The sequence below is a fragment of the Lolium perenne genome, chromosome 4, assembly GCF_019359855.2.
Source record: "Lolium perenne isolate Kyuss_39 chromosome 4, Kyuss_2.0, whole genome shotgun sequence".
Taxonomy (NCBI): Eukaryota; Viridiplantae; Streptophyta; class Magnoliopsida; order Poales; family Poaceae; genus Lolium; species Lolium perenne.
Genome location: NC_067247.2, coordinates 402981204 through 403053292, shown reverse-complemented (window position 1 = coordinate 403053292; position 72089 = coordinate 402981204). Strand labels below are relative to the sequence as shown.

At 43.9% G+C, this 72089-nt stretch overlaps 2 protein-coding genes and 2 long non-coding RNA genes across 6 annotated transcripts; 1 reads left to right on the top strand and 3 right to left on the bottom strand.

The window, feature by feature from the left end:
• Positions 1-3991: 3991 nt before the first annotated feature.
• Positions 3992-8195, bottom strand: LOC127297415 (uncharacterized). The gene is made up of 10 exons (XM_051327720.2): positions 8057-8195; positions 6898-7933; positions 6033-6117; positions 5822-5917; positions 5579-5731; positions 5386-5493; positions 4833-4952; positions 4583-4708; positions 4404-4487; positions 3992-4313 (listed from the first exon to the last, which is right to left on the bottom strand). The coding sequence occupies exons 2-10, from the start codon at positions 7911-7913 to the stop codon at positions 4188-4190; spliced, it is 1914 nt and encodes a 637-aa protein (XP_051183680.1). The 5' UTR covers positions 7914-7933; positions 8057-8195; the 3' UTR covers positions 3992-4187.
• A 34838-nt stretch (positions 8196-43033) lies between these two features.
• LOC127297414 (uncharacterized) lies at positions 43034-45762 on the bottom strand. The gene is made up of 5 exons (XM_051327719.2): positions 45383-45762; positions 45257-45312; positions 44226-44351; positions 43799-43942; positions 43034-43589 (listed from the first exon to the last, which is right to left on the bottom strand). Exons 1-5 carry the CDS (start codon positions 45651-45653, stop codon positions 43233-43235), a joined length of 954 nt encoding a protein of 317 aa, XP_051183679.1. The 5' UTR covers positions 45654-45762; the 3' UTR covers positions 43034-43232.
• A 410-nt stretch (positions 45763-46172) lies between these two features.
• Positions 46173-47864, top strand: LOC127297413 (uncharacterized). 2 transcript variants are annotated; one of them, XR_011744253.1, is made up of 3 exons: positions 46173-46499; positions 46988-47343; positions 47526-47864. It is a non-coding gene; the product is annotated as an uncharacterized lncRNA (long non-coding RNA). The 2 variants fall into 2 exon arrangements; XR_007849148.2 differs by having other exon boundaries at positions 46178-47032; positions 47177-47343.
• A 3822-nt stretch (positions 47865-51686) lies between these two features.
• Positions 51687-56139, bottom strand: LOC127297411 (uncharacterized). Of its 2 annotated transcripts, XR_007849146.1 has the most exons (3): positions 55592-56139; positions 52226-52754; positions 51687-51935 (listed from the first exon to the last, which is right to left on the bottom strand). It is a non-coding gene; the product is annotated as an uncharacterized lncRNA (long non-coding RNA). The 2 variants fall into 2 exon arrangements; XR_007849147.2 differs by lacking the exon at positions 51687-51935 and having other exon boundaries at positions 51982-52754.
• Between the last annotated feature and the right edge of the window lie 15950 nt (positions 56140-72089).

The window sequence follows — 72089 nt, the reverse complement described above, 5'->3', positions numbered from 1 at the left end:
TATCTCGCCCCCATATAAAAAACATTATATTATCTCAAAAAATTGGCTACACTGGTTAAGAAGTGAAGACTCTTGCATAAATATTGATGGTTTCATCTACATAATTTGTTTTACATTGGTGTTGCTTGATCAGATCTGTGAGGTATACCTCGTATGCTTATGCTATCATTCTTATTCTGAAGTCCTAACTTAGCAATATATGTTACTCATTTCATGCTTGCAGGTTGCAGCATCTTTGGCATCGTTGACCCAGGTATCACCAGTTTCCTTGTTGCTTCCTTCTGCCAGGTGAAAAATAAATTACGTAGATTTCTGCCCCTCATTTCATACTTACAGAATCTTAACATTCCTAAAGCAAGCATAAGCAATTTCTATACATAAGTATCTGCTGCCCATTTAATAGTTGCAGCATCTTAACATTGTTAACTCTTAACCCTAATAGCACCAAATTTATTGGTGCTTCCTACTGCCAGCTGTAAAGGACAATAAGGATTTATCCCTAGTTGTCTATGTATGTTGGAAACTTCCCTGCTGTTTAACCTATTTTTTCAGGTCAGAAGTTCTGGATATGCACTCTAGCAGATATGGACCGCATGCGTATCATTCATGACCAAATACGACGGCTTAGGTACTAACCTTCATCTACTACTCAGGTATAGGAGAAATAATAAGTCTCGTCTTCGAATCTCCTTTTGAGCAGGATAAGTGAGCCCCTACTGCTGTTTGCACGACACTACCGGCGATTGACAGACGTTGGTTGCTTATCATCATGGAATTTCTCGCTGCAACATGAGCCGAATCGTGTGTTTGTTCTGATGGCAATCACAACGTAAAGTGGCCGAGCTTTACCTCAATGGCAGCAGGCATCTCCTGTCATCAGCATTTGTACTGCTAATCGCGGTGCCAAATTCATCCACGTTGGGGAACTGTTGTGAGGGTACAGTCCAATATGCTTATGCTGCTGCTGCCCCCCTGATGCTATCTGCAGGATTGGATGAATTAACAGATAAGGCTATAGCTGTCTCTAAGGTGCAGACTTCTCCCCTTCAGGCTTTGTCTTATTGTCAGATTCGTGCAAATTGCGTAGCACAACTTGCCGTTTAAGAAGTACAGTCGACGTGTTAACAGAATTAGTAGATGAAATGTGGAGTTGTTTGTTCAACATGACACGCCCAAGATGATGAAGGAAATATTACATATGGTCCAGAGTAAGGCTTGTGGGATTGAACACTTCATGAGAGATCAAATATCTTACTCGAATGGTTCAGGGTACTACTCACAAGTGAGGTCTCCACTCTCCACAGGTGATGAATCTGCAGTAGTTCTGTTCCAAAAGGTACCAATAGCTGCTGAGCACTGACTGTGAATTCATATGAACTTTTCATGATGAAAAACTATTCCTCAGGCATCATCCATCAGAATTGTAACCAGCAACATTACAAAGCAACCAAACCAGTAACCACGTGGTTAGGCCCCTAACCTATCCATCAGTTACAAATACTAACCTTTGCTTTATTCCCCATGCATCCATCTGCTACCATTATTAATAATCCACAGCCGCGCACTTTTGTTCGGTTCACGGGCGGTTAAAGCACTGTGAATAATTTATCACTACAATCGCAAAGGAGAGCCATTTTTATCTGTAACAGACCTGAAAGCTCAAGACCCAGGAGGGAACCAAATCCAGCCTCACCAACTGGTTCATAGCAAAGCTTGGGATCAAATGCAATGCAAGGAGTGAGCTTGTGGGTACCAACACAAGGAGTGCCGACCCTGGAAAGAGCTAAAGAGTAGCACCTTTTCAAGAGGCTACACTACACTAAAGGAAAAAATAAGAAATAAAAGGGAAGGGTGTGTCATGGTGAAGCCTCCTCAGAGAGTGGGATTCGCTTCCAGCCTTGAGACTTTTCTTCCTCCTTTCTCTAAAATAATTTCTTTTTCTCCATACAAAAGATATATAGAGTTGCTAATTACTAATCTGATGTTACTAGCACTATAGGTGTTTATACTTTAGTAGCATTATTGACACACTTCCATTATTACATGGCAAGGTTATGAAAGTAAGGTTTAATTTTTTGCAGGAGTTTCCCATGGAACAGTTGACTTTCAACAATAAAGGGGTCTCTGGTTAAACAGAAGAGGAAATGTGAGAGAAGGATTTCAGCGTAATATTTGAATTTATAGAACCTACGTTTCTCCAGTTTTAACATGGAGGTAGAGTAGACTGTGTTAGGCCTTCATACCTGAGCAGTCTAGCGCTCTCTGAATGACAGCAAAGTTAGCGCTCTGAGAGTTTAGTGTTTCAGCATTCCAATTTTAACAAATAAAATGATTAAGAAGCCTGGAGTCAACTGCAATTTTTTTTAAGCTAAGCTAAGTTGCACATGTACATGCAACGCAAGTTTATAAGAGCTCAGGTGCACAGGCAAAGTCACGCAAACTTGAGAGATGTCCATGGATTCCATCTTAACTTTGAAGCTGAAAATTCACTAACAGAGCAATCCTATATGTCTTTTAGACAGTCTTGCAGACAACAGAAAGTAGAAGTGCATGCTTGCTTGGTAGGAGACTTTTGGAAGACTCGCTTACTAGGAGGACAAGTCCAATTGGTCTGGATTGGCAAGTGGTATTCCAGATAGAATCTCAGCTCCTGCTGCTACTCAGCTGACAGAAATTTGATGCCTGCATACTTGAGAAGAAATAGAGTTTCAGAACGGTTGGTTTGGGTGAATATACCTTTAAAAAGACTAAACAAATCTAATTAAGCGAACGTACATAAACTAGGATAAGTAGAGAGAACCTCGTGCTGTAGCTACACTGGAGTTATTTTGCTGCATTGACATGTTTTCTTTTCGCGGAACTTTGAACTGGTTTCTGTAATATGGTTTCGTTCAAGCAATGGAACCGGGGGCTCTCTCCCTGCTGATCTAAAATGTGATTGAACCTTCCTTGAATGTTCATTAATTTCATGCCAAAGCACAAGAATATTATTTGGTGATCACTGACAGTTACACGATAAAACAAATCACCCTTTCTGTGCTTATGTTTGTGTAAAATACTATGCACTGGTTAAATAATCAAAACTCTTTTTGGGCACTACAACTCGGTGAAGCAAAGCGTGCAGGAATATTATCTCCGGAGACCGCTAATGCGTCTACACCGAACCACACATCTGCCGTAAGGCATCTAGCGAATGGAAAAGGATGATGAAAGGAGATGCTCGTCTACCTTCGAGGAGAAGGCTCTTCCATTCTTAAGAACAATGTGGTGTGTTTTATGGAGAATCTTAGGCTGAAAACTTTACATAATGGCTAAAGTAAGGACACGATAATAGGTAATGTATGTACCTGGAATGTTTATCCTGTTGATGGGCCAGATTTTCCGAGAGAGGAAGTATACAACTGGACAATGGAGGACGGTCGTCAACGGCTGGTCATGCATGCAGGATTTGTTTTAAGAACAGAAATCGGAATGTGGAATTTCTCAAAAAACAAAATTATGATGTGGAAAGATAACAGTTATCTGCCAGATGTAGTGACGCGACCACTGCAGGTGAAAAAGAACCAGTTGCATCCCTGATTGAGAAGGTGTGTTAATTACTCTCGAGGTTAAACAAGGAGACTCATCTGGTAAGATGATTTATTATTCAAAATTAGAGTGACAGGAGATTTTCTTGCAGGAAGGCCAGGGAAACTACACTACTAAGATCTGCTTCTGAACAATAGACATGCACGCCTCTGAACCAAAAATTGAAATGGAATTGAGGACAACGTGCACATTGCAGTGTTCTTAAAAAGCTGATGGGTTCACCCAGATGGCAGTGTACACAAAGAACCATTCCAAACCTTATTGCCATGTCACCAACAAATACACAGAAATCACGCAGCAGTCTCAAGGGATTACATTTCACAAATCATTTTCGCTTGTTAAAAGCACAGTAATTTCAGTATGTTTCCAGGTTAACAGTATATGTTTGAAGACAACCAAAGCATAAAGTCACATAATATTGTATTTCTGGGGAAACCAAGTACACCAATCGGCGCAAAAGTATCAACATAGAAGTTAACAAGACATGACAGTTGCAAGACAACAGTTTCAGACCCAACATGAAAATGACGATGTCATTGGGGATTTAAAGATAACAGAGACTTGGTAGGCGGTACATATTGGAGTACAACATGTAACATTCACTTCAGGAGGGTTTTCACGATGGATTTCACGTTGAGCTTCTTCAGGTCAGTGTAAGACTGACCACATCCAACGAACATGACCGGAGATCCAGATATGTAAACCATGGACAGCGCAGCTCCAACCTATATATTTCATTGTTATTATGAGATGAGAATACTGGATAAGGGAGGTTACAATAACTGGTCAAGCATATATTCTGCACAGGTTCCTACCTTGTCATCGATGGTGTCAAACTTGGTGAGCAGGATACCATCTATCAATCTAGCAGTAGGAACAGTGGAAAGATCTGCTAATTTCTGTTCAAGAAAAAATGAAATCAGTAACAAAAAATACAGATTCCATCTACCATTGCAAACATCCCAGCAAAAAGAAAACATTGCAAAATCAGTACCTGATTAAACTTGTTAAGTTGATCAACAGCATCATTTCCAACTAATGCTTCTCCCACGAATAAAACTAGGTCTGGCTTGTTGAGATTGATGAGCTTGGAGAGTGCTCTCATGAGTGGCTCATTATCCTGGCAAATATCATTTCACAAGAAAGTATGTATCAGAGCACCGAGAGAAAGGTGGTTGAGAACGACACGGTACAAAAACAGACAGAAAGATATGAGTACACTGCAGTTCAGCAACTAGACCAACCTGCATACGCCCAGCTGTATCAACAAGAACAACATCTGATTTGTTCCGAGTGGCTTCCTGGATGGCTTCTTTTGCTACAACTGCCGGATCCTTTTCATATCCCTTCTCAAATATAGGTATCTGTACAAAATGTTGTCATGTAAGTATCTGGTACAAGTTGGTGCTTTCGTTCAAAACAGTAGGGGGGAAACACATACAGGGTACTATAACTCGGCAAAACAATAGGACAGATATTTTGCCACCAGGAGAAGTAGAAGAAGTCTTATATACACATGAGCTAATGAGGACATATTTTACAACCACTCGTACTAATGATAAATTATGGAATAAGATTTCTTCCCAATTGGTTTTCCTCAAAATGTAAGTGCATTATTTCTTGTGCAGAATAGATTCACGACATGCACACAAACTCCATCGAGTGCAAACGATGATTATATAATCACCACATGGTTACAATACAATGACCTCGAAAAAGAAATACAATGTTGTTGTTGCAAGACTGGGTCATACAACTGTTGTGTACTTGTGTTACTTGAGAGGAGATGGTCAGTACCTGAAGCCTACGGGCATGAGTACGCAACTGCTCCACAGCACCAGATCTAAAGGTATCACATGCTGCCATCATTACACTGAGGTTATGCTGAAGAAGCCAATAAGCAACCTGCAAAGATAAAAGACAGAATGGCGTGAGAAAGTTCTTCAAAGTACATACAGTTCTCATTGACAGCATTTGGAAGACAATGAACCTTTGCAAGATTAGTAGATTTGCCAACTCCATTCACTCCAACAAAGACAACGACATATGGCTTGCCACGCTCCTTGGCAGCCTGGACATCTCTTAATATGTCAATGGATCGCCTTGGAGTTAAAATGCGAGTTAGAGCCTCCTCCATAGCTGTCTGAATTAGTGACCATCAAATGAAATGCATTAGGAAGCTACATAGAATGGTCAAAATGTGAAGTAATTCAGAGTGCAGTGTGCTGCAAACCTGAACAGTAGAAGATATTCTTGTGAAGGATCCTAGCTTCTTGCCCTCAAGGCTAGCTGCTACTGATTCACAAAGCTTCTCTGCAATTTCTTCAGCCTGCGCACAGAAAACCAATATTCTTAACCCAGACAAATGAAGAACCAAACTACTACATAAAGCTGGTCTAGTAAGATTATTATAGATGAAACAAGTAAAATGAAGAAATGCATACCACATTCTTTGTCATGAGCCTATCTTTAAGAGCTTTGAGTGCAGGTTGCAGATCAGCCTTCTCAAGTACATTGTTACCTGCAATGCTGAGCACAAGGAAAATACAAATATTGCAATCACGTGAGATGTGTGTAGATTGCAAAACTATAAGAGAAAGTTAAGAAGCTGGCAATCAGTACTTGAATGCAAGACCTTAAATAGAGCAAAAATAGTCACGTATGTGTGATGACACGGTAAAAAGTAAAAAAACGCAAGAGAAAATATATTACAGGCAGCAGAAGACTAAACTATCCCCTCAAATATCCTTCATGGTTAACATGCTTATACGCAAACTTAATGTGTCATTCTACATCACATTTTTTCAGGCAGCGAAAGACGAAATCATCCCCTCAAATATCTACCATGTCTCATGGTTAACATGTGTCATTCTACATCACATTCTTTTTCAGTGTATTATTTGGAATAAGGTTAACATCATAACAGGTATGTGTGTATCAAGTTAGCAAACTAAGGGGGCAGCTGCCTTGGCAATACTCTGCATTTGCAGTTAGCTAATGGTTTAATTGGCAGATTTAAGTGAATAGACATGGTTTCATACATGCAATCGAAAGGAGAACTTATTTAGTATCAGGAACAAAGAAAGGACATCAAAATCATAGAACATTTTTTAACAGAAATAAAATTTCTATTATGCAGTCTGCAGTTTGAACTATACGCCTAGCACATATAATGCTAAATCTCATTATCACCTCAATGTAACATAAATTAAATTGACAAGAGCACATAATTATGCCAAGAAACTGAACATAGATTATTATTTGGTTATAACAATACCAACAAATGCAGAGCAATAGATGTATTATTACCTCTTAAACATGGAGGTGAACCACCCCTTCTTCTTCTGCCCAGCCTGGGCATTCTCCTCTCCCTCCTCATCCTCATCCTCACTATCACTGCTCAACACTTCATCCTTATCCATCATGCTATCCCCCTGGTGTTCAATCGCCTTGTCCACCATCTCCTCCCCTCTCTCGTCGGCCGGGTCCGTGAAGTCGAGCTTGCCGACCTTGCGCGGCTGGTCGTCCCAGACCCTGTCCTTCTTGACGATCTTCTTGGGCTCCGCCTTCTTGGCGACGGCGGGGGCGTCCTTCTTCCCCCCCTTCTTGCCCCCTATCTTCTTCCGTAAGGTATTCACATCGAAGGCCCCGCCGTTGGGGTCCCCGTTCTCCTTCCCGGTGTCAGCAGCAGAACGGGCATCCTTGGTGGCGGCACCGCCGTTCTGGTGCCCCTTGACGCTGCCGTTAGTCAGTTTGTTGTTGTGGTCCTTGCCCGAGTCGCTGCTATCAGAATCATCCTTCCCGGACTCGGCGCCGCCCTTCTTCCCAGCACCGCCGCCGCCCTGAGGACCAGCACGGCCACCCAGAGCGCTGGGCTTCTTACCGGTGCCGCTAGCAGGTGCACGTGCCGAGGGCAGGGTGTTCTGCTGTCTAGTCTTCTTCATGGCCTCTGCCCGCGCCTCGGCCTCGAGATGCAGCTGCCTGAACACATCCGTAAACCCACTCTCATCATAGTCCACCCGCTTGGGATCGTAGATCTGCGAGAACTCCTTGCGCACGGCGGCCAGCAGGTCGTCGACGTAGAGCAGGTGCAGCATGCGCTGGTAGACTGCGACGAAGACGAGCCCCAGGTCGTTGCTGAAGGCCCACCTGAGCGCGTAGTTGTCCTGGGTGAATCCCGCGTCGGCGGCGCGCTCCTCCAGCAGGCAGGAGCGGATGAGCGCGTCGATCGGCGAGCCCTTGAGGGGTGACGCCAGGCCGAGGGCTCGGCAGGACGACCACAGGATGAGGCCGCCCCGCGTGAAGATCAGCAGCTCCTCCAGCATCGTCGCCGGCGGGATCAGGCCTGAGATCGTCGGATCGGGATCCGAAGCGGAGCGGAGCGAATCAGCGGTGATTTTGAAGAGGGGAACCCCGATCTGATGGTGAGATTAACCGGAAGGAATCGGAGGAGTGAGGGAGGGATTACCTTGGGATCGACGGATTTGGGCGGAAATTCCTGGCGGAGAAGAGAAAAGTGGAAATCGGTTTGGGGATGTGTCGGATAGGTGGTATATACGGACGGTGGCGGCGGGCGTCCAACTCCGACCCGTCTCTTCTCTTGGTGCCTGCCTGCCTGCCTGCCGTGTGGGCTCTCAACCGGTTGACTGCGTCCAACTCGGCGTCCACGATGTGACACTACTACGCCTACGCGTATATGAGTATGGCCTGTACCGTTGATTTACTCCTCCAGATTCTCGCTCGTCATGGTTAATGGAAACATAACCATCTCTTCCTTTCAGTCCAATCTTAAAGACAAAATGGACGGTGACCCATACGTGTAAGTACAAAAAAATAAATGGTTTGTACTCCCTTCGTTTTTATATATAAGGCCGGTATGTATTTTGACTACTCGTTTGATCAACAAAATACGAGCTACACGGCACGGAAATGTGCATTGACCTTATATATAAACAAAAGAAGTATCCATGGTTTTGCGCAAGTACTTTCGTCGAAATTCTAAGAGTTGTCTACACTTAGGTTATCATGCATTGGGTGGGGGGGGTGGGGGGTGGGGGGGGGGGGAGGGGGGGCTAGGCCCCCTACCCGCCCGGTACGTATTTCTCCGCGTGCCTCGCTTGAAGTTTGAATTCATTGTCATTTGACCACGCCATAGGAAAAAAACATAGCTATCTACCTACAGGTCCAACACCCAAGGATTTCAAGACACGCTTTACGACGACCAAGGAAGGGGGCGCAACTGCTTCACCAGCGCTACATAAGAGGATCAATTGACTTCATTTTTGGGACCGGACAATCACTGCACAAGGTACCGCATATTTCATCGTGTTCTTACCATTTGCTTGATGACACCCGCAAAATTGAACTTACTGTGACGGTTTGAATTGCAGGAGTGTATTTTGGGGACGTGGCAGAGAGCTACGGCGCCTTCACGGCACCGCAGCATGGCGGGACGGATGACTCTGTCTTTCTCCTCTCTGGCTGCAAGCTCAAAGGCTCGGGGTAGTTCTACCTAGGAGGACATTCGATGAGCCCTACGGCGATGATGTGGAATGCCAACGGGCCGGATATGGCATGTACTCAGTGGGCAAACTTACTTGGGGCCAGGGGCATGCCCCCCTCCCCCAACTCAAATCTATGTATTCTACCCATATAAAAGCTTTTAATTGCCCCCTTAGCTTAAATTTAAATATTTTAGCCACATGGAACCAAATGTTGGGCGAGTATCATGGAACCCATGGCTCGTCCAGCGTGACCGTCGAAACGAAGTTTTTGCGCAGTGAACATCACATTTCAGGTTTTGAAACTTTTCATCAATATTTCTTCTAGGGCCTCCATTTACCATTCATCCTAAATTTAACACGACCCTGATACTCATTAGTACATATTCATTTTCTGTGTGTGATTAGACCCTAGATGCTCAGTGGATTCTCTAGTCCACAACATCGACCAAGTGTCACCTTGATAATAATTAAACCAAGGCCATACTCCCAAACACATAGCTTATTTACGTAATGCTGACCTAGATGTACGCATGGAAATAACAGTAACCTAGTTTTCAAAGTTTAAAAGGTCTAACAACCCTTGAGGCTCGACACTGCAAAATTCTCCGCCATCACCGCTGCCTAGAGATACAAGCAGGCAGTGGCCTTGATGCTCGCCGCGGTTTTACCTACATGTACAATGTCCTATCCTAGGGTTTCAGGTCACCCTCTTTGACAATTCTACATTTGCGGGACAATCGACTTAATTTGCAGGAGTGAACACTCTTTCTACAAGATAATGTAGATTTATTATCTAAGGAAGATTGTTTTGATCATCCCAGTTAGCAGGCAATTATGTAAACGAAATCAACAAAGAGATATAATTATGTACCAACATGGCAATCAATAAAAAGGCATAATGTTGTTGTAATATACATAAATTTAGTCCAGAATGCTATTGTTGAAAATTTGGAGATTCTCAAGTGTGGATACATTTTTTCGATAAAATAAATATATTCATATCAAAAGATACCAAATACACACACTCTCTAGCGTCGATACATTTTAGAGACCAACTTAGCCTATCTACTCCCTTCAATCTCTTTTAATTAATTCAGATTTAGTACAAATTTATACTCAATTCAAGTTAATTAAAAAGACCGAAGAAAGTACAAACCAATGTGTATAGCAGAGAGGACCAAAACGACGACACATAATAATCATGCTACTGAGCCAACGGACCCAATTCGTAGCCTTTGTACACTTTTCAGCCCGAACAGTTAGGATTACTAGTTGGTAGCCCATTTGTATAGCTGCTCCTCCAGGCCCTTCTGAAGGCTCTAATAGGCCTAAATCTAAAATCTTGTCTGCTCGAAATAGGCTTTTGTTCCGCTATATTAGTATAGCAACCACCCAAAATCCTGTCTAGCGTATAATTTTTCAAAATCTTGTAAATATGATTTTTGAAAAACTTCATATAGAAGGATCAATGGAGCTCATGTGCCAAAAGAACTTTGAACCATTCAATATATAGAGAGCTATACACCTATGTATTACAGTCGCTGATTTGCAATGATTCGTGCAAAACCTAGGTTGTAGCATGGTACATGTGAGCAGGGATTTGGTACACATGGGCACCAGTGCTTCCTTCATTTCAGCTTTTTTGAAAATTTTAAAACCTCAGATGTTTATGTTTTCAAAAATTATGGCGTTAAATATGTACTCCCTCCGGTCCTATTTAATTGACTCAGATTTAGTACAAAGTTGTGCTAAATCCGAGTCAATTAAAAGAGACCAGAGGGAGTAGATAGATATGTACATGAGAAGTGTATGAAAAAGTCCTGGTAAAAATACTTCAAATTTTGGGAAATACAAAAAAATCAAATTTGTGATAAAAGCGTACACTGTTGTAATACTATTTTACTACCATTTGTTGTTAGAAATTTGTCTTTTTATATTATTAAAAATAGAAAGTATTTTTTAACAGGACTTTTTGCATACACCCCACCCGTATATATCTATCTATATATTTAACGCCATAATTTTAAAAATTTAGAAACGTGAGGTTTTTAAAAAATTAAAAATTTAAAAGTGAAGAGAGCATTGGTGTGCATGTGACAAAGATACTTTCCAGGTACATGTGTACTAATTCGTAGCCTAGCGACTAAAACTTGAACGCGATGTGCATCAGCGATTTTTCCCTTTTCGTAGGTTAAGATGAGTCTTGGCCCTGCCGCTCCTGAACGACGAGGAGATCGAGTCACAGGCTGCCTGGGGATGGCGACGAGTAGATGCCCGCCGAAGGAAAGCAATTGGAGAGGTGGTTGTTCAATCGGTAGCAGCGACCGCGAGGATGAAAGCAACATCGGGTCAACCATGAACCATCCCTCCTTTTTCCCTTTCGGAAAGAAAGAGCGATGTACAGTAAGGGTGAAAGAGATTGGATCACGTAAGGGCATGTACAATGGTAGGGACGACACGTCTTCTCTTAGTAGTCCACATCATCTAGAGAAGACGTAAAGGGAGCAGCGATTTGGCTCCCGGGAGCATATGCTCCCGGTTTTTTCAAAAAATCAAAATAAATCGAAAACTTATCAAAACAATCCGCAAAAAATCATGCACGTACCTGACCATGGCACGCACCACCGTGTAAAATTTCGTTGCAAAATGTCATCGTATGTGCCCTGGACAAAAATGACAAATTTCTGACATGAAATGAGATCCAAAAATTTGAATCTCAGATCTGGAAATTTGTCATTTTTGCCCAGAACGCAAACGATGACATTTCGCAGCGACATTTCACAAGGTAGTCCGTGCCATGGTCAGGTACGTGCATGATTTTTTTCGGAATTTTTTGAAAAGTTTTGAAAAAGAAAATTTGCTCCCCAAAAATCCGGGAGCAAATGCTCCCGGGAGCCAAGACGAATTTCCGGTAAAATATTAGAGATACAATATGTTATCTGTTACTTTCATCCCTTGCAATAAATGAGAATTAATTATTTTTAGTAGAAAATTGTGTGGCTAAGGGAAGATAAGTCATATAATTAGGAAAATAGTTTTCTTTTATTTCATAAGAGATCATCCCTAAGTAAGAGAAGATAACCTTATTTTTCTTCCTTCTCTCCTCTACAACTAAACAAAAATCTTACGTGGCAAATATAAAAGAATGTTGATATCACTCAATTGTACATGAGCGGCATGTCTTGAGACGCTCAAGGTTTCGCCACAGCCCACCAGCCGCGTTTGATCCTCCACTTGTGCATGTATTTGTCTTCCCGTTAATTCATTTGCTCTTTGCATAAAGCCATGCATTTTTTTGAACATGCCACACCAACTTTGTATGAACGAGATCAGACACATATCACTTTGTACTGAGTGTAATGGAGTTAGAATGCATATTATTGTTTATTTTTTTACCTCGATCGTTGGTGAGGTGCAAAACTTTTCGAGCGAAGTACATAAAAATATATTTTTTGTGCCTTTCAGGTATCTCATAAGTATTACTATATTTTAATGGATTCCTAGCTTGTCAAAAAACGCTCTCAATTTCTCAATAACACGAGCAAAACCACATATTGTTTGACGACAACTCACTTTATTTTTACTTTTTTTTGCGGAAAGTGACGACTCACTTAAACATAATGTCAATGCTTGAACACTTTGACCATTCGTGATGCCACCTACTAAACAATCGCTCAATCAAACCCAAAAAATAAGATATTTATTTGCTAGTTTTCTCCTGATAGCGAGAAACAATCAGTTTGTTTTCCAAACCAAACAACCGTTTATATCAAGAGAGAAACCATATTACATGATATTCTCGATCAACCATAAAGGTGGTGCCAAGTTATATCCATTAAACCTTCAACAATTGACAAGTACCGCCAACTATTTCATGTATGCCGTCCCCTGATGTGTGCAGGAGCGTGTGTGGCCATACCATGGTAGAGTACAATCTGGACTGGCAGATGTGCCCCACGGGCGGCAGACGTGAGGAGGATACTGGCCTCTCACCACTGCGGTGTGGGCCCCATCAGAACCGAAAGGCAACGAGGTTCACGCGTGTTCTCTTAGAGCAAGTACAATAAGTTCTAGTCAGCTGGCTATAAGGATTAAAATAGTATATTATTGCTTAGTTGGAGGAGAGAGAGGAGGAGAGAGAAGGAGAGTGGGCTCTTATGCAAGAGCCAGCTCTAGCACGTGCTCATAGGCACTTTGTGAGAGTGAAGGGTGGGCCACACATTGATTAAGTACTACATTTTTATAGCTCACTATTGTATATGTTGGCTCTAAGTTGGCTATAGATGACATGGCACTTGGCTTATAGCCAGCAGCTGGCTACACTATTGGAATTGCTCTTAGAGCAAGTACAATAAGTCCTAGTCAGCTGGCTATAAGGATTAAAATAATATATTGTTGCCTAGTTGGAGGAGAGAGAGGAGGAGAGAGAAGAGGAGTGGGCTCTTAGGCACTACATGAGAGTGAATGATGGGCCATACACTAATAAAGTAGTACAATTTTATAGCTCACTATTGTACATGTTGGCTCTAAGATGACTATAGATGACATGACACTTGGCTTATAGCCAACAGTTGGCTCTACTATTAATCTTGCTCTTACTACGTGTGATGCAGAGCCGATGGGAGCCAATGGGAACCAACCAGAAACTTTCTTTCCGTTACTATGGACTATATGTGGTCCTGGAAAGAGTTGGCTCTCTAGCTTATCGACTGGATCTTCCCGGAACAAGGAAAATCCACCCCGTGGTGTAAGTTTCGCAACTAAAATTGGTTTTGGGTGCGAACCACAAGGTAGAGTCTTGTTTTTTTACCATAACTACGGCGGGTAACTTAATTACAGCGGGCCAAACAAGTCATGTAAAATGGTAGGAAAGATATCTTCTTCCTTAGCCATCCGCATCATTTAGAGAAAGCAATAGATAAAAATTATACAATACCTTACGCCTCTTATTATCATCCCTAACAATTAATAAAATTAATTAACTTTTAATAATAAAACGAGTTGCTAAGAAAAGACAACGGTACAATAGATGAAGTAGCTAGTCTTTTCTTCTTTTCTAAAAGATCATCTCTAAGCTAAGGGAAGATAATCCTATTTTTTAATTTTGTTCTTCCAACTAATCAAAAAGATTACGTAACAACTCTAAGAGAATGCTAAGTGATAACCCCACTGGAGTCAAGGTGAAGTACAATGTTTCGTTACAAAGGAGGAGTGGGGGAAGGTTTCAAAGTCTAAAATCCCCTTTTCTGATTCTAGCCTTAAAATTTATTCTGAAATAATTTATATTATAGATTTTAGTCAACAACGCTCATAATAAAATGGTTTTGCTCTCTTTATTGAATTTTCTTATTTTCAATGTAGTTCGGACTGATTGTTCACAAACTCAACTATTTTCACAACCAGGTGAAACGGAATTAGACCCAATCAGCGTGTACCTAGGTCCCAGAGAAACCTCATGCGCGCCGTGTAAGCCATATTGGAGGGAGTATTTAAGTAGTACTAGTAAATGCAATACTAATTTATCTATTTTTTTAAATGTAGACTAAATGAGAACGGAGGGAGTATCTTCCACGCATCACCTAGCAAGCGGGATAGAGGACGCATTCATGGTGAGTTGCTTGTAAAAAGATGTAGGAGTAATAATATTTGAGTTGCACTTTCAAAAATCCTGCCGTGAGAACATACGTCTGATTTTTTTTTCACAAAACGTAGGTGCGATTCCAAGCCTCATTATTTTGACCGCACTTCCCAATTGCTAACGTGAACAACCTCATCAACCCCCTTTATCGAAAAAATAACCTCATCAACCAGGTACTGATCGTGACATGAACTTCTGTTGGCACAACATCGACAGCTTGATCTCACTGGCGGAGGCGTGGAGCTACAACAAAGCCCAAAATCGTCTAATTTTGGCCCACTCAGCCCATTTGCAACCCAGCCACCCCTCTCCTGGCCCAAACTTTTGTCCCAAGCTCCACCATTGCGTAGCTCCTTTTTTTCCTGCTTATGCCACAGCTTCAAAGCTTACCAGTTACCACGGTAATGGCGTCCACAATGACATCCTGCTTCTTCTTCTTGCTGATTGTGGCGGGGCTGGTCATTCGTAGCTGTGGGGACGAGATTGGCTGGATAACCTGGGATGTTTTTATCATCAAAGACGGATCAACACCGTCAATCATCGCAAAGGACGCCTCGAGCGATGCTGAGACACTCCAAGGGGCTATCGATCTTGTGCATGCGAACAACTTGCAAAGGATCAAGATCCTCGTGATGGTGTGGATTTATAAGTACGTGCAATGTTTTCTTATTTTTTCAACGAATGTTGTGTTGAATCGTCGTCCATAGACTCTACTTTGTAGTTAGATGGATTTTTTGAATCGTCGTCCATATACTTGGAACAATCACATAAGAAAAAAACATTATAGGGACTTAGATGGATTTTTTGAGTAATTTGGTCCGCAAGCATTCACATATTTGAGTTAGCGGGTGCCCTGAATGCGTAAACTGGGTGAGGACGAGATGAAGCCATTCCTAGGCTGCCATTTCATCCATGGCGATGAGTCATATAAACTCGATGAGTGATGTCATTAGTTGATTAAGAAGTTTTAATTATAAGCAAAGTCGAACTTGTAATATTGAGATCCTATTTCACGGCACAACAAACCCATTGCTCATCAACACATACATACAGTGTTTGAGCAAATGAACCTATGCTAAGTTTACATTTACAAAGATTCTTAAGGAATTGAAGTTCCGAGCCCTCTATAAACAATTTCAGTAGAGCAATGATAAACTACTACTCCTGATGCACGGATCTGAGATAGTTAAGCTTCTTTTTGCTCGAATTCTCCCTCTCGGTTGCACGAAATTTGTCGCAAAAGACCAGGGCGTGAACGACATTGCACGGCGCACCCGATAGTTGGCCCAGCCAGACTCAAGAACATAAAAGAAAAAAAGAAAAGGGAAAAGAGAGGAGATGGGATGCAGTATGCGGAAGAAATGAGCCATCCAAAATGGTTTGGGCGCGGGAAAGGAGAGAGAGGAAAGATGATGTTCAGCTAGCAATCTTGTAACTTCTTAACTTCCTGGGGACAATGAACTTTTTATGTTATCGATCCACATGGACGGGTCGGTTTTTTAGACGTAATTTTTACCTATTATTCCCCTCTTTTATTTTCTGATTTTCTCACAACCCGTGATTACAAAGCGCAGCCTTGATGTGACGTCCAAGGCAACCAACCCAAGCAAAGCTTATTCTACTCATACTTGGACTCTACAGATCTAGCACGTATCCGCCTAAGAGCAAGTACAATAAGACCTAGTCAGCTGGCTATAAGGATTAAAATAGTATATTATTGCTTAGTTGGAGGAGAGAGAGGAGGAGAGAGAAGGAGAGTGGGCTCTTAGACTAGTCACAATGGGAGTATCATAAGTAGTATCATGCATGCCATGTTGGCAAAAATCTGATGTGGCACACTAATTAATGAGGTGAAAGATGAGAGTGGTACCATAATATGATACCGTATCATAGCACATAAAACTAGAAAATTTAATGCAAACACATCATGTACACACATTTGCATTGAGATTCTACAAAATATTAAATATGATGATACTATGATACTATGTTATGATAATATGCATTGTGGGGTTAGTATCGTAAACTAGTATCATGTATATGATACTAGTGTATGATACTTCCCATTGTGACTAGTCTTATGCAAGAGCCAGCTCTAGCACGTGCTCCTAGGCACTTTGTGAGAGTGAATGATGGGTCATACATTGATAAAGTACTAGATTTTTATAGCTCACTATTGTATGTGTTGGCTCTAAGTTGGCTATAGATGATATGGCACTTGGCTTATAGCTAGCAGCTGGCTACACTATTGGAATTGCTCTAAGAGCAAGTACAATAAGTCCTAATCAGCTGGCTATAAGGATTAAAATAATATATTGTTGCTTAGTTGGAGGAGAGAGGAGAGGAGAGAGAAGATGAGTGGGCTCTTATGCAATAGCCAGCTCTAGCACGTGCTCCTAGGCACTATGTGAGAGTGAATGGTGGGCCATGCACTAATAAAGTAGTACAATTTTATAGCTCACTATTGTACTTGCTGGCTCTAAGACTGCTCATAGTGGGAGTAACATAGCTAGTAACATCTCACATCTTAAGGCATTTTGGTGACATGGCATGCTAATAAATGAAGAAAGATAGTGAGGTGGTAACTAGCTATGTTACCATAACATCACACATCTCAAGGCAAGATGAGTCTACAACATAATAAATGATACAATGCATGACACCACATATAAGTTACTACCCACTATGAAGGTAGTAACCTAGACTAGTAACATGGCATATGTTGCTAGTCTAAGTTACTCCCCACTATGACCAGTCTAAGATGACTATAGATGACATGACACTTGGCTTATAGCCAACAGTTGACTCTACTATTGAACTTGCTCTAATTAACCTAGTTGGACTAGTACTAGACAACCGACTAGATTAGCTAGGAGTCTAGGACTCAACTCACGTTGCAAGCCCAACCAACTAACTTGAAACCTTGCGGACTAAACAAATTCCTAACTAGACTCTGACACACTAAGGAAAGATTACTATTGCTAACAGGATCACCCTGCTACTCCCTCAAGTACGGTATTCTGGACTCCTTATGAAGACCTATTTGTTTCAAAACACCAAAGGAATAAGGCCCGCTTTTATTTAATTTTCTTATTAATTGCCTCCTAGATTTACTCTTAGCCACAACGCATGCTTCTCTCTTCTTTTTCTATGTTGTGTGAAAAGGTTTCTTTGCATGAGGTGGGCCAAAACAACGCTTCACTTGCCCACCTTAATAGCGATACTTAATGGAAAAATCAAAATGGCATGTTGATTGGTGGAGTCATACAGGAAAACGAGACTCAATTTAGCAAATAATTTTGCACCTTGATCGTGGTGCTATTCCTAATAAGCCCAGAATACCAGACCAGAGGGAGTACTGTATACAAGCACCACCATGAAACCTCCTCCACGTACCATTGGTGCTAAGATGGAGACCCAGACGTGGCAGCAAGCATGGTAGTTCCTTGTCAATTGTTTAAGCATGGGTGCCTCAATAAGGGCTTGTTCGGCACACATGTTTTTCAGGGATTATAGTGTTTTAGTTGCCTTGGGACAGCACGAAATCACTGCAAACGGCCGCAGAACCGTTCGGCAGGCTGGGTTTCTATCGGTTTTGAAGGCTCCGATTCCCAGCACAGACGAAGAAATGTCCAGTCTAACCGGCCCAGGGCCCGAGCGCGCATGTTTGACGGTGCCTACGCATGCAAATTAAGCTAGCTGAATCGGTGGCCCAGGTTACCAATTGCCCGATCCCTAAGGCCTTGTTTGGAAAGAGTGGATTTTAATGTTTCTTATACTGTGTTTGGATCTGAATTAGAGCTAGAATTCGGGAATTGGAATTTAGGCAGCAAATTCCGTCGTTGGGTGCGTACGAAATTAACTTCTGAAATCTTTTTTTTAGATCAAATGGATGCTACTTTATTAACGATCAACCGAGTCTGAGATCAACAAATCAACAATGTATCCTGGAGGAACCCCCAACTAGGATTTACAAACTTTATTCTCACAGCCATCCTTCGCTAGCCTATGCGCTACTTCATTAAAAGAACGTTTCACATGAACTACCTGATGATCATCGAAACCATCCAGTAGAGCCTTGGCTTCTTCTATCAGCGGCCCTTGGATCGAGCGGTCCAAGTTACTGTTCCGAAGCTTCATGCGCACGAAATTAACGTCTGGAATCTGGGAGCAAATTCCACCCCGCACCCGCGCGAGGCGTTTCCTTCGTTGGCTAATTCGGAGGGTCACACCGAGTAACACTACATCTACGGGCAATTTTCTACGTAAATCAGCTTACGGGCTAACGTGGAACCACTCCAGGCATTCCCATCCCTAAATTCACGAAAGGAAGTAAGAGCATCCCCACTCGTCTCCCCACAGAGCCCCCCACGGCCACATTTTTTCATCCGGACGGCGAAAAACGGCCCAGTCAGGCCCCCGGTTCCTCGTTTTGGTCCGGATTTGAGCCTATTTTCGTCCGGACTCCCCATGCCATCCTCGGTTTCCCGGGGGTCTCCCGGGGACTCCGAATGAAGCTAAACCAACAGCCCACGCCCACGTGTCTCCTCTTTCGTCCGGATTCCCCGAGCCATCCTCTTTTTCCCCGAGAAACGCCGCTTGGGGAGCACACGACTGGGAAACTACTCCTCTCCACGCCAAATCTTCCTCCAATCCGGACGAAAATTTCGCCGGATTTGGGCGTGGGGAGCGCCAACGAGTGGGGATGCTCTAACAAACAAACCAACCAACAATTAGCACGTCTGCCCGTAAGATTTCCCCGTAAGCAGATTCCCGTAAGTCTAGGTTTTTCGGGGTCACACCTCCGTATTTGCTTGGAATTGCCGAGCGGTCTCCCGAAACGGTATCTTCCCCGAGCAAAAGAACTCCGCGACCTCCAGGCGCCGAGCTCGAGTAAGACGCCGGCGGCCTCCACCCTCCACCCTCCTCCCCGCCCCCCTCACATTCCCCACCATATTTCCCGTCCTCGTCCGCCCTTCTGCCGGCCCACAGAAAATGGCGTCCGCCCCGACCCGTCCTAACCTTGCCCAAACCTTAGGTCGAGCTGGGGATTGGGGGCCGGCGGCGGATTGCAGTGGCGCTCATCCCACCCTCCTGCCCCTAGAACTCACCGTTGGCCATCCCTCCTGCCTTGCACTCACGAGCATTGGTGATTGGGGGCCGGCGGCGGATCGCAGGGGATTGGGGAGTTCTTCTTTTGGCTCGCTGCGTTGTAAGTTTTTCGTTCTGAGCTTCCTGCTGCTTTCCTTTGTTGGGAAGAATGCGCAGAGGACGGACGAGCCCTCCAAAGAAAAAGAAACCAGTCTCAAAAGAAAAAAGCTCAAGACGGGAAAGCTGAAGCAGGGTGTTTCTGCACCACGAGCGTGAAGAGAGATCCATCAGTTCTGCATGTTAATTACTTTATCCTGAGCTCCTTTTTAACTGATAAAAATATACTGGCTGGAGCTGTAGTGTCTAGTGTCTGTATATGTAGAAGCTTTGTGTTGAGCTGTAATTGTTTGTATCAACCTTGTGAAACCTATTGTAGCGTTCTGCAGTACATCGCGCGAAAAATCTCTTTAGCACTTGAGCTCCAGTGATCTCAGTATTTGAAAAACATATTTCTGTAATTTTAAAAAAATCTGAAATTAAGTGGGTACATATTTATAAACATTTTGAAGGTATTCTGTAAATTTCGGATGAAAATATGTTGTATTTTGAGCCATACGAAAAAGACAAATTTCTGACAAAAATCTAAAGTTTCTATCCCTACAAATTTGTTATTTTTCCTGAGCTCAAAATACAAGGCAATTTCTACCAAAAAATTACACGAGTATTCAGAACATGTGTATGTATTTATGGAATAAAATTTATGATTTTTTAAAACACATAAATATAATTTTTAAGATTACAAAAATCAGGAGCACTGGCACCTGGGTGCACCAAATCTGCACTCAACATCGCGTCGTTAATAATGTTTATCATGTGTGGAAATATATGTATTTTAATATACATGTGCTATTTTTTTACACATACGTAAGTTTATATTGTTCAAACTCAACAAAAATTAAATTTCATGGTTTATACATCTAAACAGGAATTGGAATTGGGTGCATCTTTTAATTCCAGCAGCAAATTCTAAGCGCATCCAAACAACATAATTCTGGTTGGAAGGCAATTCATTTTCATCTTAGATTTAGAATCCGAGTCTAATTCATTTCCACCTACTAATTCAGTGCATCCAAACATAGTGTATTTTCTACCGTGTTTTTAGTGAACACCCGATTCCCTACTAATTCTGGTACACGGCGACGAAGACGAGGCCGAGGTCGTTGCTGAAGGCCCACTTGAGCACGTAGTTGTCCTGGGTGAAGCCCGCGTCGGCGGCGCGCTCCTCGAGCAGGCAGGACCGGATGAGCGCGTTGATCGGCGAGCCCTTGAGCGGTGAGGCGAGGCCCAGCGCGCGGCAGGACGACCATAGGACCAGGCCGCCCCGGCCGCCCCGTGTGAGCGCATCTCCAGCGGCGCGACGCATTTTAGCGTCCGCGGGCGTCCTGCGTCGGCTGAAATGGTCGAAATCCACCTCGCGTCCGTTTTTTGGCCGAAACTTTTTTTTAATACATGAAACATAATTTACATAGTTAAAACATGAAAAAAAAAACCCTAACGCCTACTGCTGCTCCTCGTCGCTGTCGAGCACGATGAGCTCCGGTATCACCCACGGCCAGTAGCCATCCGGGGGAGCGTACGCCGGGCGCGCCACCGGTCCTGGAGGTGGAGGAGGCTGCGGCTGTGGCGGCGGTGGTGGCGCCCAGGGCTGCGGCTGTGGCTGCGGTGGAGGCGCCCAGGGATATGGTTGTGGCGGCGGTGGAGGGGGCGCCCAGGGCTGCGGCTGTGGCGGCGGTGGAGGAGGCGCCCAGGGCTGCGGTTGTGGCGCCGCCGAGCCCTGTAGTGCCAGTCGAAGGGCTTCATCCTCCGACAGGCCCGGCGGCATGACGCCGGTGGCGTACCGGGGCATCGGCGGCTGCACAGGCGCGTCGTTCTCAGAGACGAGGAGGCCGAGCTTCGCCATCTCGTCGTCCATCATGTTCTCCGGGAACTCGAAAACGCGGCCCTCCGCCACGGCCTGCTGCCATTCGTGGAAGACAGTCGCGACGTAGTCGTCGCTATCGTCCTTCACCTTCTCATTCTGGTACGCGAGCGCCTCGATGTAGTCGTCGTCGTAGGCGGCGATGTCATCGTCGTCGGCGTCGTTGGGCTGCGCGCGCGTCGCCGCTTGCTGACGACGCCTCGGCGCCTCCTGTCTTCGTGGACGAGTCGGCGGTGCATCCCCGAAGGGGAAATCCCTGTCGCCCATGAAGCCCGCCCTTCTTCTCTTATCCGTCTCGGTTGTCGGATACGTACGTCAGGTGTCGGAGTCGACGGCGTATGCCGGATCAGCGCGGAGGTCCAGCGGCAGGTACCGCCTCCTTCGCCGGATCTCCGCGGTTCGATCAGGCTCGCGCGCAGGGACGGGAGGAATGGGCACCCGGCGGCAGCTGAGCCGCCAGCCGCCAGGCAGTTGCACGCCGGACCAGGCCTCGCACGGCAACCATTTGCCGTGCATAAGCCTCCCCAGCGTGACGGGGAGCGGCACCCTCTTGCTGCCGCTGCCGGAGGCCTCGAAGTCGTTCTTTTTCCCCATGACGCTGCGGCGGTGGTGGTGCGAGTGGAGGTGTGGGGGAAGGAGGAACGCGGCCAGTGGTCTTTTAAGGGCGGCCGCGCGGGATACGATGTCATTGAAGGCAGCGTAGAAGCCCAGCCGCCGCTCGCCAGTGCGCGTGCAGAACAGGCAGCCGAGCCATTGATGGCGAAGGCTGCGGCGCAGATGCGGAAGCGCTGACCGCCTGAAGCGATGCCCTCGATGCAGACTCGATGCCAGGCGGGCCAGATGGGGAAGCGAGCAGACAGTTTCCGCGTCCGCCGAACGTCCGCAGAGACGCAAACCTGGCGCATATTTGTGGCAGGTTTGCGTCTTCGCGGACGATTCGATCACTTTGCGTCGCGCCGCTGAAGAGGGTTTCAGACGCATTTCTGGTCCCCGCGGACGCAAACGGTCGCTCAGCGTCCGTTTGCATCGCGCCGCTGGAGATGCCCTCAAGATCAGCAGCTCCTCCAACATCGTCGCCGGCGACCTAGATCCGAAAGGCGTGCGAATCAGCAGCGGCGTATATGGGTTGATTTCGAAAAAAGGGGAACCCCGATCTGATCGCGAGGAGGAGATCGGAGGAGAGAGGGAGATTACCTTGGGATCGACGGATTGAAATTCGTTGCTCTTCCTGGAGGAGAAGGAGAAGAGACCACAAAAAGTGGAAATCGGTTTTGGGATCTGTCAGAGAGGGAGTATATAGTGCGGACAGACGGTGGCGGCGGGCGGCCAACTCCGACCCGTCACGCGGTTGACCGCGTCCACTTTGGCGTCTGTGATTCCGCGTGATGCGACACGACGCGCCGAGGGCTAGGGCTAGGATGAGAAATGCAGAGTTTTCAAACGAATTTGGAATTCCAGTCAATGGACAAGAAACTGCTCCAGCAGGTTTTTGTACTCGAGAGTAGATTTCGTACGCACGTACGGGCATGTGTATGTTCTTTGCGGTTGATTTACTACTCGAAATCCTCGCTCGTCATGGCAAATGGAAAAATAGCTCTGGCTTTCTTGTATCTGAATCTTAAAGTAAAACGGACGGTGATAAAAATACCTACACTCATGCGTGTAAGTACAACAATATTTTCATTTCCACTCCCTCCGTTTTTATATATAAGGGCACTAAGTATTTTGACTACTGATTTTGATCAACAAAATGCAAATTATACGACACTAAAATGTGTAGATCTTATACATATAAAAGAATAAAAGGAGTATCTATCTATGGTTTTGTACACAAACTTTCGGTCCAAAATCTAAGTGCCGTCGACCTTTGGGTTATCATGCGCGCATGGGGGGTGGGGGGCCTGTGCCCCCTACCCTATGTATTTCTTCTCCATCCCTCCTAAAACTTATGTCCATTATCATTTGAACATGCCTAGCAAGCAGTACATACAACACATTAGTGGTGCTGAAGATCAGCGCGTGATTTGCTTGTAAAATGATGTAACAATATTTGAGTTGCAGCTTCAAAACTCCTGCCGTAAGAACGTACGTCTGATGATTTTTCAAGAAAACGTACGATGATATTCTAAACCTTATTTGTTGCATCGCGTTTCCCAGTTAATTGCTATTAACTTGAGCAACATCATCAACCCACGACCGGTCCAATTTTGTTATGCAGTGAGGCTGAAAGGTACTGACGAGTGATCATTCCGAGCGACTTGTACATCACTAGGCACAACGTCGACGGCCCGCAAAGGGGTTGTAGATGCTGCTGTACGAACAGCGGAGGTTGGATATCTTACAAGTGGACTTGTCGAAGTAGTTTAACATATTATTGTGCGTAGAAGAGGTTTTGGTACTGTCCGAGGTATTCTTGATCTCACTTGCATATATAGCTCCACTGGCGGAGCTACAACAACACACGAAATCATCTAATTTTGGCCACCTCAGCCCATTTCCCCCGCCACAAACATTTGGCCCAAGCTCCGCCACTGCATAGCTCCTCTTTTTTCTTCCTGCTTATGCCACAACTTCAAAGCTTACCATACCATGGTCATGGCGTCCACAGCTGCATCCCGCTTCTTGTTGTTGTTGATTGCGCTGGGGCTGACCATTCGTGACCGTGGGAACGAGGCTGCCTGGATAACGTGGGATGACTTCATCATCACCGATGGATCAGCACCGTCAACCGTAGTCGCAAAGGATGGCTCAAGCAATGCCGAGACACTCCAAGGGGTTATCTTCTCTTATTTTTCCGATGAATGTTGCGTTCAATCGTTGTCCGTAGACTCTACTTTGTACTTATTTTTCCTGTCATGAGGGAGGGGGGCACCGCCCCCCCAGACTTGGAACAATCATAGAAGAAAAATATATTATAGGGACCTAGATGGATTTTTTGAGTAATTTGCCCTACAAGCATTCACATATTTGAGTTAGCGGGTTCCCTGGATGCGTAAACTGAGTGAGGATGAGATGACCCCATTTCTAGGCTACCATTTCATCCATGGCGATGAGTCGTATAAGATCGATGAGTGATGTCCTTAGTAGATTAAGAAGTCTTAATTATAGCCAAAGTCGAACTTGTAATATTGAGATCATATTTCATGGCACAACAATTAAACCCATTGCTCACCAACACATACATACAGTATGAGAGCAAATGAACCTATGCTAAGTTTATATTTACAAAGATTCTCAAGGAATTGAAGTTCCGAGCCCTCTGTAAACTATTTCAGTAGAGCAACGATAAACTACTACTCCTGATGCACATGTCTAAGATAGTTAAGCTTCTTTTTGCTCGAACTCTCCCTCTCCGTTGCACGAAATTTGTTGCAAAAGACTAGGGCGTGAACGACATTGCACGGCGCACCCGATAGTTGGCCCAGCCAGACTCAAGAACATAAAAGAAAAAGGAAAGGGAAAAGAGAGGAGATGGGATAGGAAAGATGATGTTCACCCTTTTAACTTTTTAACTTCCTGGGCACATTGAACTTTTTATGTTATCGATCTACATGGACGAGTCAGTTTTTTAGATGTAATTTTTACCTACGACCACTACTGTTAGTAATTTAATAGTAATACTAATAATAATAATAAAATATTTTGAATCTTATTTCTATTTTAGCAAGTTTTTTTACTGAGACAATTTGTGTCTCATGCCCAACCATGTAAGGACACGATCTAAACACATGTCTTCATATAAATTTCTCTAGCATATAAATATACGTATTATAATTAGCTATAAAATATTTAAAAATAATAACTAAGCAAACGTTATATCTATTGATGAAACGACCTTCGTGCAATTTCATGTCCAACGTAAGGAGCACTTCGGTGGGTTGCCTTTAACACCTCAGTCTGTCTTCTACCTTTCCTTTTCACCCCACGCCTTCTCTTATGTTCATTCATGGCATAGAACTATCTTCTCACCTGAATAAGCCAGTCCACACTCAAACCCAACCTTTCACGTAAGACAACATGTGAATTACCAGTTTACAACAATATATTGTAGATATTCCGGTATCGGGACATTAGCTCCTTATGGAACATGTACGCATGTATTTCAAATGTATAAGCGCAACGATAAATTACGAATCTGGAGCATCCCAATGATGTGCAATACGAAACACATGCCCCTTGGTCGTTGTAGTTCCAAGCATGAGACGTTGGTTGTGAGATGTAGTTTGTCTATCTCTGTTGCAAAGCTGAGCTCTGCATTTGCAAATATTTAAGTGAGACTAGTCACAATGGAGAGTATCATATAGTAGTATCATGCATATGGTACTAGTGTGTGATACTACCTTCTTCTTAATGAATGGATGAGGCAAAGCTTTTGCCTCCGTTTAAAAAAAAAAACAATGCATAGTATCATGTAGTAGTATCATAGATTACTTATATTTAGTGATTTGTAGAATCTCAATGCAAAAGTGTGTACAAGATTGGTTTGACATTAATTTTTCTAGTTCTACATGCTATGATACAGTATCTACCTATGATACTACTACCATCTCTTTCTTCATTTATTGATGTGACACATCAGCTATTTGCATGCATGTGATGCATGATACTAGCTATGATACTCCCATTGTGGGTAGTCTGAATCCTGCAAAATCAATTCTGCAAGGCATCATTAATAAGTCCAATTTAATTAGTAAATAGGGTAAATTGAGCAAGCAGGATAGAAAACAAACGTGGGCACACATGTGCAGGGACATGACGTGGGCGCTCGGGAGCTGCAAACATGCATCGTCTTCCCGAGTGTCAGCTGTCTCTCTAAGCCCGCCTCGGATAGGTCCCGCATACCAATCCAGTAAATCACCCTGGTATACAAGCACCGCCATGAAACCTCTTCCACCATTGGTGCCAATATGGAGACCCAGACGTGGCAGCAGGCATGGTAGTTCGTTGTCAGTTGTTTAAGCACGGGTGCCTGGATGTTGATTCGGCTAAGGCATGTCCATCTGTCCTTGTGCTTAAAAGCGGAGTGGATTTTGATGTCGCACATGTCTGCGAAATCGGTGGTGTTCAAGCTAAGCAGGCGCAGGCGCGGGCAGCGGGCAGCAGGGATGAATGTGGCATCCCGATATGGAGAGTCTCTCCAGCAAGTGGAACGGGCTCCAACTGTCGCAAGTGGCCATTCTCTGGCCCAAGCGGAGGTCTCGCGCGTGCAGCTCTATGGAGGTGGCGCGGCGAAAGCATGCAGTTCCGCGCGCGTTCATGTAGGTGACTTTGAAGTCCCGCGGGAAGGTGAAGCGGAGCTCCGCCGGCAAGAGCCCCGCGGCGGCGTAGAGCAGCGACGAGACCCTGGAGCCGCGGACCTTGTCGTCTTGCACGGGCACGCGGATGTCGAGGAGGTAGTGGCACAACCCGGGACGAGCCGCGGCAGTACGGCGGAGCGCGGCCTCTAGCAAGCCGAACGGGACGCCGTGGATGGTGTCATGGTGATGGTGACCTTAGGGAGGCCGCGCCACCGACGGGAGAGGATATGCCCGTGCACGCGGCAGCGGCGACGTCGGAGCCGAGGCATTCGAGGACCTGGAGAAGCAGATCTTCTGGTAAGGTGCTGATGAGAGGTCGACTCCGCCACCGCCTTCTGGACCTGGCTTGGGACGTACGGGAGGCGTACGTACTGCATGCTCCCTCCTCGTCCTCGTACATGGATGGGAACCTCGATGCGAGGCAGCTCCGGAGCGAGCGATTGAATGCAGCGGCGGCGGTTACTAGGGACGAGAGCACGCGTGGGAGGAGGAGGAAGCAGATCGGCGGCGGAGATTGGGTTCTTCGTGCGCGGGCGTTTTGTGCTACCTATGCAAACCAACGTGTATCCCGTGGCGGAGCAAAACGAAGCGACGACACATTAATAATCGTGCTACCGAGCCAACCAACCCAATTCGTGGCCTTTGGGAACACATTTCAGCCTGAACAGTTTGGCATCATACGCTATGCTAGCTAGTTGGTAGCCCATTTGGATAGCTGCTTCTCGAGGGATAGGGATTTGGTGCACATGGGCACCAGTGCTCCCTCCACTTTCAGGTTTTTAAGAAATTTAAAACCTCACATTTCTATTTCTTCAAAAATTATGGCGTTAAATATGTAGGAGGAGTCTACGCAAAAAAAATCCCGGTAAAAAATACTTTAAATTTTTAGAAATACAAAATAAACAAATTTCTGACAAGAATATACTATTTTAATATTATTGTACTACCATTTACTGTCACAAATTTATCTTTTTTATATTTCCCAAAATACAACATATTTTTTAACGGAACATTTTTTCATACACTCATACATATCTATCTACATATTTAACACCATAATTTTTAGAAACATAGAAGTGTGAGGATTTAAAATTTTCAAAAATCTAAAATTGGAGGAAGCACTAGTGCTCATGTGTCAAAGACACTTTCTGCTTCTCGAGGCCCTTGTGAAACCTCCAATAGGCCTAAATCCTGTCTAGCGCACAAATTTTCAAAAACATGTAAATATGATTTTTGAAAAACTTTATATAGAAGGAAGGATCGGTGGGGCTTATGTGCCAAAAGAAATTTTAACTATTCAATCAATATAGAGCTATTCACTATGTACTACAGTCGCTGATTTGCAATGGTTCGTGCAAAAACTAGTTTTACATTTGTAGCGTGGTACATTGTACTAATTCGTAGCCTAACAAGTAAAACTTGAATGCCATGTGCTTCGGCGATCTTTTCCTCAATCGGTGAAATTGTCATTGGCCGTTTGATCGAGATGCGAGGGTTGCATGTTGGGTTGAATCAGTCGCAGCTGCTGACCGATGGGGCCTGCGATCAGGGTCTTGATCTTTTTCCCGGCCAACTCGGCATTATACGATGCTGGTCAACGATGGGTTTGGTCGGTGGAGCTGGATGGCCAAGCGCGTTCTCCAACAGAAATGACCTTTATCAACGATGAATTTGGTCACCTTTTTGGATGTGGCGCAAGACGAATGGGAGTGGAGTCCAATTTGTGAAACAATGGTCGGTGGAGGAGAAATTGAGACCTTTATTTGACAAGTAATCATACTTATGAGATACCTGAAAGGCACAAACAAAATATGTTCATATACTTTTCTCGAAAAGTTTTGCACCTCACCAACGAGGTAATTTTTTTAACAATATACATTCTAACTGCATTACACTCAGCGCGTCTGATCTCGTTAATACAAAGTTGGTGTGGCATGTTCAAAAAAATTGAATGGCATTATGCAAAGAGAAACTGAATTAACGGGAGACGCATGCACAAGTGGAGGAACAAAAGCGGCCGGTGAGCTAATTCGTAGTTATTTTTCCTATCATGAGCGGGGTGTGTGTGTGTGGGGGGGGGGGGGGCACCCCCTCCCCGACTTAGAACAATCCCAGAAGGAAAAACTATTTTAGGGACTTAGATGGATTTTGAGTAATTTGATCCCTAAGCATTAACAAATTTGAGTCAGAGGGTGCCCTGGATGCGTAAACTGCGCGAGGACGAGATGAAGCCATTCCTAGGCTACCATTGCATCCACTAGATTAAGATGTGCGCCTTGGCGCACGATCCCGTGAAATTAGTTTCGATGCATGCTTTGTATAACACTGCTAAAAATTAGGTGGAAATGATAATTCGTTTCTTAGATTTCAGGAAACGAAATCGATAGGATGATCTTAAGCACACAAAATTACAAACGGTGTAGAGAACATTTGTATACAACAAGAGAAACATAAAAATACATTATAGTATCAAACGCTCAGATGGTTATGCAAGAGCGGAAGGGGCAACAAAAGCAACATCTACATAAGCTGAACATCTACAAAAAGATGGTGTTTGATAAAATCAAGTTAATTAAATCAATAAGAGCAATGCCATGAGAATCCTTCTCCCATGTTCGATCTGGGATTTCCATCCACAATTCCACCAGATTACTTCTCCTATGAACATAGGCTTCGGATTGACCCTCTCTTTGGCACCGAGCCTAAGTCACAAAACTATAATTCTGAGGAAATAAAAAAGGAAACTGAAAAACGATGGTACATATGAGGGGCAAATAAATAATATTTTGTCTAAAATACCTTTAATATGAAGAAAGCTTGCTTTGATTTTTTTTCAGAAAACAAGGTATCAAAGAATATATATTTGTGTTGAAAAAAAATCCAAACCTCACTAAACAAAAGCAGAATACCAGAGCTTTGGGACATATCCTAGAAACAATAAATCATTTATCATCCCGCATTACAGTGTAGCTAAAAAAATTGTGAGACGGTTACACAGTTTGTCATCAATGAATGTTGCTAGTTCTAGTGACAAAAATAGGATGACTTGCAACATCACAGAACAAGTGATAACGGTAGCATTTATAATATTTTTCCCGTTGATTATTATTCCATAGAGCAAATCAACTCTCACTTAATAATGTTTTCCGCAGTAATCCTAGTTTTGTAATAAGGCCTTTTATGTCAAAGTTTTACCTTATCACTGGATGACATAGTTTCCCCCTTGTCAGTCTTGATACTGAAGATTTCTTGCAAAAATCCATTGTCCTGGAAATAAAGCCAGATCGCGCCACTCATCGCGAGCCATACTCCTATTTAGGGTATTGATCTTTTTCCTCGGCCGACTCGGCATTGTACGGTGATGGTAAACGATGGGTTTGGTCGGTGGAGCTGGACGGCCAAGCGCGTTCCCCAATAGAAATGACCTTTATCAACGATGAATTTGGTCACCTTTTTGGATGTGGCGCAAGACGAGAAGGAGTGGACTCCAATTTGCGAAACAACGGTCGGTGGAGGAGACCTTTATTGACAAGCTATGAACCCATTAAAATATAGTAATCATAATTATGAGATACCTGAAAGGCACAAACAAAATATGTTCATATACTTTTCTCCAAAAGTTTTGCACCTCACCAACGAGGTAATTTTTTTAACAATATGCATTCTAACTGCATTACACTCAGCGCAAAGTGATATGTGTCTGATCTCGTTAATACAAAGTTGGTAAACTTGGTATGGCATGTTCGAAAAAATTGCATGGCTTTATGCAAAGAGAAACTTAATTAACGGGAGACAAATACATGCACAAGTGGAGGAACAAAAGTGGCCGGTGGGCTAATTCGTAGTTATTTTTCCAATCATAGCGGGGTGTGTGGGGGGCAACCCCCCCCCCCCCCCCCCCTAGAACAATCCCAGAAGGGAAAAACTATTTTAGGGTCTTAGATGGATTTTGAGTAATTTGGCCCTCAAGCATTAACATATTTGAGTCAAAGGGTGCCCTGGATGCGTAAACCGCGCGAGGACGAGATGAAGCCGTTCCTAGGCTACCATTTCATCCATGGGGATGAGTGGTTAAAGCTCGATGAGTGATGTCGTTAGTAGATTAAGAAGTCTTAATTATAAGCAAAGTCAAACTTGTAATGTTGATACCCTATTTGACGACACAAAAAATCCATTAATTGCTCACCAGCACATACATACTGAAAAACGAGCAAATGAACCTATGCTAAGTTTACATTTACAAAGATTTTTAAGGAATTAAAGTTCTGAACTTCAGTAGAGGAACGATAAACTACTACTCATGATGATACCCAAGAAATTACCTATAGAGAAATAAGGGGCCTAGGCCCTTGGAGGGGCACCATCGTCATACACAATATTTAAAATGGTAAAAATCAACATTAGCTAAGTAGTCGAGCGAGATCTAAACTGATTCTTATATACAGAGAATTAGCAATCTCAGTAAACAACTAAACATACTACTACTATGAGATGATCAATACCGGTATATTTCTTTCATGTATGTTACTTGCAATTCTTGAAACTTATGAAATATTTAAATACAGTTTCATTTAAATCTCCCATTATCAACCAGGGCATTGTATTGACCTCCTTTAGCTGTCTAATACGATCCCACCATAGATGCTTGTTCTCCAATTTTGGCGCACCATAGAAACCTGTAAAATGCAAAATATTATCATGACTAGACCCGATGAACACATCTATAAATATAGCTGTCGGATTTGTATCTCAATGATAAATCAACTTCTTTCTTGCACAACAAAAGAAGACCCCATTTATGAACATCCGCGCAACCTCCTTATTATCCATATGCAGTCGCCTAGGCAAACATTCCGACGGCCACTCATCTAAATGAGTCTCCACCAGAAAGATCACATCCCGATCATGGTACCTCTGTATGTCTGAGAGCATCGTGACAACCGTAGCCTTTTGGAGACCACAACTGTTTAAAGTCAAGATTTTCGTTGGTACAGACCGCGACTTTCAAAGGAACTTGCCGAATTATCAGATGATGTGTCAATCCTTCTTCTCCACTAACGTTCAAACTTTTTTGTACTCAGTACTTGGGCACAACGTTGGAGGCTAGGTCTAAGCCTAGGAACATGTACGTAGACCAATACAAGCTACCAATCTGCTCCATAAACACCTCATATTTTTTTCTCAATACAAAACCAAACGAGCAGATAAATGACCAGAAAAAAATGCGACTTGGAGGGTTAGATGACCCTCGAAGCAGTCCAATAGAAGATTTTTTTTGGTGTGTGCAACGAGAGAGTGGGTGTTGACGCTCAAAATCAAGATCTCGTGGGTATGAAGGTATTAGCAATCCTATGGTTCCTATCGCGCAGAGAGGAAGATCTACTGGCTGCTTGCTCTCCTTGATCTGGCCAAAGTGTCTAGCACTCCATTGAGCGCCACATGCCTGAAGATTGCTGGATCGGATCGGATTCTGGGGAGCGCACCCATGTTTTTACTGACCGTTTGGTTTCAGAGGGAAGCGTGACAAAGCTATGCTATCTATTGACATCATAGGACACGTCTTACGATCCATGGTGAAGTCAGAGGCGGAGAATGACAGGAAAACCGAGTTTCTAAGGACTAGCATCAGAGGTTCGAGTCTTTGTGGCGATAAAGAACTTATGGTGGCGGCATCGGCAAGCGGGAGCGTCAGCATAGGAGAAGTTCAAAGTCCTTCCTTGCAGGGTGAATATTCAAGGTCTGGTCTTAGTTGGTTGTGCATGTCAATGACCTTGTTGAAGGCATTGCTTTGTGAGCGGGGATTGTCTCCAGGGTGAAAACCTAAGGTCTATGATCGGGCGACGATGATGCTTATGCACCGTTTTGTTCTTGAAGACATCGTTTTTGGAGAAGCTGAACTTCTGGTATTGTCTTTGGTGGTGTAAGTGCTGCTCCTACTAGGAATTGACCACAGTAGCGGGGCTTTTCTTTTTTGTATTTCTTCTTCTTTTTTTTAGCTGTGTGCATCCGTATTGCCACTAGGGTACTGCGTTGTTGCAGAGGCTGAGTGTAATTGATATTTTCTTGATATTAATATATGCTCCTTATCGAAAAAATGAAGGTATCAGCACCCCCAACTATCAGAGGTAAGCCTCGTTTCACAACCTCCAGCAGAACCATACAAGCAGATCAAACTGCATCGCACAACAAATCTTCACCTAGAATTGGAACCTCGAAGGCTCACCGTCTGATAGAATCTAGGGAAGGACAGAAACCCTAATGGGGACCGAAACTTGCGTCAGTTAGCCACCCGCTGGAGAATGCAGATACCAGCGCCGTCGGTAGTCACAACCTAGGTCGATCACCCAGGAATTGATCGAAAAAACAGTTCGGTTGATATCTTTCTTGTCAAGGAGTTAGCTGAATTTACATGAAAAGAGGTAAAAGTACCAAAAAAGACACCGGGAAGCTCTTTCTTTCTTAATGATCCAAACAAAGACTTTTTTTTTTGTCATGACCAGCTTTTTTTGCGATATATACGATTTGGCCACCACCCAAAACATACCTTAAAATGCCAACAACAGATCCCATCAATATTGTGCAAAAGTAGGAACGTATCTAACTACATATTTACTCGGGGTTGCATTCCATCTACGGAGTATTATTTTCCCTTTTTGCAGGAGATTATATACTTCCCATCCAAAGACCACCTTCCCTTACATATTAAGTCCGACAGGGTCGATCGATGCAGCCTCAAGCAACGGAGCAATTGTGCAGGCAACGCAAGGCACGATGCAGCCCGTCGCCGCGATACTCGCCGCTGGCCTCATCGCCACCCTTGCCATGGCGGCCGGCGCCTCGCCTTCTGCCATCAACGCGACATGCGCCCTCGTCACAGCCGGCGCCTACCCCGGTTACGACTACTGCGTGAACGTGCTGTCCGACCCGTCCGCCGCCGCCAGCGTCGGCCTCGCCGTGATCGCCGCCAACGCGACCGCGCGCAACGTGACGGGCACGGTCGGCCTCATCGACGACCTGCTCGACACCCTCCCCAGATGCTCGGATAATTACCGGATTGCGATGGCTGAAAAGGTTGCCAGCGCCCTCGGCGAGCTCGTCGCCGGGCGCGGCGCGTCGGTGAGCACGTACACCCTGTACAGCGACGCCCACGATCTGGGCCCTCTCAACTGCTTCATGGCTCTCACAGAGACCTGGCCGCTCCCGGGCTTCCCCAGGCCGAGGGATCCTCTGGTGCATGAGAACAATGAAAACATGGGCTTGGTCCTCTTCGCCATGAACGTCGCCATGCTCATCCCCGACCCCGAGTCCTCTGGATCGGCAGCAGCCGCTGGCGCCTCCCCCGCGGCCATCATCAACGCGACATGCTCCTCCTTGTCCTACTCCACTTACCCCGGCTACGACTACTGCGTCAGCGTGCTCTCCTCCGGGCCGTCCTCCGCCACCGCCAGAGACACGCGCGACCTTGCCATCATCGCCACCAACGCCATCACCCGCAACATCACGTCGATGGTCGAGCTCATCCAAGGCCTGCTCTCCGACGTCTCCGAGTGCAAGATTTCCTACGGCAGCCGCATGGCCAAGGCGGTGGACAGCGCCCTCGGTGACCTCATCGCGGGGCGCGACCGCGCCGGAGCGGCCAACAAGCTGGCCGACGCCTCGCGTGACGCCATGGACTGCGACGTGGTGATGTCCAAGAGGAGGGGCGCCGCGAAGAATGTCTTGTACCAGGAGAACGCGGACAACTTCGTGTCCGCGCACTTTGCCAGCAACGTAGCCATGTACTCTAACACTTGATCATGGAGCGTTACGTTATCTTTTGGAAATTAATAATTTAGCTTTTTCTTTTTTGGTAAATTTAGGAGTAAACTTTCCCTGCTCCATTGATAAAAAAAAAGATTGAAGTACTAAATCTCTGAGAGGCAAAATTTATGCCTGAATTCTTCCCGGCGGGCGCGTGCCAAACCGAAGTTCCTAGCGGGCGCATCGAACGAGCGCACGCGCTACACGACAGAAAAAATCCACTGGTCTTTATTCAGACTACCCCTCGTGATTCCAAGTACCTTTCATTAAAACAACATGAGAGGTACAAATATGTTACAAAAGACCCCAGGAAATAAGAAAATTACACATAGATCCTTAGTATTTGTAGATAAGACCTTGCTGAAAGATTTGAGAACGCAATCTAGTCCATCCTCTTCTCCAATGCGGAGGAGAAAACGCATCACGTTGCAGCCATGGATGACGGTGGGGACGAAACCACTTGCCTCCATCCTGGCAAAGCTCCCATCGCCCGCGCTGTCGAAGGGCCTCCAAATGGAGGTTGAAAACATGCCGAAGCACACCGGCGTTGATGAGACCATCTTGGTCAAAGATTTCAGCGCCCTTTTTGTGGACGCAGAGGAGGTGCTCCAATCTGGAACCTTTCCGCACTGATTTTTCCCTCCCCCTCGCCACCATGGCCAGACAGGAGAGCGTCGTCGTTGCAGAAGTATCTAGGAAAGGCGGATCCTGGAGCCACCAATTTATTGGAGAGGACGGCGTCGCCCTCACCCATATCTTCCTCCAACCACAGGAGAAGAAGCATGGCGAGGCACAACCCTAAATCCATCTGGATTCGGCGACAGAGATCCTTGGAACCGCCTCCACTATGGCGCAAGCGCCCAAACAACGGCATAGGGCCAAAACTAAGAAGAAAACCCTACAGATCTACTCCTAAAACTATGCCGGCGCAAAACCTGGATCAACTCCGGCCGGCTATTCCGGCGGAGCGGCCATCGGCGGCCCGGTCAGAGGAGGAAGGGGGAAATGGTTAGATTACGAACATGATTCAAGCGAGCAAAAGGAGGTAAGACAACGTTCAGATATGCTCCATTCTCCTAACGATTCATATGGAGACATGAACTTGTGTGAAATGGGATCCTGACAAATAATAAAATGAACTATAAGTGAAATTTCCACCATAAATGATAGATTACCAAAACCGAAGTCCCCTGCTAATTTGTTCGCAATAGCAGCGAAGGTCTGCTATCCTAAATGAATACAAGCACACCAGAATTCACAGATTGCTTCTACGATGATTTTCTATATCTCTTAAGACGGCGATCGAGTTGTAGTCCTGGTTGTAGTTGCAGGTTGCACCACGAGTGGCCTACATGTATATGTTTCTTTCCGGTCAGTTAAACAGAACTGACTGAAACGAGATGATGTGATAGATTAACGAAAAAGAACTCACTGAAACGAAACGATGCGATATATATTAACAAAACCGAATTCGCTTCATACTGGCGACAAGATTCTAGGAAACCATAAATAACAATTGCAACAGATTAACCCTGACGTAGCTTACGGCTCCCATTTAACTTTCCCTGGGTAACTCGTACTGTAAGTTGCAGTAACCCACCACCGTTCATCCAGTCCAGGTTCAGAGCCCTCGAGGGCCGACCGCCGGAGACAGGTTCAGAGCTGAACAGTTGTTCTTACCTCGTTGGAGCAGCCTGGGCTGATGTGCCGCTACACTAAAGAAGGTACGCGAGCTCGTCATTAGCCTCTGTTACAGTGTTTATGTGCAGAGGCTACAATTGTCGATGGATCGTGTCTGCTGCAGTTGGTGTGAGCCAGAACTGACTGGATGTCTTCACACTTGCCCGGTCTGATCTCGAAGGAAAGCCACATGAACATGGGCACAAGTATCAGGCAGAGGAATTGCACGCACGGTCGGTCGGTGCACTAGATGCAGATTTGGGGCGACAGACACCAAGGATGCAGAAAGGTAGGTATCCTGAGCTGACCCTACACATGGTTGTTTCAGTGTTTGCTCAGAGGCTTTCCTTGTCGATGGATCTTGTCTGCTGCTGTTGGTGTGGGCCAAAACTGGCTGGCTGTCTTTACACTTGCCCGATCTGAGCATATTGGTTGAAACAAGCTCAGGTGGAGCTACATAGCCTGCTACTACTGTAATTGGCAAACACTTCAGGCTCCAGCCACTACCACACAGCATATCAGATTCTGTTGGCAGAGGGATGACAAGAATGAGGGATCATTCACTTGCTGTGACTAACAGACAAAAAAAAAACCCACATGTCCCCAGAATCTGGCATAACACAAGCCATTCAAATGTACAGTTTTTGGTACATGTTCAAGTGGAAAGAAATACCTTCAAGTTTCCACCAATTGCCTTCCCAAATCTTATATGGTCCTTCTCCGTGGAAATACCTTCAATTTTCCACCAATTGCCTTCCAAAATCTTATATGGTCCTTCCCCGTGGAAATACCTTCAAGTTTCCACCAATTGCTTTCAAAAAATTTATATGGTTCTTCCCCGTGGAAATACCTTCAAGTTTACACCAATTCCCTTCCAAAATCTTACTAGCCGAAGGTACGTGCTTTGCACGTGGCATTATACGATAAGACTCAATATATTTACAAAACATTATACTTTCTCTGTCTAAAAGAATGCTGCAAATTTATGTAAGTATGATGTATCTGGAAATGCACTTTTGAACATGGGAGCATATGCTTCTGCTATCTACAATATATGCACGCACGCCGAGTTTCGTGGAAAATTGATATTTTTTGTGTCATGCATAGTAATGATAAAGAAATGTATCGTGAAAATCATTTTTTAAGCATCAAATTTTGTCTTTTTTGCCGATAGCGACGATCGCTGGGCTGATCAGTTCTCGTCGACATCGGTGTCTTCCACAAGATGACATACTTATATCTAGTTTTACTTGTAAAAAAGAAAAAAAATAGCATCCAACGATACATTCATAGTGGGAGATGTCTATAAATAATTGTTAACCACTAAAAATGTCATATACGATAGGAAGACAAAAGGAGTAGAAAAATATAGCAAGTAGTATTTCCTGCTAAATTTATTACCTCAGATAGAACCAAATTCCAATACTGGTTGGGGTGGCAAAGTAGATCGATTCGGGATAGAAGGATGGGAGACAGAGTCTGGTCGATCGCTGGTCGTTGCATGCGTGGGTGACTGCCTCCGTTTCGCTCGGCCAGGTTGCCCTTCTTTCCACTCCATTGGGCTGTTTGCCCTTTTTCAGATTTTTTCCAACGGAAAGGGTATAGAAATGATGAGGTGATGGGCCCCTGGGCGTTGCCCATAGTCGCCTAGGGCAGAGCCGGCCCTGCATTTCCTTAACCTTGCACATCATTTAGAGAAAGCAATAGATAAAAAATATACAATGCCTTGCCTCTTGTTATCATCCCTAAAAATTAATACAATTATTTAACTTTTAGTAAGAAAATGATTTGCTAAGAGAAGAAATGGTACACATAACGGAGAAAGATCATTTCTTGGCTAAGGAAAGACAATGGTAAACAGATGCCGTAGCTAATTTTTTTTCTTATTTTCTACAAGATCATCCCTGGGCTAAGGAAAAACAATTCTTTTTTTTAATTTCACTTTTTTCAACTAAGCAAAAATCCTACGTGACAACTCTAAGAGCATGCTAAAGAATGACCACACTGAAGTCAACGTGAAGTACAATGTTTCATTACAAAGGAGGAGTGGGGAAGGTCCAAAGTCCACATGCCGCCTAGCGAGCAGGATAGAGGACGCATTTCTGGTGTTGAAGATTAGCACGGTTGCTTGTAAAAAGATGTAACAATATTTGAGTTGCACTTTCAAAAATCTTGTTGTGAGAACGTATGTCAGATTCTTTGTGTGAGAAAAAGTACGTGTGGTTCCAAACCATATTTGTTGGACCGCTTTTTTCCGTTACTATTAACGTGAACAACCTCATCAACCCACGGCCGGTCAAATTTTTCTATGCTTTGAGCCTAAGAGGTACTGATCGTGGTATGCTTCAGTTGGCATAACATCGACGGCTTGATCTCACTTCCATAGCTTCATTGGTGGAGCTACAGGTGGTGGTGGGGGCTGGGCTCCCCCCCTCCCAAGCCTACGAAGATTCTCTATACGGATTTAGCCCATTTGCGGCTAGCCATTCACGACTGCTGGGATGAGGCTGGCTAGATAACCTGAGATGATTTTATCATCAAAGACAGATCAACACCATCAACGCTTGTCGGAAAGGATGTCTCGGGGAATGCCAAGACAGTCCAAGGAGCCATTGACCTTGTGCCTGCGAACAACATGCATCCTTGTGATGATGGGGATTTACAAGTACATGCAATCTTCTCTTATTTTTCCGACATACGGCGTCGGTAGACTCTAGTTTATAGGGTTTTTTCTTATCATGAAAACCCTTTGGATCCTTTTGCATTTGAGCCCATGGCTTCACTAAGTGTGTCCCTGCCGTGGAGCTCACCGCGCCTTGTTTTCAGTGGTGTAGGTATGTACAAGTGAAATCACGGAAGGAAAAAGTATTTTAGGAACTTAGATGGATTTTTTGAGTACTTTCCCCCCGCTAAGCACACATATTATCCAAGTGGTATTTTCCTACTAAATTTATTACCTCAGATAGAACCAAATTCCAATACTGGTTGGGGTGGCAAAGTAGATCGATTCGGGATAGAAGGGTGGGAGACAGAGTCTAGTCGATCGCTGGTCGTTGCATGCGTGGGTGAATGCCTCCATTTCGCTCGGCCAGGTTGCCCTTCTTTCCACTCCGTTGGGCTATTTGCCCTTTTTCAGATTTTTTTCCAACGGAAAAGGTATAGAAATGATGAGGTGATGGGCCCCTGGGCGTTGCCCATGGTCGCCTAGGGCCAGAGCCGGCCCTGCCTTTCCTTAACCTTGCACATCATTTAGAGAAAGCAATAGATAAAAATTATACAATGCCTTGCCTCTTGTTATCATCCCTAAAAATTAATATAATTATTGAACTTTTAGTAAGAAAATGATTTGCTAAGAGAAGAAATGGTACGCATAACGGAGAAAGATCATTTCTTGGCTAAGGAAAAACAATGGTAAACAGATGCAGTAGCTAGTTTTTTTTCTTATTTTCTACCAGATCATCTCTGGGCTAAGGAAAAACTATTCTTTTTTTAATTTCATTTTTCAACTAAGCAAAAATTCTACGTGACAACTCTAAGAGCATGGTAAAGAATGACCACACTGAAGTCAATGTGAAGTACAATGTTTCATTACAAAGGAGGAGTGGGGAAGGTCCAAAGTCCACATGTCGCCTAGCGAGCAGGATAGAGGATGCATTTGTGGTGTTGAAGATTAGCGTGGTTGCTTGTAAAAAGATGTAGCAATATTTGAGTTGCACTTTCAAAAATCCTGTTGTGAGAACGTACGTCAGATTCTTTGTGTGAGAAAAAGTACGTGTGATTCCAAACCATATTTGTTGGATCACGTTTTTCAGTTAATATTAACGTGAACAACCTCATCAACCTACGGCCGGTCAAATTTTTCTATGCTTTGAGCCTGAGAGGTACTGATCGTGGCATGCTTCAGTTGGCATAACATCGACGGCTTGATATCACTTACATAGCTTCATTGGCGGAGCTACAGGTGGTGGTGGGGTGGGGGGGGGGGGGGGTGCCCCCAGCCTACCAAGATTCTCTGTACGGATTTGGCCCATTTGCGGCTAGCCATTCACGACTGCTGGGGATGAGGCTAGCTAGAACCTGAGATGATTTTATCATCAAAGACAGATCGACACCATCAACGCTTGCCGCGAAGGACGTCTCGGGGAATGGCAAGACAGTCCAGGGAGCCTTTGATCTTGCGCCTGCGAACAACATGCAAAGGATCAAGATCCTTGTGATGATGGGGATTTACAAGTACATGCAATCTTCTCTTATTTTTCCCAAAAACGGCGTCCGTAGACTCTAATTTATATGATTTTTCTTATCATGAAAACCCTTTGGATCCTTGTGCATTTGATCCCATGGCTTCACTAAGTGTGTCCCTGCCGTGGTGCTGACCATCACCGCGCCTTGTTTTCAGTGGTGTAGCTATGTACAAGTGAAATCACTGAAGGAAAAAGTATCCCCCCCACCCCCCCACCCGTTCCCGTTCTTGTGGTTTTACTTCCTTGTTCCTCTTTGCATGTATTGAAATGGTGGAGGCTAACTGGTTATGCGTATAAGATCAAGGATTTAGTTTCTGGAAACTAGGAGTATGATTCTCCTTTCCCTTTGGAGAGCTTGGCACGTGAGATGTGATATGAAACATGGTATAAAGGTGAAAGCACAATTGGTGGCTCGGTGATTTTTCTCCAAAGCTGTCATCTTGTTTGCCAGCAGAGAATTCTGAACAAACAAGAGATACAAGAGGAAAAGGGAAGGTTGTGTGCTACAGTGTAGGCGTCCAGGCTGCTGATAAGCTCCCTAGCCTGCCATTTCTTGGTACCAGTTGACATGAAAACTAGATAAGCTAGAGCATTTGTTCCCAGCTGAAACAATTCCCAGTTGTAATAGACAATGTATACTCAGATTAAGATACTTTCTTCCTGACAGGAAAAATAGCTATCGTATTGTTCATCGGATTCAAGTTTAGCCATGACAGTCGGCTCACCCACCCAATTGACTAACAACCTCTCTTGAAAAACATATAGTTTACTTCACCGTGCTTTGTATAGTAAGATACTATCTCAAAAAAGAGTTAAGGAAGATTCGGAGGAAAGAAGAAATACTATTTGTTGATCTTCCAATGCCAGTACTGATTTGATCTGACTTCATCAAATAGGATTAGCATGATTACATGGATTTTAATGTTCTTTTTTCTTCATTTTGACATGAGTGTGAATCGGACTGGTGCCAAAAATTGTGTGAGAAGCAAGATCGAAAAAAATTTATAATCAATATCATATATATTTATAGAAGCAAACAGTACATGGTAAAGAGACGAGCTATCTCCGGCGATTACAAACAAATGTTTAAAAGAAAAGAGCAAATCATTGAGATCTTCAAACTCTTTCTATTCACACAAATTAACAATGACATAATTGGTTTGATATGGTATGATGGTATCGAAATTCAATTCGGCTCACAGGTGCTTTATGCTCCCTCTATCAAAACATTTTATTTCAAAAATGTCGAAAAATGTTGACAAAAAAATCTACATGTACATCTTCACAATATATCTGAGTCCGTCAAGTTTCGCGATGAACCAATATTTTGTGTGGTCTATGTAAAAAATAGAAAATTCATCTTGGTAAAAGCCTTATTTTTGGCATCGAATTTTGTCTTTTTTACACACGCCACACGATAAGTCAATTTTGCATGAAACCACTTTGTGGGCGTGTATTACGTGAAAATGTATGTGCGAATTTTTCGTATCAATTTTTTAAAATTATAAAATATGTGTTACATAAATTTCAAAATAGAGGTAGCATATGATTCCATGTGCCCGGTCTGATTTCGAAGGAAAGCCACATGAACATGGGCACAAGTATCAGGGCAGAGGAATTGCACGCACGGTCAATCGGTGCACTAGATGCAGATTTGGCGCGACAGACACCAAGGTATCCTGAGCTGACCCGACACATGGTTGTTTCAGTGTTTGCTCAGAGGCTTTGGTTGTGCATGGATCTTGTCTGCTGCTGTTGGTGTGGGCCACAACTGGCTGGCTGTCTTTACATTTGCCCGATCTGAACATATTGGTTGAAACGAGCTCAGGTCTACATAGCCTGCTACTGCTGTAATTGGCAAACACTTCAGGCTCCAGCCACTGCCACACACCAGATCAGATTCTGTCGGCAGAGGGATGACAGGAATGAGGGATCATTCACTTGCTGTGACTAACAGACAAAAAACCGCCCGCACACGTCCCCAGTATCTGGCATAACACAAGCGATTCAAATACAGTTTTTGGTACATGTTCAAGTGGAAATACCTTCAAGTTTCCACCAATTGCCTTCCAAAATCTCATATGGTCCTTCCCATGGAAATACCTTCAAGTTTCCACCAATTGCCTTCCACTCCAAAATCTTATATTGTTCTTCCCAGTGGAAATACTTCCAAGTTTCCACCCACTGCATTCCAACATCATGTAAGGGCATGATTCATCTCAAGAGTACACGTTTTTTTCCATCATAACTTGGATATACATACCAACAAATTGGGTGGATTGGAAGCATATTAGCTCTCAAGCCATAAGCCACTGCAAGCATAACTAACGACTAAAAAAACCAAGAGTACATTGTTCATCCCTACAGAACTAAAGTGCTCGGAATTACATGGTGATCAATCCTTGCAAAAGCTCAACTATCTAACGCGTGCACTTCTGTATCGCCTTGAGAGGCAAACGTGCCGCTGGTTGAGTTATCCACTACAACAGAGGGTTTGATATCAATCTCACTTGAAATATTCGGTTGCGCCGAAGTACAAGCTGCATATCCTGGGATAAGCATTTCAAGAGAGGGCTTCACATCAATCTCACTTGATCCGTTCTGTTTAACTGGAGTGCAAGGTGCAGATTCTGGGTTGGAACGCTTGCTGGGTACAGTGCTGCTGCTGCCATTCCCAACCCTACCTTGGGTGTTAGGAACACTTGCGACAGCAGCACTAGGTGCATTGTTTGGCCAGAACGCAACATTGTGAAAGCTTCCAAGAATTGCCTGAAAGAAGTAAATTAAGTTCATGAATTTTCCAGTTTGCTCTTTTGTTATCACTTGTATATTCCATGCATGCGTATACAACAAATGACTGAAATAGAAGTATGCAATTTATTATATTCAGAAATGACAATTGCTCATTAACATGTTTCCCTTGTGACAAATATGGAGTAAGTTTCAACACTAAAATAGTTGTTTCCAGCCTTAGGTACCTGAACAGGTGTTGCGGCTACGAGAGGTCCAGCTATGATGCCACTGATCACAAAACTATTGACAGAAGCAAGGGTCACACGTAGACAACGCTGGTCATTAGGTGTCAAAATGGATCCAGACAACCGGATGATTTCTAAAGGACCCTGCAGAAAGGGAATTAAGAGTTATTTGGCACCAATTTTCGTTCGAAAAACAAAACTGCGATTACTCAGAAACATGAACCACTGCAATCACATAAGTAAGACAACAACTAAAACATGCACCACACGGCTACTTCGAGTAATTCAACAGCTTAATGCCCATTTGTTCAAAAACAAACTTACACCCACATTTGTATCTTTAGGATTTCATGCTAGCTATGCTATTTGTGATGTTGAATAACCGTAACTCAAAATTATTAAATCTTGAGAGGAACTAAGGTCAAACCTTGTGATTTAAAACGACACCGGATGGCTGAAGTAGAAAAGCTTCCTTAACAGCCCCAAGAGCTGAAAGAATACAGATTGCCTTCGAAGTCAACTGTGAGACCGCCACGACTTTTGCTATGATATCCTGCACATTCATTTTCTGATAATCAAATTTCTTGTCACATTTCAGAGGAGGGAAAATATGAGGTAAACAATCATCGGTCACTTTTTTTGCAGGGGTCATCAGTCCCATGTTAACAGGTTGATTAGGGGGGCTAGAAACCACATCACAAGGAAACCCATGGACGAAGGCCAACACATGGTACTAATGTTCTGTCAACAATGATATCTTCAAATAAGCCACGTGCCTGCTTTTGCTCTTGACTAATTTTGAAAGTTAAGCTCTTCTTTTGTTCTAGAGATATGACGTAATACTACATAGTTCACTCCAATAAAATGAAAATTATGTTCCCCTGCAATTGGGTACCAGATGTAGCATACTACACATTCACCTCTCTTGCCATCAGTGTTTTGCATCGGTATGTTAAAAAGTAAGCAATTGCCATGTTTACAACATTACGCAGAGGCAACAGTAATGGTTAGCCCTTTTAGAAAATCGCGGATTGCAACTGAGCCCTACACCGCAAGAAGGTAGTTTTGAATTTGCAAGAAAATTATGAGTTCCCCGACAACCATGGCATGGTTATTGGCAATGCAAGACAAAATAACCTACCACTAGAGCAATCAACTGTCGGTAATGCCATAGACAACGACAAAAAACACTTGGCGTTATCATAAGAAGTTGCACATTCAAGGCTTAAAGCAAGAATTTCTTCCCCACTGAGGGGCATATAGAGAATCCAGATAGTGTATCGATAAAGCCCGCCACACATAATTTTTGGGGCAGCTACACGAAAGCATTTGCATCATCAAATTGGCACAGGCTGCTTGTTTCAGGGGTTGTAATGGAATTGGCTCTATCTGATTGAATCAACCCTTACTCTCCACGATTCCTGATACTAGGATCATCAGACTCACAGCAGAGCATACCTCTCCGGAAGAAATGGTGAGCACGTGCGGCTGTAGCCCATCCAGCTTCCCTTTCCCTGTCCACAAGCACGAGGATTTCAGCGGGCGCTAATCCATGAACGGGTACCGGCGCCAGAAGGCTCTTACCTTGGGCGGGGATGGGGGCGGCCGGAGCCGGACGCGCGGCCGGCAAGGGCGCGAACCCCGGCGGCGGAGGGAGGCTTTCGCACTTCCGCGGGCGTCCGCGGCGCCGCTTCTCCGTCGGCGGAGGGAGGGGCGCCTGCGGCGGGGGAGGAGGTGGGTAGACGGGGCGGGGGATCGGCTCGGCGAGCCGCGGCGGCGGGGCGACGCGGGTGCGCATGGCCCACACGATGGGCGACGGGCCCCGCAGCTTGTGGAGGCCGGTTGGCGCCTCCATTGCCTGGGCTCGGGCGGCGGCGGAGGCGGCGGCGGCGGCGATCGAGGAGGTGGCGGCCACGGAACGGACCCACGGTCGAGTCCTCCCCGTTTGACAAGCCACCTTCCGTTTCTTTCTGTTTTAAAATCTGCGTTGAAGTTTGCTTTGCTTATTGGAACTCGTTCGAATTTTACATTATTTTAAAGAATGGTGGTAACCAAGAAGTGTCTAGATTCTTGGAATTAGTACCAAAAGATTATCAACATTTATATTTCGTATAAAATATAACCTTTTTTTGAAAATACGTGGCTCAAATCTTCTCTTTCTTAATAAATGGTCCCATTTTACTAATCCCACAGCGATCCACGTCACCAGAATAAAATTTCTACTCGTCAGACCCACACGCCCGATGAGCCTTGCTCGGCAGACGACATGCACGTGCTTGCGAGACCCACACGCCCGATGGCGGCAAACGACACAGTCGTGCTCGCCCGATGGCCCTTGCTCGGCAGAACAACGCGCTTGGACCAGATGGGCCGACACCGGTCCATGAACCGGCCGACTCTCTTCCTCTTCCCCGCGTACTCTCCGTCTCTCCCCATCGATCTCTCCCCCACCACCGCTCCGCCTCGGTTCGTCTTCTTCCATCGTTCGCCACATTAACAGTCCGGACTCCTCGCCACAAATGTTGCCGCCGCGACCCAAGGCCTCCCCTCGCAAATGCTCATCAAACTGGCCCATAAATCACAACATTCATGACTGGAAACTGCTCGATTCAAATCATCCTGAGCAGCCTCCAGGTTAAAACCATGCCGTGCTACCGTCCGCATCAAACGCGCGCTTGCTTGCGCCCCCACCTCCACTCTGGTACATGGCTGCTCCCCGTTTTAATTCCCCCATTGTTTTCTCCAATCCCTCAACATATAATCCCAATCTGCATGGCTGAGGTCCGGATTGAAACCCGCTCGACATTTTTCCCCTGGACCTGATTTGATATGATTCTGCCAGCCGCTATCTCAAATCCCAGGATTTCTGGCTTGAGATCCGCTAGCCTTTCTTCCCTGCACCCGATTTGGTTTGATCCTGCCTGCTGCTACCTCGAATCCCTCGATTTATTTTTATTGGATTCAAGCAATCATCGCATGTACCGCGTATATTTTAATTCTCCTGCTTCCGTGCGTATGCAAGTTTTCATCTCCTGCTCTTAAATTTTAATTTACATTGGATTGGATGAGCAGATGCCTCTAATTTACCTTTTATTTTAGTTTCCGCCCTTCAATTGTAGCATAATATTACAACATTAATTTTGTTTCACAACGATTGAACTTCAAGCTTTCCCTTTCTGTTTGGTTCAGGTGTGGATCAAGACGAATTTCACATGAAGGATAGTCAAGAAAATGGTATTGCTAGATTTTTTTTGTGTGTGCCGCGGATGTAGTTCATTTGTTGGTATATTCATGTTATGAAATCAGCACGACCCAAGGTTTGTATTTTCAGATATTGTATAGCATTCTCATGCTGGCATGTATTTTTTCTTTTATAAGATTATGTAGGTAAGGAGGAGTCATGAACTAAAATACTGCTATCTTTTTTACCAGTGGTGGCGAAAACATACCAGGCTCAACTAGAATGTAGTGGAATTTGGTAGTGGTGATGAAAATATGGCATGGACGAAATGTCTAACCTTTTTGTCAGTTTGGCATGGTTCAAGGTTTGACTGTTTAACTTCAATATGCATGTGCCTTTTCTATAATATTTGTCAATATAGACTTGCATTATTTTTCCAACAAAAGGTTGTGCGTGCAAGTTGAGCTGATATGTGTATATACATATTGGGTGAAGAAAAATATACACTTGATGAACTAATATCAGGGCATCAACTCCATGGTGCAGGGTTTGCTAGATGTTTTGACTTCTATTGGAGGCAATGAATCATCTTCAACTCTAAAATTCTGGATGGCAATACCAATACGGAAAGATACGTGCAGGAGTCGCCAATCTTTCAACTCTTTATGTGTTAATGGACTATATATTTACAGTCTTTCGCGAAGATTGGTTGGGTTAGTCTACAAATATCCCGGGTTTTTTGTAATTCGAGAAGAATGTGTAAACCATTTATGTACGGCATGCCATTTACATTGTACTAGAAACACTTCAACGTGGAATGTGGTACTTTCTTTCTTCTAAAAAAAACTTGCATCTGCGGTGCTCTAATTTGTACAATCGTGACAACTGTTGAACCATTCTAACTCCTACTTCAGAGCACACGTCTTATATTTCTTTCTGGTCATGCATTGATCAATCTCATGTCATTATTTCAAATTTCCCAGCAGAGGTTGTGGTAAATTACAGAAGAAAATCAAATTTGTTCTTATTCATTTGTCTAATATATTCAATTTTTCTTTATGCAAATCCCGCCGCAACGCGCGGGGTATCATCTAGTTTTATATACATATGCATGTATATAAAAATGCATATGTAGAACTTCGTCTAGATGCATCCGTGCCTAGATGAAAATGAGTTATTACACAATTAAGTTTGACCACGTAAAAAAAACCGTCCAAAAATCGCACCTGGTCCCATCACAGTTAAATGCGGGGAATTTACGTAAAACGTTGCCTAAATTTATCTAGGTTCACTAAATCTGCAACAATGATTTACATCAGATGTAGTAGTACAATTTTTTGGAGAAAAATAGTAAAATGTAGATAATGAGTTGGAACCTTGCACCTTATAGTGAGGCACGAATTTATTATCTCCTAACCCTAGCTCTTGCGACGCGACTGGCGATTCACCACCTCGCTCCAGCCAACTCCGGCCGCCCCTGGCCGCGCTGTTGGTCGCAAACGACTCCTCTCGTGACGATCCACCCTTTTGTCCGCGTCGTTCTGATGCGCGACGCCTCCTCCTCTAGATCGACACCCCTGTGCATCTAGGATTCCATCGCCCTGGAGATGATCTCCGTCGATCCGCGGTTCCAGGCGAGGTAGTGTGGTCGCTATCGACGAGCTGGCTACCTAGAGCGTGGCTCGGTGCAGGTGGTGATGTGGCGCCACTTGTGCCATCATCTCCAGGCATGCTGGTGCCTGTGGTGGTGTTGGGGTACGCCGGTGTAATACCGGTGTCTTCCCTGGGCTTGCAGCTGCTGCGGCCGCGTGAGCACTGCCTCACCATGCCATAGCTTCTGCTCCCAGGCGTACGGTAAGCTCTCCACTTCCCCTTCGTATCACCTCTCTGCTTCTTCTACTTGTTTACCTTGCCCCTCTTGCTTCTCCTGCTTCATGATGATCAAGAGATCATGCAGGAATGCTCTCCTTGCAATGCTGATGCGAAATTCCTTCTCTGGCTAGCCTAGCTGCTATGAACCATCCCTTTTGGTAATTCTAGTGATTCCAGAGATGAATTTGAGCTTGCTCAAATGTTTTCTCCTTTACTTGCTTGCTTGGTTGCCCTATATCTCCTCTCTGCAGCTTAGTAAAGCTATCTATTTTGCTTGTGCTTGTCTTGCTGTGGCTACTGATTCCTTGCAAATACTTGGTTCTGGGCACTTGGTGATTCACTTATCACCTGTGCCTGGTTACATTTGATGTCTGGACATGTTTTTAATTGTCTGCCACTACATTTTATGGGCAAAGAGGTTGAATTATAGCTTAATTGCTTGCAGATGGTGCTTGTCATGCACTGCATGGAAGCCTTGGTTGCTGTACTGAAGCTAAGTGATATGTGCAAGCCATCCTGCTGTAACTTGATTATTGGGTGCTTTCATTGTTACTAATTGAGCTATGGTTGCTTGCTGTGTAGCGATATTCATTGATGAACTGTATTTTGGTTATGATTCAATTTAAATGAATACTAACTATTGTTGGATAATTTTTCATCACAATCTGAATCTTTCCAGATAATGATGATTGATGTTACTGTTTTGGCTTAATATGTTTGATGTGACCTCAGTAGCTATTGCTCCTGTCACTGTTTGCTCACCTTAATGTATAACTTGTGAGTTTTGATAAAATAGAGATCTTCACAGTAGGGTACCATGTACATGAATGCCATTGTGAGTGTTTTATAGAAAAGTGGAAATCTCTCATGGTTTAATAGCTAGGTGGTGCTAGGTGATGCAGTTGGGGCTGTCAAGGTCTTGAGTTTATCTAGTTAACTTGGATATGAGATGATTTCTTCTTGGTGGGGAGAGGAGTGGCGGTGCGATGCGTCGTGGCGGAGAGAGCCCGGCGGCGAGCAGCAGATTGTTTGGGGAAGCACGATGCGTAACTGACCAGCCGAATGTTAGGGACATATATGGGCAACATGCGGGATCAACATGCAGAATTGCTTTATTTTCTTTGGGGGTTGAGCAGGCCCGGTCCTGAACTTTCGAGGGCCTTGGGCGAGACTAGATTTTAGGGCCCCTAATATTTTTTTTCTCGAAAAATGTATGTATAAAAAAATACGAAGAAAGACTTAAAATGTACTGATTACAATGTTATTTATATAACAATAATATTGTATACATCTTACCCTAAAACTTTCTCGTTACATTCCTGGACGCGAAATCAGTGACGATGGAATCAATATCAATCCCGTCCAATAATCTCTTCTCGATGCATAGAGTCGCCAAACCATTTAACCTCTCCTGGGACATTGTAGATCTCAAATAATTCTTCAATAGTTTCAACTTTAAAAAGCTTCTCTCAGCCGACGCAACGGTCACGGGCATAGTAAATAATATCCGATAAGCAATGGAAGTATTAGGATAACAATCCGCTTCTGTAACAAACTCAAAAATCTCCATAGCAGACATTCTTCTATTTGGCAACGTCAATTGTATAACACTTAACTCAGAAATTAGATCATTTAACTCAATATCGCATGTAGGGGCCTGATCACCTGAACGATGTCGAGTGAAAGTTTCTGCAAATGTATTGCATCGATCTTTTAGCTGAGAATCATCCAATGCCTTCAAATCCGTTGAACTCAATAGAAACCCAAATATACTTTTGAATGATTTCAGTTCTTCGAATCTATTCTTCAAAGATATGATTGCCATATCAACCATGACCAGGAAGTAGTTAACTTTAAAATCCTCCTCGGCTTGAAAGATTGCTTCCTCACAGTCTGCTTCATCAAATTGCTTTGTCCTAGAAACACGACGCTTTACTGGGACAAAGGCTTTTTAGAAGACATAACGCTGCTGAAAATAGAAAAGACAAATTGTAACAGAAATTAGGGCATAGGGCTATATAGACTACGTATAGCCAGAGCATCAAGAATCAGAATTTCAGATATTAGATGACTATACCGGTTGTAATCAGGTTTGTTGTCTCCTGCAGTCCTGCCTGGGCTGATTACGTTCAGCGAGCAAGTCTGAAGGAATCAGCGAGCGGCCGGCCGGCCAAGCGAGTTGGAGCTTGAAGAATTGGGAGCGATCGAATCGAACGAGTTCACGAACAGCCTCAACCGGGGCATCGGTAAAATAGTATCGGATCAGACCGAATCTTATACGTATACATGCGAGGGCCGGACTCGACGCCTCGCTCGATTGAATTCCTTTCCGTTCGTGACCAGAAAAGTCCCAGCTGAGGTTTCTTCTCCAGCCTGGGAGCCTAAGAACCAACTAGATTTAGATGTGCGCCTTGGCGCACGACTCGTAGAATTCGTATTGGTCTACATTTTATATAACGATAATAAAAAATTAAGTGATAAAATGCTAATATGATTTTTAGTTTTTCTTTCAAGAAAACGCAAGAAATTTTGCGTTCTATTTCATTGAACAGGAAGAAGACATCAGGAGTACAACCTCCAGAAGGAGAAACACACACGACACACACATACACGGTCGTGGCTGAGAAACTCATATCACTGTGAGCGTGCGCCTTGGCGCACGATCCCGTAAGGCTTGTTCGAATGTTCATTTCATCACTTATAAATATCAACGATAAGCAAGCATTAAACAAAGAGTAATTAATTATTTGTTTCATTTTACTTGATACATGGATGAATTATCAGTCCACGCTGCCAAATAAAAGGATCATACTATCAGATACATGACACAAACATCTGTGGACTGGATCAGCAGTAATGAAGTCAGGTGTGACCGAATGAAGTCCTAATCATTTGAGTAACATTTAAACCAGCTTTCTAATGCAACATTACACAAGCCAAGAGAAATAATGGAGGTTTCTTCTCAGCTCATGGAATCAATATAGCTCCTTTATTTAAAAGCCGCCGTGGTTCAAGATGCACAATCAAACTCTTGCTTTGCTTGGAAGGCTGATTTTGTTCTCGTTTTAGTTCCTTAGAACATCGCTACACAGGGAGCAAAATATGGCATTTCTAGCTCAGTACAACACCATAACATGAAATATATTTTTTCTAGCCATCATGACCAAAACATGGCATTCTTTGCACAAGTCAAACATAGGTATACATAGTATATATTTTTTACAATAGAACCCCAGAGATAGCATTTAAGTCTACATTAGCATAGACCAATTCAAATTGCAAACGAAGAAAAATGATAGCAACGATGCTATTCATAATCTTTAAGGAGAACATGATTTTGGTGATATGCTCCCAAACACTGCAGCATTACATACCATGTTTGATTAGTCGCTCCTAAGATATACTCTCGGGACTTTCCCTCAAGGCATATTTTGTTGAATTGGAACTCCATTTCAGCAAACACTGATTGTCGCTTCAGACTGCATTATTAAAACATGAATATTTTCTGAATATAACAGAAATCAATAGCCATGCTGCCATATAACGGTTCCTTACAAAAAAAAGACAAGTGATGGTTAGACTTTACTTCACATCTCCTCAATATACTGGCATTCGTGATTAATACAGGAAAAGCTAAACGCCTAATGCCACAGTTTGACAAACAGGTTGTTATCAGCTAGTGTATTTTCCCCATGACCGAATTTACTTAGTAAAGAAGAAGAGAAGCAATTAATCATAGCACTGGTAGAAGTCATAGAAATTTCATAGAAAAGAAATATCAAAATTATTCTTAACTTGTTTGACACAAAGTGGTGATCTGATCTGCAAGTTCCCCACGCGCCATGCTTAGGGATCGAGACGTCCAGGCGGCGATGCGACCACTAAAATTCAGCATCAACGAATCTGTGCATTCCACAAGGCAGCAAACCAGTACACATCACTACCAAAGCATGATCAATAGGATCAATGCCTCTCACCCATAAAATCAAACACTTAGGCAAAGACCGAGAATGACAACCTTGGGCACCATTAGATAGGCCCACGGGCAGTATACAGGTGGGGCAGAACACACACGGTGACTGCCCAATAGACATTTATCTACCAGCCAGTGAACGACCAAATGGATTGGGCCCGAAGCGAGCCATCGTGGGAAAAGCCAGCCAGCGCAAGAGCGACACCTGACTATCATGGATATGCCGGCCGAGAGGGCTCGAGCAGGGGATCCTCTTAACCTTTCTTAATTCATTCATCGTGTATAACTGTGTGTGTGATAGAGAGAATAAATAATTTTCACATGGAAGAGGGGCTATGCAAGTACAGAAATAGGGTCTACCTTTCAGCAAAGTAATTGTGAAGACAAAACTAATTGTGTATGCACTGATTTTCTATAAACCATGGTCGTAAATACGGTTCTCCTCAGTTTGGAAGTCCTAGTCAATCAAACAGGTTTAAGAATGCACAATCGAAGCACTAAACCAAACAACTAAAATATGCATGTCATATCCCATCAGAAAAACATCAATTTTCCCATGAGACCAAAGATACGAAAAAATAGTAGCCTAGTCCAACCTCTAACACATGACGTTTTGTAGACGATTGTAGCTGTAAACATAATGGTCACACGCAGCTGATGAGATAACAAATGGAATCGTATTCAATGTACAAATTACAGAGATAAATAATTATTATACTTCCAACCTGAGAAGGTCGAGAATGTAAACTTAATCTCTCATGTATCGCGGGAATAGCTGACTGGCAAAAGTAGGCAATATTGCCCATAACGGTAGTGAAAAGGGCAAAGGGGTATCTAACGGTCAATAACTATTTTGGCTGCTCTCCATCTGCAAGGATAGGCGATGAAACAAGTAAAAAAAACTGGGTCTTAGAAACATTTACTAAATCATACAAGGCTCCAATAAACAATAAATGCAGTATTTATACACCGTTAAAAAGCTGGACACTTCCTTGTCCAACCCCGGTCATATTAACTACCAAAACCAAAAATAGCAAGACTTTCTTACCAAGGCAAAGCCTGAATGTGTACGAAATTGACTGCAACACATGTTAAGAATAAAAATATTTTATAATTTGCTAGGGTAGCCAAAACCTAAATAACAAAACGGAAAAAGGTAGCAACAACAAGAAATTAAATGTTCACCTGGACTCTGATATGCACCACAAATTGGCATTTTTCCTGTTTCTAGGCACATACCATGGACACCAACCAGAAAAAAGAAAGAATGAGATCCTTGAACTGAGCACTAGTTGGCAGGAAAATCCTGAAATCAAATCAGAGAAACAATCATTAGAAAGGAATCTGGGCATGAAAAATACAAGGCAGGGAAAAAATGGAATCACCTCAACCGGTTCCACACTGGACAGATGCCATCGAAGCCTCATACTGCCTTGTCGATGCAAAGACTATGGAGACAGGGGCACCTCCTGTTGAAGGAAAAAAGCAACAGCAGGGCTAGGCTTCACCTCGAATCGTCGGTCGGTGCAGGGAACAAAAACAGAAGGAAATACCACATTTAACATTGTTGAACAAGACAAACTGTATCTAATTTTTTAGAGGGGCAATATCTAGATGTAGAGGTGCGACATGGCGCACGATCCCGTAAAATTTGCACAGAGTTACAATTTGTAAAATAAAGATGAATTAGATAGGAAAAGGCACGGCCATGGTGTAGATGGCCAAGTGTTCTTAGCGCCGGCTTTGTCCTTAAGAGCGCTCAGTTTACACGCCACCACATATGGGTATGCATACACCATGACCTGATGGGATGATAGACCAGAGCACGTAACAGGAATTTGGCTAGCTAAACTTATGTACTTATATAGTTATAATGCCGGAATCTCCCCTCCCACTAATTGGAAAGCTAACTAAACTTATATATACTTAATGCCAACATAGGATTTAGACGCACAAGAATGATTTTCACCGAAATATATACAATGATTTTGACGATAGGATGACAAAATAAATAACAACATCAAGATCAACCTGACGCAATTAGGACCTAAGACCTGTTTAATTTTACTAAAGAAGTTGGGCCTAGGGAAAACAAAATCAGGATGCAATCTTGTCTTTGAATCAACCCGCGGTGCCTGCCAGTAATCCTAAGCTGTGTCAAAAAAAGTCCTTACAATCTGTATGCAGCTGACAGACATACATGAAACAGAAAATGCAAGTGTTCCTAAGCTGAATTACTAAGAAAGCCTTGAGGATCATTTGCTGTAATAGATTTCGTTGGAGAGACAAAATTAAATCATACATAAGCAACTTGAAAGATGCAATATTCTAGGAAGGTGATAATTTGTTTATTAGCCCCAAATTCCCCATTACCTTAGTACCTCTTCCTGCACACTAATTACGATGCATCCATGCACATAAAAATAAAAAGATGACTTGTAGAGTGGAGAATTCAAACACTGCAATATTAGGAAGACTGGTAGCCTCTTAATAACTGTAGAAATCAAACTGTGACGTTAGAGAAAAGCCGTTACAAAGTGACACCAATTTCATCCATATTTAACAAGCATATCAAATTGTATATGATACATGATCATGCTGCCAAACTATATAATCTAGGGCATAGCCAATCTAATGAACATATAATAGCTTGGAGAGAATATACAAAATGAGCTAGATTGATTGCAAACGGTTGCAGCACTCGCAAACAGAAATCATTTAGCAGAACATGATTTCCAAAACATCCCTTTTAGATGCTAAAGCTTACCTGCAACACAGTCGAATCCCAAATCTACCAGAGAAACAACTGAGCCTTTAGGCACCAACCTTCAACAGGACCACGACCTGCAACAAAGAGGTGACTAACACACAAACCATCTGAAGTAAAATGGCAAAGAAGTGAAAATCGAAGAGATAAACAAAACAATTGCCACACATTAACCATAAGAACAAATTAAAAAAGAATAAATTTAGGAGCCTTGCTTTGACCACACACAAAGAAGAGAATTGAAGAAGGCGCCGAGAGTATCTGCTTGTCAAAGTAATGCTTGTCCAAGCAGGGGTCTATATGTTTAAGCCTAAACACCACATATCTTAAAATTTGCGAAGAAACCTATTGCAAACCGTATCAACAGGTTGTGCTAGTTTAGATACGTAAACACCCAATTTAATCGATTTACTAATTCTATATCCATGACAACACCGGTCGTGCTCTGTATGCTAAGCGCCACAATCATCAACCAGACTGAACTTACCAAGTTTGTGTGCAAATAAATCCTTATCTATGTATCTGGAAACAATCTGGAGCAATAAACACAACATGGAAGAGATCTAGCATACGTGATATTTAAGACTTGTCAGGGATCATCAGGGATGAAAAATAAAAACCAAAGTAGTAATAAGCATGACTTAATCAATAGGACAAGAAGAACGACTCCGCCGAGTCAGGCATCAACAGTTGATGACTTCTCTATCCACACATGGAAGAGATCTAGCATACATGAAGCAAAAACCATCAAGCTTTCAACAAAGCTTGGTAGTGTAACTAAAAAAACCTAATTACGCTTCTCATTTGTAAACATCAGGCAACACACATTTTAAATCTCACGCTATTCACCCAGGCAAAAATGGCTGTGGAAGGTATATACTATCTTGGATCAAGATAAAGCTCTACACATAATGATTTAATATTTTGAAAGAACTAAGAATTAGGACCCTGTAATATTTTGGCAATAAAGTTCTACACAAAATAAACAACATTTTATTTTTACCTAAAAGGAAACTACCAATGCTGCTATAAATTTATGAAGTTATCTCTAAATTGCTATTAATAAAAAAATCCTACAGAAAAAATATCAAGAACTAAATGATGTAGGTCTGACTTAACTTTGGGATGAGTAGTTGAGATCTAGCCCCGGAAACTCGGGCTTATGAAATTAGGCAGAAGCCAACAATAATAATTTAGTAATTCCATGCAAATTAACGAAACACGGAAGTATAGCCATTGTTCACTGCGAAATTTCAGGAAATAAACAACAAAGCAATATCAGACTTTCCGTGTAGGATTTTTGTCAAACACCTTATGGCATAGATAAACCAATACTTGCACAAACAAATCTGAGAATGTGTGGGAACTGGAGAGGGAGAGAAACATGCAAACAAATAAGATCTGTGAGGATTAAATAGAGAGAAGGGGGTGGAGTAGGCTTCTCCCATCATCTCATCCACCACTCCTACAGATTTAACATCAGGACATTCCTCACTCCTTTTCATAGAAGATGCAAGAGGAAGAAATGAAGTCATTGAGCTGCACATGGAGGAGTTCCTGACCTGAACATGAAGAAATTACTTAGGCCTTGGGGATTTCGTCACTAATGCAATGGAGGAGAGGTATCCCGGCGGCCACCCAGGCCATCTCCCGACGACCACGCATCTCCTGACGACCTCCACCTTTTCCCATCCCAAGCAGTAGAGAGAGGGCACGGTGCTATCCTTGATGATTGCACCAGCACCACCAGTTAAGAGGAGAACATCACTGCAAGGAACCCTGGTTATGTCACATAATTAAAGATGGTACTCGGCCTTAGTAAAACAAAAACTTTGTAGCATTATATCAAACATGAACCTGACTATCCTTTTATGGTAAAAAAAACCTATCCTTGGAGCATCCTACAACAATTAATACATGTGTATGTGCTAGAAACAATTCAATTCAATCAAGAAAACATGGTTAAGAAGCAAAGTGTGCACCTACGAATGCGAGAGGCTAATAGAACAGGTCTGTATCAAGCCAAGAAAACATGGCATTAATTAATCAAGCTCTCATCTTTACGACATCTTAATCAAACAAACTCGCATTTTCAAGCAGGTAAGCTCTAATTTGTAATTAACCAAGCTCTCATGTTTACTAACAGCAAAGAAACACCTGCATTAGAAGTAACAAAGTTCACATCTCACATTTTAGTTTTTCAGAAACCAATAGAGTAAAAATAGAGGTATCAAATATTTGAAGAAACTACAGCAGATGCATTAGAGCAGCGAAGCCTAAATGAGATGCACCATCTTAGGGTACTAATCCAAGAATTTCTCTAAACTCTTCTTTTTGTAAGACTGGTTTTTTTCCAAGTCATTCACCCATACTGCATTTGATAAGAAAAATCTGATCATATGACCTGGTAGAAACATAAGTTCTGTGGTTAGAATCGCACAGATCCTATTGACAAAATAGGTAGCAGCTGGAACAATCATCGGGACATAGTCGCTAGGTATGTAACTCTATGCCCGTGTACACCACCTGGAGAAGTATATCCGCGTGAACTACAACAGCAGACCGTTCAAGGAAACAGAAAGAGAGGTGGATGTTACCGGTGAGAGGGTCCAAGGCTGCAACTGGACTGGGCGAAAGTTACAATCTGAATAAGCTGCAATACACGAGACACGGTCAAAATTTTACTAATTAACTTTATAATCTCATATCTTATTTATCTTTAGTGTAAAACAACACATAACTACACATATCTAAAATGGAAGTTTGTCTATCATACTGAACTCAAATGAAATGGCTCGGTAACCTACTGGCTGATACAATTATCCAGTAGCACTAACATAGCTACTAAATTTAGTGGAGGCTGAAGTTATTGTCAAATTTTCAGAAGTATTGACATAGCTACTAATTTTCACAAGTTACAATCGAATCAATATTCACCAAACATTCTGCATTGTTATAACTGTCGCATTGCACACATTTTAGACCAGTGAAAACAATAGGCCTGAACTTGAGAGAATGGGACAAAACAACCTTCTCAGCTTTTAATAAAGAGATGGGAATGGTAAGAAATATACCCAACAGAGGTCTTAGTTCCATCTCCGGCGGCAAGAGCTCGAGCTGCGCCAAGCTCCACGGTGGAGATCAAGTGTCCATGCTATCTATTTTGGCGAGAAGGAGTGAAGTTCCAAATAAACTATTTCATCCTGAACAACCTGGAAAACATGTGTGAAAAGACACGTAATACATGACTAATGGGTAGGTCCTAAATCTGGATAAATGAGCTGAGCTGACTGGAAAATATGAAAACAAAAAAAAGTCACATATTATAGCTGTTTAAAAAATTGATGAAGTGTATTAATCATAATAGTTATATAATATTAGTACTATAACACCAAGCATGTAGAACAAAAGGAATGTAAAATAGAACCACGCAATTCTGGCCAAACCAAGTACATGACAGAGTTCACTATTTTTGAACAAAATAATAAAACACAGAAGGCGGGTCTGATTACCAAGCGCAAAAGAGGGAGATTGTTTGAAACCCTAGAAGGCTTTGGACTAATGTAGATTCTGGATGGGATCTCTGCAAAGATGTGTACCTGAACTTGCCCCTTCCCTCTTATCCTGACTTGCATCTGCAAGAGCAATCTTTCACAAGAGAAAACATGCAAGTGGGAACCTAATCCCTGGCAGGGGCAGGGAGATTGAGAGAGGGGGAGGGAGAAACCTGGGATCATGGAGTCTTGCCACTCCATCTCTCTTTCTTTCCTCTTCCTGTTCCTAGTTCTCACCGGCGGTAGTACAGCACCATCAGCTGGCCATTGAGCACCACGAAGTTGAGCACCTGGAAAAGGACACGAGGATCCATGGAAGGGGACTGAGATGAACGGAAATCTGATGCAAAAAATTAATGAGTAATCAGAGATAGAATCAAAAAACGAAAAAGTAGAACAAATCTATGAACAGAAGAATGAACAAATCTCAGACAAAACACAAGGAAATCTTGCATCTGACTCATGGAGAAGAAATATACCTTATTTGGCATGGGCTAGTGAGGATTGTGGTCCGGCAAGGTGGCCTGGCTACAGATCGACCTCTACACGTTCGTCTCCATTGCAGCAGCGACCCCGCCCCTTTCTCTTCTTCACCATCAGAAAGATCGGCGCCCGCCTTCACAAATCCCCTCTCATGCCCAAGGCCAGCGACGCGACGCCCACACCAAGGCCAACACTATTCCCGGCCGGCCATGGTGACGACGGGAGGCGGTGGTCATGCCCAAGGCCGACGCTGCTACCGGCCGACCATGGCGACGAGGGGAGGCAGCACTCGCGCCCAAGGAGGAGATAAGCACGGGAGGGGCAGAGCCGCGGCACCGGCGTGGAGGAGGAGGTGGGGGCGGCGGCGCCGGTGCAGAGGAGGAGGTGGGGGCGGCGGCGCAGAGGAGGAGCCAGGGCACGGGCGGCGGCTCGATGCGGGGTGGGTGCGCGTGGGGAGAGGAGGTCGAATGGGTAGGGTTTGGCCTGGGATTCTCTGGTTTTGTCTTTGTCTCAGGCAAGGAGGAGGAAAACCCGAAATTACCCCTGCGGGTGGAGATCTTTTCCACGCACCTGACCAAACCAACTCCCAGCCACAGCGACCGACGAGCGGACCCGGCCGAAGGTGGGACCCACGAGCAGTCTCAGGCGGGTAACACACGGCTGTTGCATGACTTTATCTAGCAGGAGGACCAGCCAGCACCCTTGCTCTCAGCTCTTAAGGAACGGACGGGATGTGCCTGATGGAAAGATCCGACGGACCAAAAGCTAGGTGCGCTGTGAGAGCCCCATGGGGGTGCAGCAATTATACCTTTAGATTCTATATGGACCTAGTAGTATAAACCTATATCTGGAGGGCCCCTGATTTTCTTGGGCCCAGGGCGGCCGCCCCTCCCACACACACACACACACCCCCCCTCCCCCCCCCCCCCCCCCGGGGCTGGGCCTGGGGTTGAGAAGCAAACCTTCATGCAGGCCGTGCGACGGAAGATAAATAGACGGCTTTGTATCGGTCCGCTATTTGTTTCCATCGGACTACGATAGGGAGTGTTTACCTTTTCTTAAGGGAGTAGCAAACCTTTGTGAAGCAGGCGGTCAATTGCTAGATTAATTGGTTGAAAATAAACATGATTCTTTCCTATGAATGTGCATGCAAACCGTAATTACCTCAATATGCGTGGTTTTAGGGAACCGTTATTAGGATTTATACTTTCCTTCGTATTTCTTCCCATCATCTCGGAATTTTATTTTACATAAATGTACGATCGCACCCAAGACGGCGAAGCCGCATTCCATGCATCCATCCCCATCGCCTCCCGCCGCCGCCATGGCCACGCCGAGCAACGCCGCCCCAGGTGCTGCCTCGAGCTACGAGCAATGGAGAAGAGCTGAAGAAGACGGCAACAACGACCTGGAGTGCGGGGCAGTGCCGATGGCGAACGTTTTTCTCGCGCTCGGGTCGTCGCCGCGGGGCTTGTCCTCGGCCGCCGCCGCCTCCCGCCTTGCGGCCACGGGCACTGGCCAGACCCGGACGTGGAAGCAGAGCAGGCTCCTGAAGCTGGTGCCTTTGGCCGTGGAGACTGCCGCAGCCGTGGCCATGGCCATCGGCCTCGTCAGGGGAGGCGGGTACAAGGCCGCCGACGCCAGCATCGCCGCTCTGGTCGCCGCCGATTTCATCACGGGCTTCGCCGAGAGGAGCAGCGCAGAGGGTGCCGCCGCGCCAGCGCTTCTATCCCGTCTAGCGCCGCCCTCCCGGCGGACCTGGGTGCGGAGGGACGGCGTGTGGTCGGAGCAGGAGGCGGCGGAGCTCGTGCCGGGGGACGTCATCCGCATGGCGCCCCGCGACGCCGTCCCGGCTGACGCAATATTGCTGGTGGTGGACAATGGCTACTCGCCGCAGCAGATCAGGATCGACCAGTCTGCACTCACCGGCGACCCTGCCCCGGCCGCCAAGCTGCCCGGCGACGACGTGTACGCCGGCTCCGCGTGCGCCAACGGCGAGGCCGAGGCCGTCGTCGTCACCACCCGGGCCCAAACCCACCTCCAACAGGCCGTCCTGCTCAACGACGCCACCATGTACAACATAGTCGTCTGGATGTGTGGCCCGGTCTGGAACGTGTTTGTCGTCGCCGTGTGCTTCAATTTTGTGGTCGATGTCGTCGCCGGTAAGGTCAGCCACAACCTCGGCGGCGAAATCGTCGCCATGGTTTTTATCGCGTTCTTGTTCGCAATTTCCGGCTGTTTTCTGTCCAAGCTCTCGGAGTCGGACTCGCGGCGGTGCCGGCGTAGGCCGGAGCGCGATCCGGAGGAGCTCATGCGCAGGCTCGAGGTGCTTTGGGAGAACGGAAGCATCTCGGAAGAGACGCTCCGAAGGTGCCGTGATCTGTTTGGGGTAGAGCCGGTCTCCGCCGAGCTGGTCACGACGCTGGCGGAGCACTTCGGGTGGCGAGCGATGGGCCATGAGGATGGAGAAGATGAAGATGACCGGGCGGCTTGAGCACCCAACAGTGGCGTTTTGTTTTGTTTCATCTTGGCACGGCATTACTGAAACTTTTTGTTATTTCTACTCATCTGGTTTGCAACTTGAAATGATTCGCCCAAGCATGATAGCAGTGGCAAATTCATTTCAGCAAATACAGTGGATATTTCTTTTGATAAACAAGTTACCTCCTACGCCAATTTGTACAGGAGACGGCAAGGAGGTGGCGGCCACGGACCCACGGTCGAGTGATCCCCGTTTGACAAGCCACCTTCCGTTTCTAAATCTGCGTTGAAGTTTGCTTTGCTTATTGGAACTCGTTAGGATTTTACATTATTTTAAGGAAAATGGTGGTAACCAAGAAGTGTCTAGATTCTTGGAATTTCCAAGAGATTATCAACATTTATACATATGTTTGTATAAAATATAACCTTTTTTCGAAAATAAGTGACTCAAATTTTATATACGTGCATATGTATCTACGCACTGAACTTCGTCTAGATGCATCCGTACCTAGATAAATCTGAGTTAATTACACAATTAAGTTTGACCAAGTAGATAAAAACCGTCCAAAAATAGCACTTCCTCCCATCAAAATTAAGTGTTCGGAATTTACGTAAAACGTTGCCTAAACTTGTCTAGGTTCACTAAATCTGCAACAGATGTAGCAGTACAATCTTTTGTTCTGCGAGAAAAATAGTAAAATGTAGAAAATGAGTTGGAACCTTGCACCTTATAGTGACGCACGAATTTATTATCTCCTAAATTTTTGAGACATTTTCATCCATTCAAACAAGTATTTTGTTTTGGAATTTCTTTCCTTTTCTTGTGTGTTGCCACTGGCCTGCTCTCTACTTCTATGTTTATTTCAGATGTCACCGGCACGTCATGTCTGGTTATTTTTCGTTGTAGTGTCACTCCCTCTCCTTTCTCTCCAGCTAAGTAATAATTGTTGTCTTTGCTTTAGTCTTGGCATCATCTACGCACTACTTCTAAAGGCACAAACTTACGTGGAAAATTAAGATCTCGGAAGTCTATCTAGCTAATCTAACACTCCAGATTCATTTTTTCTCCCCACCCCCACGCCAGGTTTTAGCGCATGCATGACTACCACCCTCACCATCTCTCTCCCCTAGGCCTACGACTGGAAGCCATCGCTTAGGTTCCCTAACTCCGTAACTTGCACACCAATCCATTCGCAAAAAAAAAACTTGCACACCAATCACCATCCTGCCAGACAATGGGTGACGATCCACCATAGCTAGTGGAGGCTCGTTGGCACCTCCATTGCCTAGGCTAGAGAGGCGGGGCTGAAACTCTATAGGTTGTGGGCGACGGCAGAGGAGACGACGAGGAGGAGGTGGAGGCCATAGTTACGGTCCTTACCGGTTGACACGACTCCAGGACTCCTCTCTTCTGTTTTTAAATCTGCGTTGAAGTTTGCTTTGCTTATTGGAACTCGGTGGGATTTAGGAGTACTAGTTTATTTTATTTTGAATAAAGGGGGTAACTAAGAAGTGTCTAGATTCTTGGAATTATGGAAAGATTATGAACATTTATATCCATGTAAAATATACAAGTTAAGTCTAACCTATTTGATGGAAATTTTCCAAAGAATATAACGATAGATAAGAAAAATAAGTTGGAACCTTGCATCCTATAATGAACCACAAATTTATAATCTCCTAAAATTGTATGAATCAAACTATGTTCCCGAGATAATTTTGCATCCATTCAAATCTCTGTTTCAGTTCCTTTATCTTCTTGTGTCGTCAACCTGCTCTAAAAACATGCAAAATCGCAATACAAAACTTTGTGTATTATGGGCTACACAAAAATGTTAAAGTTAGATAGACTTTGGAGATCTCAAAATGTATATAACTCACAAATCAAAGTATTTGAAATTAAGATTTTGCAAGTTCGTGGAAAGCATTATTGACTACATCCAAATATATTTTTAGATGTTTTTAAACTTGCACATCTGACTTCAAAGATTCACATAAATGGATCACTGGAACTCGGGAGACAAAAATCCCACTCCTAAAATATGCCTCCTCACAATAGATATTGATTCCTAATGTTAGCTTTCACTGGATTCTTTTTTTGACAATCAATACCACATATATTTATAATAAAAAATAGTACATGGTACAGATACACGAGCTGTTTTCGTCGACTATAAAATAAAGTCTAAAAGATACTAGCAAATCTTCGAGGTCTTTAAACTCTTTCTTCTTCCAAGACACAACCTTGTACTTTTCTGAAGGCATCCAAAGATACATAACAAACCATAGGCCTGCAAATACCAACGAAAATTCTTCCATAATTTTAATTTGAGCCGCAATGCCAAGGCTGCGTGCACGCGCGCAACCATTAAAGTAGTCAATCAATATCGGCAAGAGTACCAATACCAGTATGTCAGGGAATAATAACAGATCAGCTTTGTCAACGTTGATGAAGAGCTGAGAGTACGAATCACTATTTTCGTGGACGTAGCAACCGGGACAAAAACTGCGAGCATAATCCTCCTCGCGGCAACCATGAGAAAAGATCCAAAATCGATCTGGCGAAGCAAGATCTGAACACCGATACCTAGATAATTGTAATCTTTCAACACCACCATTGACGTCGGAAAGGAGATCTCGTCGTCGAACGAAAGGCCGAAGATCACTTATTGCAGACGATGCCATCTCCATTGAGGGGAAACCAACAAAAAAAGGCTACCAAGAATCTAACATAGACTACTGAAAAGACTACTTTTATTCAAAAATCCACGCATAGATCGGGTTACCCACTCCTCTCGGGGGCGGCAAGGCCGGCCGGAGGAGAGGAAGCCAATCAATGGAGGAGGCTAGGGTTTCCTCTAGAGGCGGCGGCTTGGCTAAGGATATCTTGCTCTCTCGTAGGCTTACACTTTTCACTGGAAATTTCTCTTCTCCCTCACAGCGGCAATATGGGAGCTTATTAACCTAATGAGTCAGTGGACCCATCCCACCAAGGTCGAAACGTTATTCCTTTTATTGTCTTATTTATTTTCTCTCTTTTCTTTTTATAGGTTTCTGTTTTCATAGTTTTTTTTTCTTTTGCGCTCCTTTATTTTTTGTTTCTTGTATCTTATTTATTTTTAAAGTTGTCCTCACTTTTAGTTCTACTTGTATTTTCTATTATTTCATATACATGAACACTTAGAAATACATTTAAAACTTCTCTTCTTGTTTCTAGAACGACCAAATCTAAACAAGGAGGTTTGACGATGTGGGCTTAGCCCAGTGGTTAGGGTCGTAGTGGCGCACCCTAACGACCAGAGTTCGATTCCTATCAGGGGCGAATTCTGGAATTGTCACGCCAAGTCCCGCTTCTACTATATCAATAGTGTTCTAGTTCCTACTAGACATTGTTTCATTTTTTTTAAACAAGGAGGTTTGCTTAATAGAGTGGTTTAAAAGTTTAAAAAAAAAATCTAAACAAGGAGGTGAACCCAAAAGTCAACCAGCTCCACTCGATTAGACTGGTCCAACATTGTTTGTTACTAGTACATGGTTTGTTACTAATGTATCACGACTTCACAATTAAGGAGAGTGCCTTCAGGTAAAAAAAAAAGGAGAGTGCCCTGCTTCCATTCCATGGCATCCGGTGGAAAGAGCGATCTTCCCAATCAAATATCTTGGGCTGCCGTTTATGGTGGGTGGCCTTAAAAGTGCGCATGGAGGATAGGACGGCCGCGAAAGTGTCCGCTTAGAATGGGAAATATGCTACCGCGGCGGGCCGAACAACACTTATCAAATCCGGCCTTGCGGCTCAATCCATTTTCCACTTGACTACGCTCGTAGTTCTCCCAAGCATTCTCCTTAGCATCAAGAAAACTCTGCGTGCCTTCCTTTGGGCCGCTACGGATAAGGTCTCCGGCGGTCAATGCAAGGTCAATTGGGAAGTTGTTTGTAGGCCAAAAAGTCTTGGGGGCCTTGGGGTGCTTAATACCACCTTCACGTGCTATTCGATTGCGTTGGCCTTGGCATGAGTGGAAGGATCCGGACAAGATTTAGGTAGGCTTGGAAAATCCTTGCAACGAGGTGGACATGGACCTCTTGTATGCCGCCACCACTATCCTTGTGAGCAATTGGGGGGGGGGGGACTCCTTTTTGGGGCAAGCCTAGGGACATTGCTTCGCTTATCTTCCAAATCTTTTCTAGGAAGCGGTGGAACGTCAAGAGTGCTTTGCACAATAACGCTTGCATCACCAAGATTGACATGGAAGCGAACTTTAACCTCGAGGATGTGCGCCAATAGTTGTCCCTTTGGAGTAGGTGATGACCCACAAGTATAGGGGGTGTATCGCAGTATCTTCGATAAGTAAGAGTGTCGAACCCAACGAGGAGCAGAAGGTGTTGACAAGCAGTTTCGATGAAGGATTCACTGTAAATGCTCACAGACAAGTATTCTGGGGGTTTTGATGCAGCAGTTGAATAAAGTACGAGTAAGTAAAGTGCGAGAGTAACAATTGCAGCGAGTGGCCCAATCCTTTTTAGCACAAAGGACAAGCCGGTTTGTTTACTTATAATGACCAAACGTTCTCGAGGACACACGGGATTTTAGTCTAGTGCTTTCGCTACATACGGCTAATTAATCTTCATTGTTTTGATAAGTGTTGTGTGGGTGAACCTATGCTAATGTACCGCCCTTTCTAGGACTAATACATACTTGTGATTATACCCCTTGCAAGCATCCGCAACTACAAGAAAGTAATTAAGAATAAATCTAACCACAGCCTTAAACTCTGAGATCCTGCTATCCCTCCTGCATCGATATACCAACGGGGGCTTAGGTTTCTGTCACTCCGGCAACCCCGCAATTGGCAAACGAGTACAAGATGCATTCCCCTAGGCCCATAAAGGTGAAGTGTCGTGTAGTCGACGTTCACACGACACCACTAGAAGAATAGCACCACAACTTAAATATCATAACATTGAATATTACTCAACCATACTTCACTACTAACATTTAGACTTCACCCATGTCCTCAAGAACTAAACGAACTACTCACGAGACATCATATGGAACATGATCAGAGGTGATATGATGACAAATAACAATCTGAACATAAACCTTGGTTCAACGGTTTCACTCAATAGCATCAATAACAAGTAGAAATCAATACCGGGAGAGTTTCCCCTATCAAACAATCAAGATCAAACCCAAATTGCTACGGTGGTGACGATGTCCAGCGGTGGAGACGGCGGTGATGATGGTGGAGATGATGATGGTGATGGAGATGATGTCCAGCTCGATGACGGTGATGATGGCGTCGATTTCCCCCTCCCGGAGGGAATTTCCCCGGCGGATCTCAGCCCGCCGGAGAGCTCTTTTCTCTCTGGTGTTCTCCGCCCCGCAGAGGCGGCTGTAACTCTTCGCGAGGTACCCTCTGTGGCTTAGGTCTTCGGGACGAAGGATTTCGCGAAGAAAAGGAGGCGAGAGGGGCTGTGGGCCCCCCTCATCACTGGGCGGCGCGGCCAGGCCATGGGCCGCGCCGGCCTATGGTCTGGGCCCACCTCGGGTCCCCTCGGCTCCCCCTTCTGGCTTCCTTCGTCATCTGGGAAAATAGGATTTTTGGTATATTTTTTTCCATCAGCTGTTGATCTTCCGAAATATTGCATTCTGACGGTGCTTTTTCCAGCAGAATCCTGGCTCCGGTGCTCGATCCTCCAATAATCATGAAACATGCAAAATAGATGAAATAACATAAGTATTATGTCCAAATATGAAATATATCAATGAATAACAGCAAATTATGATATAAAATAGTGATGCAAATTGGACGTATCAACTCCCCCCAAGCTTAGACTTCGCTTGTCCCCAAGCGAAACTGAACTCAGTAAACAGGACCACATGTTTATGGAGTGAAGAGTCGATGATACGGCTCAACCTGGTAGTACTATTATTCTTTCTGATCCGATGAAACTTGAGTCAAGCTATATGCAATTGCCGCACGACAGTGTAGATGAATCAGTACATATGACATACGTGCATCCTCTGGTAGTAGACATGGGCACCTATGCATTTTGGAATAATGCTGATGGTATGTTTCCATGTGCGTATACACCAAGCCATGGAGATAAAAACATGCATGTGCATGAGCCCAAACAAATGTCAGTTCAGAGCAAAGTTAAGATACGTGAGGAGATATTTTCTGGTGCAAATACGGGAGCTCAAATCGGCGATTATTTCGAGAATCCTCGTCCACCAGAACAAGCTGCACATATTTGGAAGTTTCAGCCGTGGAGATTGCTTTCCCTGAAATCATCTGGATGGGGTCCACCTGCAGAACACAAGGAAGATGGAATCCACGTTAACTAAGCCAGGAAGGTTCAAGTTTGGTTTTATTTCCTTGTCGGTTTGTGCAACAGGTTTATTTTGTACGCAAGATTAGGATCGGCTGATATATAAAGCCATAGAGCCACCGATTGTAATTTTTTAGGTTGAATTTTATATGAGTTAAAAACACGTGTGTGTTTCGGCCGTAGCGCCGAGGGTGAGAGTCCCTGTGTGTATCCGTTGAGACCTATCAAGGTTGTTTTCGTGCGTTGGATTGGAGGCGTCGTGCTTCTAATTGCTGCGTGGTTCACATTGAACCGTCCAAGTAATTCCTCTCGTCGAGAAGGGTTTGCTTGTTGTTCGCGTGAGTTTGCATCGCCTAGATCGTAAGCCGCGCTACTTATCGCTTTTTCTACTAATCGCCGTGAAAGATTGGGCCAAAAACCCTTTGGATCACGTTGATCTATATCATCTTGGTATCAGATTCGTCGGATTTCTCACTGCGTAATTTGTTGTTGAGATCGATCTGTTGAGTTTGTTCTGCTGGTGAAGTTGCTGCCAGATGCGATTTGCCAACATACTGGTGTTTGATCTCTTGTTTTTTTTTTTCTGAAGTTGGGGCGGTTTGAGAGATTTATTTTTGCTTAGCCGCCGATCTGCAGTTCGTGAAGATCTGCTGAAATTCTAGATCTGCGGAGGCTGCCGTGAAGGAGTTCTATTGCTGTAGGTCTACGCAGATTGATATTTGTAAGTTCTGCAACATACACAGTCGGTTTCAATCAGATACTTTTGGTCCTTTTGCTCCAGCTTGGAGTTTTTCTTCCGAAGGTCTGAAACTTTGGTCGACTGCAATTTTGATTGTCAGATATTTGCTGCAACTATGGACCAAAAGGCCGTCCTATCCTATTCTTTTCAGCGAGAAGAAGAAGGATGCTCTGAAAGTCTATTCCATTCTCGTGTGAAAGTGCAAGAAAGGGCTTGTGCGTTAACGATTGATCATATGAGTTTGATCAACGCTGCTAGTCTTGAGATGGTGGAGAAGTTAGAGCTGCCAACAACGTTACATCCGCACCCATACTTGCTGCATTGGGGTCGAAAAAATCTCACCATTACGCATCAAACCAAAATCCATTTTTCATTGGGAAAACTATCAATGGAGGTCTGGTGCGACGTGATTCCGGTACATATGGTTTCATGTCATTTGCTTATGGGCATACCATGGGAAAAGGAGAAAGGTGCAGTATACTCATTGGATAGCAATTGTAATTATTATCGGTACACTGTAACTTGTGGAAAACATGAGTACAATCTGCAGCCTTTGGATACCATGACATATAAGGCCTGGAGAAAAGATAGACTGCAGAAAAAGAAAGATCTCGAAAAATCCATGAAGAAGGAGGCCGAAGCAAAAATCCGAGAGCATGAAGAGGCGAAAAAGAAGGAAGTCGAAGCTGCTATACTCCTTCATATGCTTGTTCAATCTACAAGTGAAGACGCCAAGACTGCTGCTATTTCCGGCGTTCGTCTTTCTGATGTAAAATCTATTAGTGATGCCGCTGCTAACGAAGATGACTGGAAACCGAGGACGGTTTCCTTTGAAGGGAGGGAGGATGATACGGCTCAACCTGGTAGTACTATTATTCTTTCTGATCCGATGAAACTTGAGTCAAGCTATATGCAATTGCCGCACGACAGTGTAGATGAATCAGTACATATGACATACGTGCATCCTCTGGTAGTAGACATGGGCACCTATGCATTTTGGAATAATGCTGATGGTATGTTTCCATGTGCGTATACACCAAGCCATGGAGATAAAAACATGCATGTGCATGAGCCCAAACAAATGTCAGTTCAGAGCAAAGTTAAGATACGTGAGGAGATATTTTCTGGTGCAAATACGGGAGCTCAAATCGGCGATTATTTCGAGAATCCTCGTCCACCAGAACAAGCTGCACATATTTGGAAGTTTCAGCCGTGGAGATTGCTTTCCCTGAAATCATCTGGATGGGGTCCACCTGCAGAACACAAGGAAGATGGAATCCACGTTAACTAAGCCAGGAAGGTTCAAGTTTGCTTTTATTTCCTTGTCGGTTTGTGCAACAGGTTTATTTTGTACGCAAGATTAGGATCGGCTGATATATAAAGCCATAGAGCCACCGATTGTAATTTTTTAGGTTGAATTTTATATGAGTTAAAAACACGTGTGTGTTTCGGCCGTAGCGCCGAGGGTGAGAGTCCCTGTGTGTATCCGTTGAGACCTATCAAGGTTGTTTTCGTGCGTTGGATTGGAGGCGTCGTGCTTCTAATTGCTGCGTGGTTCACATTGAACCGTCCAAGTAATTCCTCTCGTCGAGAAGGGTTTGCTTGTTGTTCGCGTGAGTTTGCATCGCCTAGATCGTAAGCCGCGCTACTTATCGCTTTTGCTACTAATCGTCGTGAAAGATTGGGCCAAAAACCCTTTGGATCACGTTGATCCTTATCAGTCGATAAATAGAATACGGACAAGAAGCATCATATTCATTCACACAAGACATTCTAGTAAACAACTTCCTCATATGACTCAACTTGAAACAAGTATAAGGTAATCACAAATAAAGGTGCATAAGAAATCATAGTTGGTGATGGCAAACTTCGTTCTTGGTCAGAGAACAATTAACAGATTATACTTATCTCATTGAGCAGCGTTCTCATGTTAAAGTTTATATGGCACAACTTGCATACTCAATCATAATAGTCTCCTCATGGTCATTGATAACTTGCAAAGCTATATTCATTCAGATAAAACTTGTACATAAACAAGGAAAAATAAAAGACATGATGTAGTAAATCACAGTATAATGGTTTGATCACAACTACTCAAATGCTTGCTTGAGATGGAGGGAAATAGGTTTACTGACTCAACATAAAGTAAAAGACAGGCCCTTCGCAGAGGGAAGCAGGGATTAAATCATGTGCTAGAGCTTTTTCAGTTTTGAAATCATATAAAGAGAATAAAAGTAATATTTTGAGAGGTGTTTGTTGTTGTCAACGACTGGTAGCGGGTACTCTAACCCCCTTGCCAGACAAACCTTCAAAGAGCGGCTCCCATTTTATTTTTATTTTATATGGCACTCCTTCCAACCTTTCTTTCACAAACCATGGCTAACCGAATCCTCGGGTGCCTGCCAACAATCTCATACCATGAAGGAGTGCCTTTTTATTTTAGTTTTATTATGATGACACTCCCCCCAACCTTTGCTTACACAAGCCATGGCTAACCGAATCCTTCGGGTGCCGTCCATCAATCACATACCATGGAGGAGTGTCTATTTAGGTTAATTAATTTGGGACTGGGAATCCCATTGCCAGCTCTTTTTGCAAAGTTATTGGATAAGCGGATGAAGCCACTAGTCCATTGGTGAAAGTTGCCCAACAAGATTGAAAGATAAAACACCACATACTTCCTCATGAGCTATAAAACATTGACACAAATGAGAGATAGTAAATTTTGAATTATTTAAAGGTAGCACACGAAGTATTTACTTAGAATGGCAGGAAATACCATGTAGTAGGTAGATATGGTGGACACAAATGACATAGGTTTGGGTTAAGGTTTGGATGCACGAGAAGTATTCCCTCTCAGTACAGGTCTTTGGCTAGCAAGGTTAATTAGCAAGCATAAGAGTTGAAGGAA

Excerpts from the sequence above, each read along its gene's own strand:
- LOC127297415 (XM_051327720.2), bottom strand. The coding sequence starts at position 7,913 with ATGCTGGAGGAGCTGCTGATCTTCACGCGGGGCGGCCTCATCCTGTGG. Across the intron at positions 5,732-5,821 it reads GAATATCTTCTACTGTTCAG|ACAGCTATGGAGGAGGCTCT; the intron begins GTTTGCAGCACA and ends TCACTAATTCAG. Across the intron at positions 5,494-5,578 it reads AATCTACTAATCTTGCAAAG|GTTGCTTATTGGCTTCTTCA; the intron begins GTTCATTGTCTT and ends TTATCTTTGCAG.
- LOC127297414 (XM_051327719.2), bottom strand. The coding sequence starts at position 45,653 with ATGGAGGCGCCAACCGGCCTCCACAAGCTGCGGGGCCCGTCGCCCATC. Across the intron at positions 44,352-45,256 it reads TCACCATTTCTTCCGGAGAG|GATATCATAGCAAAAGTCGT; the intron begins GTATGCTCTGCT and ends ATGAATGTGCAG. Across the intron at positions 43,943-44,225 it reads GTGTCGTTTTAAATCACAAG|GGTCCTTTAGAAATCATCCG; the intron begins GTTTGACCTTAG and ends CCCTTTCTGCAG.